Genomic DNA, 72,089 nt, shown 5'->3' with positions numbered 1-72,089 from the left:
ACGGGAAAAAAACACAGCATGCATGTCAGAACTATTCTGCAATTATTTTGGTTGCACCATACTTCAATTTGGGGAGAGGGGAGATAATTTTTTAAAAATCAGAACAACTAAAAATATTTTTAATATATAACATCTACCAGATAGTCTTAATGAGTTATCAAGTAGATTTCTGGATTACTTCCCTTGTTTCACATTATTGAAAATACCTAAAATATGGGACACTTGATGCAAATGAATTCTAGCCATCATCTCCTCTTTGCCACACTCACTCAGGATTCCATTCCATTCCATAAACTTCTGGCTGGTTGAGCCAGGACAATCTTGTGCACAACCCTTCATGGGGTAGGCCTCTCAGCATCCTTAATAAGAAGCAGAGTACTGACCTCACCAAGATTAACGCAGTATGAAACCTCCCCCAAATAAGGAAGGTGCTTCATTTTCTAGACAGCTAAAAACACAACAAGTGATCACCTCACTTTCTTACCTTTGGCTGCCTGATATCCTTATAAGCTTTTATGCCCAAACCATTCCTTCAAAAATAATAAGTAACTAATAAATGTTTCTACTAAATATAATGCAACTTGGCCTTAGTACCTTTGCAGGATATAAAATCAGTGTACAAAAGTCAGTCATATTTCTATTAACTAACACTGAGATAGCTGAAAAAGAAATAAAGAAAACAACCCCATTCTTAAGAGCATCAAAAACAATAAAATACTTAGAAATAAATTTAACCAAGGAGGTGAAATATCTATATACTGAAAACTATAAGACATTGATGAAAGAAATGGAAAAAATAAGTAAATAAATGAAAAGATAGCCCATGTTCATGGATTGGAAGAATTAATATTGTTAAAATGTCCATACTACCCAAAGCCATCTACAAATTTAATGCACTCCCTACCAAAATTCCAATGGCATTTTGTACAGAAATAGAAAAAAAGTCCTGAAATTTGTATGGAACCACAAAAGACCCCAAACAGTCAAAGCAATCCTGAGGAAAAGAACAAAGCTGGATATAATCACAGGTTCTAATTGACAATACCGCAAAGCTATAATAATCAAAACAGTATGGTATTGTCATAAAAAAGACACATAGACCAATGGAATAGAATCAAGAGCCCAAAAATAAACCATGCATGTGGTCAATTAATATTTGACAAGTGAGCCAAGAACAATCAGTCAATGAGGAAAAGATAGTCTCTTCAATAATTGGTATTGGGAAAACTGGATATCCACTTGCAAAAGAATGAAACTGGACCCCTATCTTACACCATTCACAAAAATTAACTTGAAATGGATTAAAGACTTAAATACAAGACATGAAATCATAAAAGTCCTAGAAAAAAAAACATAAGGAAAGCCCTCCTTGACATTGGTCTTGGCAATGATCTTTTGGATATGACACCAAAACCACAAGAAATAAAAGCAAAACTAAATAATTAAGTGGGACTACATCAAACTAAAAAGCTTTTGAAACAATCAACAAAATGAAAAGGCAACCTACAGAATGGGAGAAAATATTTGTAAATCATACATCTGATAAGGGGCTTATATCCAAAATATATTTTAAAACTTATACAATTCAAGAGCAAACAAACAATCTGATTAAAAAATAAACAAAAGACAGGAATAGATATTTTTCCAAAGAAAATATACAAATGGCCCACAGCTAAATGCAAAGATGATCAATACCACTAATCATAAGGAAAATGCAAATCAAAATCACAATGAAATATCACCAGACACCTGTTAGGATAACTATTCTCAAAAAGACAAGAGACAACAAGTGCTGGTGAACATGTGGAGAAAAGGAAACCTTTGTGCACTCTTGGTGAATATAAATTGGTGGAGCCCCTGTGGAAAACAGTATGGAGTTCCCTCAAAAAATTAAACATAGAACTATCATATTATCCTGTAATCCCACTTTTGGGTATATAGCCAAAAGAAATGAAACCACTATTTTGAAAAGATGTGTGCACCCATATGTTTATTAAAACATTATTTACAATAGCCAAGACATGGAAACAATCTAAATGTCCATCAACAGATGAATGGATAAAGAAAATGTCTCTCTCTCTTTCTCTCTCTCTCTCTCTCTCTCTCTCTCTCACACACACACACACACACACACACACACACACATTGGAACATTATCCAGCCATTAAAAAGAAATTGTTATTTGGACAGCATGGGTGAACTTTGCCCCATTATATTAACTGAAATAAGTCAGACAAAGGAAGACAAATACTGTATGCTACCACTTATATTTATATGTGGAATTTACAAAACTGAACTCAAAGAAACAGAGAGTAGATTGATGGTTGCCAGGGGTGGGCATCAGGGGGAAAGGGTGAAAGTTGTCAAAGGGTACCAACTTCCAGTTATAAGACAAGTAAGTTCTGGGGATCCAGTGTACAGCATGGTGACTATAATTACTAAGAGGTTAAATCTTTAAATTTCTCACCACACATACATACAAAAAAGGTAACTATGTGAGGTGATAGATGTGTTAACTAACCTTATTGTGGTAATCATTTTCCAGTATACATGTATATCAAATCATCACATTGTACACCTTAAACTTACACAATATTCTGTGTCAGTTATAACTCAATAAAACTGGAGAAAAACATTTAAAAAAGAAGGGCTCAGATAGGCAGGTGAGAGCCTAAGCTTTCAATTTAGTGGAAATACTGTTGTGTCTCTTAGGATCTGAGATCTCAAAATCTATTGAGCCCAGAGTTACAGAGATTAGATGAAAGACCTTTGTAGGTGGTATATTATTAAGAGTTTCATGTAAGGAAACATCTCAACTTACATCCCTTGTACACACACATGTGTCTTCTGTTTCTAAAAGAATAGAACCAATGTACTATTTGCTGATTCATAGTATATGCTGCATTCAAGCAGGACAAACACTAACTTGGCCAGACAATATCTTCCATCTGGTGTTTTAAGGTTTTCAGGAAGCTTTTTGATTGTTCTCAGAGGCCATAAGGTACATAAGAACTATGAACCCGAATCAGCCTTTCATCTTTTTCTGTGTCGGGGGTTCTTGGATCAAAAACAAAGAATATGGGACACTGAGAGTACATAGAAAACATTTGGTTAGTATATGATAGAACTCTAAAAGGCCAAAAAGGCAAATCTAAATCCAGAATAATTGCATATAGAAGGAGGATAAACTGAAGGAGGCCTCATTATGGCTGGTTAATGAATGGGAAGAGAACTAAAAGTTGACGGGCTAAGGGACAGGAAGCTGCCAGACTGGCCCTACTACAAGGAAGCAAGCTTACCATCCATATCCATGCTCAAGAGATTCGGCAACCTATGGATGCCAGTACCACTTCCCAAGGGACCCTAGGCCTGGCAGTTGGGCTACAGGAGTGTCTTGCCAGAAGCACATTCAGAAATCAAGCAGGAAGAAACATGGGAGTCTCGGGGGCTGTCCCATTTGTTATAGAGCCCAAACTATAGCTGAGTATTTGGGGAACAAGATCATACCCTCAGAAAAGAGGCTAGACCCTAACAAGGGCTCAGGAGCTCAGAGCCAGAATTAAGTATGTACTCTGAAGAAATTTACCCCAACCTACTCAGTAAGTGACTTCAAGTGACAAGACTTTTCCAGACCACACCTGTTGGTGAGGCCAGGGCTACCAAGGCAGAGCAGGGCTGGGAAAAAGAAGGATTCACATCACTTTTATTTATAGTTTACTTGTGCTTATTAAATTCTCCCCCCATTGTATCTTTCATTTCTTCTCACTCTGCCTCACAGCATTTTCTGTAGGACTGCCCCACTGCCCTGTCCTCAGGAGTGGATAAACTGCTCAATATGAATTTTCCAACCTTGGTCATCTTTGCGTGCTCAGAAGAGTTTAACAATGTGACTTGTCCATAAACTTACTCAACTATTTATTGAACTGCATTCCTTTTATGGTAGTAAGACAAAGTAACAAAGATTTACTTTCTAGAGCCACATGCAATCACTCTGACATAAAGTACTATTGTAAAGGTTGGCCATTTTGACATAAATATAACTGTTCAGACTCATGGAGAGAATTTTATACATGGAGTGGTGTTGCAATTGCTAAGACAGCTGTATTCTTTCTGGAGAATAGTAAAGATTCTTTGAAGCATTCAAAAATATACAGTCACTGTGCATGTTAGCACTGCCCTTGAAATAACAAAAGGCCTTTTGATAAAAGTTCTAAGCTACAAGTGTTTCTATGGATGCCTGAGGATAATGGGCAGAGATTCACACTCCTGCATTTACCATTGACTCATCTCTTTTGTGATTCTTCCCAGTGAACAAAGAAGAATGAAAGTAGACATGAAGTGAACATATACTGAGTCATGTGGGGGACATTTTTGCCTAGTTTTCAAAGAAATGGTTTAACGCACTGAGTTTAAATACAAGGAATTGTGGGAGTTAAATGGATTCAGAAAGTACTCACGGATGTATTCAACCCAAATTTGAGTCATGGAATCCAACAAAACTCATATTACACTTTTGTTTTCAGTCAAAGAGAATCAAATTATAGCTTTGTAAACTTCTGAGGGCTTTTCAAATTAAATCACCTATTAAAAAGGAGCGAAAAGAAAGAGTTGAATAAATGCCAAAGTAAAATCCTACCAAAAAACCCATATTAATAGCAAGCAAACAAAGCAACCATTTCTGAATCTCTGCTAATCTCTTGTTAATCAAATCCCTTACTATGGCCTTTATGACTGCAGGATCTGGGCTTTGACCCACACACCAGCTTCATCCATCACTTTCCTTCTGCCATACAAGCCACCTTCAGTTTCTCAACTTTGCTAAATGTTTTTACATTTTGAACCTTCACACACTATGTTTTCTTTGCCCTAGAAAATTCTTTCTCCCCACCCTCTCCTTACATAACTGGCTCTTTTTAATCCTTGAGACCTCAGCTTAAACACGATTTCCTAAGGGAGATCTTCCAAAAATTTTGATTCAAAGCTATCCCCACACCAGCAGACTTTTTATGGAAAATGACAAGATGATTGTAAAATGTATATGGAGATGCAAAGGTCCAACAATACCTAAGAAAGAATCTTAAAGATGTACAAAGTACTAATGATAAAAAAAAGAGTGGTAGATTGAAATCTAATAAAATAAAAATTTCCCTTCATTTAATGATACCATTAAGACTGAAAAAGCAAGCCACAAATATGTGTGTGTGTGTAATCTTGTGTCCAAAGCATGTAAAGAATTCCTACAAATCCATAAGAAAAAGAAAACCCAGGAAAAAAATGGGCAAAAGACAAGCACTCCACAGGACAAAAGAAACAAATGACCAATTAACACATGAAAAGTTGCTCAACATCATTTGTCATCAGGGAAATGCAAATTAAAATCACAATAAGAAAAAGAAATATGCAAACCCTTGAACATAGCTAAAATTTAAAACTCTGATAATATCAAATGTTACTAAGTATGTGAAAACAATTAGAATTCTCATTAATTGTTGGTAGGAGTATAAACTGGTACAAATCACTTTGAAAAATAAATTTGATACATCTACGACAGCTGAATACAACATATACTACGATCCAGCAATTTCTCTTCTAGGTACATAAACAAGAGAAATGTATACATATGCTTCTTATACAGCATGGAAAAATGTACATAGCAACACTTTTCATAGTAGCCCCAAATTGGAAACAACCCAAGCATCCATCAACAACAGAATGTTAAATAAAGTGTGGCATATGCATATAATGGAATCCCGAAGTGTGATGAAAATGAACAAATTGCCCTCAACAACACAGAGAAATGTCACAAACTTAATGCTGAGTGAAATAAGCCAGACACGAAAGAGTACATGCTAAATTGAGAAAAAGGCAAATGAATCTCGGGGTGGAAGTCAGGATCACTGTTCTTGTAGGAGAGGAGGGGCAGCAAACAGGCTTCCTGGGGGCTTCTACAGGACTGGAGAAATGTTTGCCCACATTGAGGACTTTTTGTAAGGCAGCGTTATAGAACCCTTCAAAGAATTATTTCTCCCTTTGTACATTATATTTCCATTTCTTTCTTCTCCATTTCCATGTGGTTATTAACCAGATTATTTACAGTTCAGAGCTTCCAAAGCAGTGCCAAGGACAAACTCTGGACACATGCTGAGCTCAGGACATGGGTGAATATATTTCCCAGTAAAAGCTGAACTTTCCTTTAAAGAATACAATCCTATATCTAAAACAAAACGAAACAAAAAATATGCACACACATAAATACTCATACACCCAAAAACGTATGTAGAAATCACTAAACAGGTAAGACAAATTTGCCACTAACTTACAACTTATAAAGACAAAAACAACTTAAAGTGGCCTAATAGTGGACATCTGTTGTCTGTCTAACCCCCTTTTCTCTTTTCTTCTGATAAAAGTACACATTTTGGTACATATGATTTACGTGGTTTTGGGTTTTTGTTTTTTGTTTTAATTTTATTTATTTATTTGACAGAGGCACAGCGAGAGAGGGAACACAAGCAGTGGGAGTGGGAGAGGGAGAAGCAGGCTTCCCGAGGAGGGAGGACCCCAGTGTAGGACTCCATCCCAGAACCCTGGGACCAGGACCTGGGCCGAAGGTAGACACTTAATGACTGACCCAACCAGGTGCCCCGGTTTATGTGGTTTTAATGAGGCTGACTATACCCATTCTCAGTCTCCAGTAGGAGAGGTCAGAGTGAGCCTTCCCCTTTCCATTATGATTGATTCAGGAATAAACCTATGATCCAAGGAGGATCAACGGGGGGTCTTCGCTGAGATTTCCTACATAGAAGTAGTACGAGAAAGCGTCTCCCACCCTTTTTAGTGCGGGAAGTTTAGGGAGTGGCCTATTGCCATCTTTCCTAACCATAAAAAAGAAGCCATTTTATTTAGATAATAGATAAAAATAAGGCCAATACATAAAAAAGAAGTCAAGAGAAGCAGGATGGAGACAGAGCTCTGAGAACAAATTGGGACCCTGGATTCCTAACATTTCTTTTTCTGCTTTCTAATGTTTATATTGGGTTTCTGTTATTTGCAGCTAAAAGTCTCTATTATAGACCAAAAAACAAATATACCAAACTCACTCTGAGAAAATTAAAGATATCTGCCTGTGTATACAGTTAAATAGGTCTTAGACAGTTTTTAAAGATTTTCCAGATAGTTTTAACACATTATTTTCACAAATTATTTACATTGAGTTGTTTTGATGATGTCTGTCAAGTCTTTCACACTCAGTTCTTTTAGATAAACTCTAAATTATGTATTCAAAAAATACATAAGTTCTTTGCATACCTACTAGAGTCCTTTTAAACATTTTACTGATCAATAGTATCTTCATCAATAGAAATTTGTGGAAGAGGGACAATATTCAAACCAACCATTTCCACGGTTTTTATTAACTTTATTCTTTAAAACAGTGTGTCAAAAGAGAATACTATGAGATGAAATTTAGGGATTTTGCTTACCCATTATATTAGACATGGTAAATTTTTCACATAACTTCATTTAGGGTGCTTATCATAGATTCCCCAATCAATGTAGTTTCCTCTGCAACACTAATATTTGGAAAGATCAGGTATTTTAAAACATCTTCTATGTTATGGGGATCCTTTTAAAATTATCAGCATATGACTTTGGCTTCTTTGATATAGAAGATCAATTTCTGCCATCCAATAACCCACCATCTGGTTTGTGAAGAGCTATCTTCTCAATGTGTTGTGAATAGTCATCAAGGTAAAAAATAGTAATTGTTCCGAAGAACAGAGCCATGGGCAGCATCACAGGAAGCATGCCCGGCTTGAAATGTATATCTGCTCTCTGCTAGAAAGAAGGGGAGGCAAGAGAGTGGTGGGGTATTAAATTTAGAGCCCGGGAGACATGGAATTCATTTGTGTGTATCTAAAAGAAAAGAGAACGTAGCAAAAAATATCCTTGAGTATTGAGAATCAACCCCTGTGATCTAAGCCCACACTCAAGACATAACCTTACGAAATTTGAACTAAAAAATTCTTGCATTCTCCATGCTCACAATCACTGGGAATTTTTATCCCTGGTTGGGACCAAAATAGGGACAAACAACCATTTAAAGTCATCCATACTCTTGAGAAGCAATTCAAAATACATAACCTGGGGAGGGTTACTTCTGCACATCAATCATGTTTGTCAAGAAACAAACATATATCGTATTAATCTAGTCAAGACAAATAACTTACTTTACCTGACAGCTGTAAGCTTGGAAACCACAGCATTTCTCCCTGCCAAAGTCCTGACATGTATATACAAGTGTTTATGTGTGTAATATTTCATTATTAACCATTTATGTTTTCTTTCTATTTTTTATCAACTGTAAAGAATGGTTTTCAAAAATTAAGAGGAAAATACAACACTTCCCGGAGTCACAGCAATCCATCTTCAAACAATATAAATCGAATAACACATGAGTCATCCCCCAAGTGAGTCAGTCAAATCCGGGGCTAGGCTAAGCTGGTGATTCATCATTAAACTGAATTCATATTCATGTTTTTCTCATCACTTGAAGGCAAACACAAGAGATTAAATTATTTCTTAAATGCATCTTCTTGACAAACACACCAGACTCACAAATGAAAATGGTAATGTCGTTTGGTGCCAAGTTTGCCTGAAATAAATCAAATACCTCTGCACCACACACACCGAGTCGTGTGTTGCAGGAGCCACTGCGGGATGCCAATCACACAGGGAAACACAGAAGAGAAACCTCAAATGCCAAGTCTTGGCCTTTTAACACATCAGGGGCTTATCAGGGTGTTCAAAATAAGGAGGAGGAAGCACTGAGCTCCTGTTACCTTCTGTGCAACGTGGGCAACTCACTGTATCTCCCTGAACCCCATCTTCATCACAATGGTGCAAATCAGCCTGCATGTCCCATCAGGTTAGGGTGAAGATTGGGCATAGAGGTTGCTCTCTATTCCCTCAAAGGGAAAAGAAAAAAGAGAAGCATCTCTATGCTGGCCCTGTCCCAATGCCTATAATTCCCACTTATTACTGCCTTTGAATTAAAGCATTCATTCTCAACCCTGCTTTTTGATAGGATCACCCCGGGGAGCTTTTTAAAATATCATTACCTGGGGCGCCTGCCTGGTTCAGTCAGAAGAGCACGTGACTCTTGATCTCGGGGTCATGGGCTCAAGCCTCCTATTGAGTATAAAGATTACTAAAAAAAAAATATATATATATATATATATATAAATGTAAAAAAATAAAAGAAAGAAAAGGTAGCTGTAATAAATAAATAAATAAATAAATAAATATCATTACCTGAGCCACATTCCAAACCAACTAAATTCCAGTTTTTGGAGGCTGGGCTTAGGCACTCCCCAGTGATTTTTTTTAAAGTTACCCAGGCAATTCTGATGTACAGCCAGGGCTGGGAGCCATGAAAACGGTTGGTCGTATAGTGTGGATTCCACGCCAGCAGTTTTTGTGTCACCTGGGAACTTGTTAGAAGTGAAATTCTGGGGCCCGGCCTCAGACAGACTGAGTCAGAAACACTGGAGGCAGGATTCAGCAATCTGATCAGCATTTTAACAAGCCCTCTAGGGGATGCTGATGTAAGCTAAGCTTCTAGGACCCTGCAATGGAGTAAGGTACTAAAGATCTCGTTTAAAACTCAGTGATCTCTAGATATGGTAGCGTATTAACGTGCTGGGCTGACATGAGCACTTTCCATGGCATTAACTTACCATTTTAATATCGGACTCATTTAATCTGCTCCTGAAAGAAGGTGACAGAGGATATATAAGCTGAGATGAAAACAAAAGTAGAAAGGGAGAATCTAACCAGTGCTGTCCAGTACAAAGACAATATGAGCCACAGAGGCAAACCACTATGTAATGTAAAGTTACCTGCCTTCACATGAAAAAAGAAAAGGAAACAGGTAAAATGACAGTAAGTAATATATTGATTTAACCGAACGTCTCCAAATGTTGTTATGTCAACGTTAATCAATATAAAAGTACCGGATGTTTTACATTCTGTTTTCATACTAAGTCTTCAAAACCTGGTATGTTTTTTACACTTAAAGCACATCTCAGTTTGGGCTAGCTACATTTCAAGCATTCAGTAAGCACATGTGGCCAGTGACTCTCATATTGGATAGCACACTGCTAGATCAGTGCTTCTCAAACTTTAATGTGCAGGTGAATTACCTAGAAATCTTGGAAATGCACATTCTGATTTAGATCTAGGATGGGACTGGAGATTTTCTTTTAAGTTCCCAGGCCCAGCCAACTACATAATTTGTTGGGCCAAATGCAAAACGAAAATGCCGAGCACCTTGCTATTATCAAAAAGACATGAAATAACTAGTATTGGTAAGGATGTAGAGGAAAAGGAACCCCTTATGCACCGTTGGTAGGAATGTAAATTAGTGCGACCACGATAGAAACAGTATGGAGTTTCCTCCAAAAATTAAACCACAGAAATACCATACAATCTAGCAATTCCATTTCTAGATATTTATCCAAAGGAATTGAAAACACTAACTCAAAAAACATGCACCCCTATGTTCATTGCAGCATTATTCACAATTGCCAAGATAAGGTAGCAACCTAAGTATCAAATGATAGATGAATGGATAAAGATGTGGTATACATACACAATGGAATATTGGCCAAAAAAAAGAATGAATTCTTGCCATTTTCAACAACACGGATGGACCTAGAGGATATTATGCTCAGTGAAATAAGACAGACAGAGAAAGACAAATACCATATGACTTCACTTATATTTGGAATCTAAAAAACAAAACAAACGAACAAAACAAAACAGTAACAGACTCAAAGATACAGAGAACAAACTGGTCCCCAGAGGGAAGGGGTGTGAGTGTATGGAGGAAATAAATGAATGGGATGAAGAGGTTCAATCTTCCAGGCATAAAGTAAATAAGACACGGGGACGCAATGCACAGCATAGAGAATACAGTCATTAATAATACAACAACTTGGTATGTTGACAGATGGCAAACGAGACTTCTCAGGACGACCATTTCATAATGTATATAAATATCACTTGTAACTAATACAATGTACGCTTGTAACTAATACAATGTTGTATGTCAATTACTCTTCAATTTAAAAAAAAGGAAAAAAGAAAATGCAGAGCTTCTTGTTTAAAAAGCAGGGGGAAAGTGCCTTTGAGGGTACTAATACGTAGAATTTTCTCCTTTCTTCTGTGGTCCCCCTTATACCTGCCATGGTATGTTTTGTTTGCTATTTAAGTCCCACCCCCGGGGGCATGGGTGGGATGGGGAGGGGGGTAGGGATACTCAGGGATTGAGTGCAGACCTCCCACTCTGGAATCTGTCCTGTGCAAATGTGCCTCTTCATTCGGCACCCTTTTTGTTGTTGTTGTTCTTTTTGTTGGAAAACCTGGAACTCTATATACAGAAGGTGTGAAACTATGAAAATGACTCTGATCTTCCCTTCAGACAAATTACAGGTTTTGAATTAGGTTGACTATAGAAATAAGAAAACAAAATAATCCTACGACTTCCAACATTTTATACCACCAAAGTAGGGTTTTTTTTTTTGCTTCCGTAGAGGAGATAAATTGCATCTTTCAAACCTCAGGCCCCTTACTTCCAAGAAAAGGAGGCAGGACTCTGAGAATCCTGGCAGTTTGGCTCAGAGACAAATGAGCTACCCTCTTAAATAGTGGGAGTTGTCAAGAGAAACACATCAGGGAACTCTGACTTTTTCTTCCCAGCCTCCTTCTCCTGACATGATGATCCAAAAACACACAGGACCCGACCATTTGTCAGAAACGGTACAGGAAAATGACCCATGAGAATAATCAAAAATTCCTATTCTAGCTTTTTTATTAACTGATGGACAAGTTTCCATAAATCACAAAGGTTCTGAGACGACCTAAAAGTAATATATGCCACATAAGAATAAAATGAAAATAAACACCAAGAAAGATACAAATTGGATTATATTGTTAGAATCAGAGGGAAAAAATAGGACTCCAATTCATAAGCCAAGGGGTCCAACAGAGTAGCAATAATTTGGCTCTGCAGTGTTTCTCAGCTTCTTGCCACCCAAAGTGAAAATGGAAATATTGTCAGTTAACATTATTTTCATTGTCCATGAGGAGAAAAACACCAGTTTCCTAGAGAGAGCAAAACATAGTCAGTACTTAAGTCTAAAAGAAATTACTCAGCTGGATGCTAAGAATCATGATGGACAGTGTCCTCGATAATATTAGTCAGGATTGGGGGGAAGATGCCAAAACAGTCTGCTTTGGCTGGTCCTTGTGACTTCTTTCAGTAAAAGGCAAAAAGCACAACTGAGAATATAAAATGGAAATAATACATCTATACTCCCTGCCAATTCATATCTCTAATTCAATTCCATATTTGGTGATTTGTATAGAGAACCACAGTGCATAGTACGTGTTTTCCCACAACTGAGCTTGATAATCGGTGCGGATAGAGAGCAGGTAGACACAGAAGTCAAGACGTAGAGGTCTTGAATCTCTTTGAGGAGACAAGGTCCACGGTTGATTGGTTATCTGACACTTTGTTAAGCTGCAACAGAAACAGAATTAATAGGCATGGTCCATGATTAAGGAAACAAGATCCCATGGGAAGACCAAATCCTTAAAACCTGTCCTAGCTGCTCATGCAGCTGGAAACCATCTTCACCTTCCATCTTTTGGAAAGAAAGTCATTCCTTTCGTTATATGTAGGGTAGAAGTTGGGTAATGCCAAGGACAGTAGGCATTGCCAACCCTGTTCCAGTGACTACAGTGGCTGGTGGCCTCTCGAGACCAGGTGCAGACCCGCTGGATTCATGTAAATGATTCAGCCTATAAATAAAATGTCAGCCTGGCCGGCGTGGAGCTAACCAATGCTAAAGAAGTTATTAAACAGAGCCCTGAGACATTACCAAAGAGCTCACTGTAACATATGTAGCTACCGCTTACACCCTCATTTCAGCACTAAATCAACGCCTCTTACAGACATCGTGTCATCAAGAACTGGAGAGAAATATCAGTAAAGGATCTATCACTGAAATTAGTGACAAATTCCTTTATTGCATTATGAGTTTATAGACCTTCGAAATCAAGGTATACAGATTAGTGTGTGAAGCAACAGAGGGTTAGGTGAACAGTAAAGAGATGGTGGGCATGGGCTTGGATATCAGGAGAAAGGGAAAGTGAAGTTTTGGCAGCCTGAAGAGAAAAATTGATACTGGGAATGTAAATGTGATGAATTTAAAGCTCTAAAATCCTCTGAGAATATGATCATAAAGGAAGTCATAAATTTTAGTCCTCAAATCAACTTTCTCCTGCCTGTCTTGGGTATGAAAAATTCTGCATGACCACTTCCATTTATTGTAAAGTTTATGTATAAACTCTGGAATTAAAACAAAATATCATCACTTTTATGTACTTAGAATTTATCATTTTGCCATAAAATTGGAACTCTAATTTCCTGAGATTTTATGGAAGACGTTTTTAAAATCCCACGGAAGGGTTAAAATATGTGTTTAGAGCTACTCCTCTTTTAATTAGATTTTTTATCATTTTTTTTATTTGGGCTGTTCCAGCAGTTATTATTTTAATTAAATTTTTTACTGCTACTGCTCATTTTAATGCACTGAATGTTATTCCTAATGAAAGGAAAGCAGTTTAGTATCATCCGAAACTTGTTGGAGCCTTTGTAAAGTTAATTTTTCTCCAAGGATGGATCTTCAAAAGGCCTCAACCTCACAGACTTGGAGCCAAAGTTAGGTCAGTCTCACTTGGATGCTCAGTGACCCACAAAGAGGATTACCACTAACTTTATGGGGCAAAGCAATATTGCTGGAGTCTAATAAAATTCTTGCCGCCCATCTAAGTCTGCAGCAATGGAGTTCATCCTCTCTCTCCTCTTGCCAACTTCATAGCAGAGAGAATAGTAGGTTTCCGTGGAGCCTCGCCTGTCCTATCCAGGGCCTGGCATTGCTGTGAAATCAGCCCCCGGCTTCTCGACTCTCCAGGGAAATATGTGAGTGCGTGACACTTTCCCTCTGTAGCCCGTGTCACGGTTTGTAATCATAGACCGGTACGATTATTTAATCAGTGTCTATTTCTTCCAACCTGACCTATGTGCCAAAAGGGTGAGCGGAGTGTTTCATTTGCACACCGTTGTGCCCTGTGCTGGCCAAGCACTTGTCAAGCATACAATGAATGTTTGTTGACTAAAAAATGAAAATTTAATCTGGGAACATTATAGCAAGCATCATGATGTCTATCTCACCCTTAATCCAAATGGTGGAAACTAAGAGAGAGTTGGTCGTGATTCTCCCTTATAATTTGCTTACCTTTTTAAAATTATATTTTAGATGATATTTTAGTGAAAATTGTTTAGTTAGAAAAGGGTGCTCTGATTTAGCGAGCACTTACTGTGCTAACCACTATTTGGTAAACAGTGAACAGGAGGAAGCCACTGCATGATGCTAAGAAGTGCATTAGCTAAGGAATAAAAACAAAGGTCACAGAGGCCTGACCCCGAGGAGCCCAGTGGCTTGACAGGGCAATAGGCCTCACGATCAAATTATATCCAATATTGAGAGATTGCTTTTTCACTCGGGATTGTGTCCACCCTGGAGGATGCCAGAGACTCTCAGATCTTTTCCTCATCTCCTTAATCTTCTCTCTCTCATTTTCTACCTCCTTACACCCAAAACTGGGGGGAGCTAAGTCATAACAAGGGAGACCCCTTTAATGAAGAGCTCATATGTTCCTGTTTCCTGCCTTAAATTCTCAACAGAGGACCTTGATATTTTCCCTCTTTGGATTCTTTTTCCAGTAGATATAAAGGAGAATCCCCCCTCAATCTTCAGTCATTTATGTGATAGTTTTTGTGTGTGTGTTTGTTTTTAATGATTAGGTTGTCAAAACTTTAGAATACTTTTCTCACTCCAGAAGAACAAAAAAATCCACCTAGGGAGTCAGCCGGTAATGTTCATTTAACCTTTCCTACTGTAGAAGAGAAAGGCAGTTTGCGGGGGGGGGGGGATCGCAAAGTCAGATCACTCCTTTCTAAAGGGCAGCCGTGTCCTCACGGCCTCAGAAAACTCTCCTTCCCCGTGTCCTTACCCTCACGCCAGGGGACAGAGGCACGCCTGGCACGTGTCGGGTCAATCTCGCAGTCCCTGAGAAGGATGAGGAGGCCGGTGTGGATTCTGTTGAATCCACACCGGAAGGCGAGGGTGAGGAAGGAGGAGAGGACACTAATGTCACAAACGTGATACTTTTACGGGGAAGCTTATTCTGTTTTAGACGTTGAGAAGTTGTATTCGAATCCATTTATTTGTACGCAGTGGGGTACACTCTCATATGCAATTACTGACCTGCACTTTATACCCAACGCTTTGTTTCTGATTCACACTGTCTATTTCTTGGATGGGTTTGAATGCAATACCCCCTGTCTTAAATGAAGGGGGGCAAAAAAGGTGGCTCCCTTCTGCCTAGCCCACGTTCCCCGCTCCGTGCTCTTTGGCCAGGTTCCAAGGTGCATCTGGCACTCGGTTCTTATGCTGATCACAGCACATTCTGCCCACTTAGCCCTGTGCTTTTCATATGAAGAATTCCAGATTCCCAAATTACCTTTCCCTTCCCATTCTCCCCGCCCATTCTCTCTGTACCCAGATCCAAGATAGCCAGCAAGCTGATTTACAGACGTGATAAGCCGAGAAGAGCCAAAAGAGCCCCCCCTGGAAGTTTATATTGGAAACCAGATTCAATGCCTTTAGCACAGAGAAACCACCCTCTAAGGGTAACATTTCAAGGAGTATCGGGTAGGAAGGTGCCCTGAGTCAGGGAAGGTGAGAGGCTATTAGGGGCTAACTAACAATGGGGACTATTGCCCGGGGCCGGGAGGAGGGCACAATCTCCGGAATACACAAATACACAGAAGATCAGTTTACTTAGTAGTACATATAAAACTCATGGAACAAAAGAAAACAAAGCAAAAAATTGAAATGAGCATTTGGTAAATGCAACCAAAGCAAGCAAATGAGAGCTGTTTCGGCTGATGGTGTTCCTTACACTTTACGTCGGGGGTGAAAGGGTGCAGCCGCCCCCACATGAATACAGCTTACCACACTCAACCACCCTGCCCTTAAATCCTGGCCACTGAAACCGTAAATTCCTCCTCAACATATGCTTTTTCTTAGGACCTGGATCTTAACGTAGGTGGTTTGAACTCTGCTTATTAACTTAAGCTACAGAGAAACTCTTAATTCTCCATCCTCTGAGGGCATGCTGACTTATTTTCCTTTTCCCTTTCCCTTTTCCTCAGTGAATTTTCCCCCAGTAATCCTTGGGGAGAGGTGGGGATTACTTTAAATAGCCTGAGAATTACTTGAATTTTCATCTCTCAGTGATCTTTAGCCATGAAGTTAATCATTACTCTTAAAGAAGGTCACTGTAACTTAGAATTGGCAATAGAACTGAACTTTTTCTCAAAAGAACCTAAACCCTTCAAACCCAGCCAAGTTTTGCAGCCATCCAAAAAGCTTTCCCTTAGTCAGCAGTGGGAGGCAGGTGACAGGAATGGGCAGGCCCAGGTGAGGTCACAGTGAGCTAGTTACGGGCCAAGGAATACCGGGGAAAATCAGCACCATGGTTATTCCAAGAGAGGCCTCATTTTTGTCTTAAGGACAAATGGTGGCCTAGCAGGGGCTTCCTATTTCTTCTTTGCCACAATGCCTCTATCTAACCTCTTCCTCTTCTTCCGCTTTTTAATACAGAAGAAAACATCAGTGATGAACCAACATATCATCTTATTTTCAATACTTTAGTTTGCCCAACACATATGCTGAGGTAAATGCTCCTAGTGTCAGACATCTTCCCCTCTCTCCAGTTCGGCATCCCCCCAGCCCCCAAATCTCCTCCAGCGTCCCTGTCTCTTCTTCTCCCCACCACTGAGACTTGGTCTTAGGTGGCATCTTGCCACCTAACCACCACTGACCCAGGGTCTTTCCACCTAACTACTCATTCCTAGGAGGATCAGTCTCAGAGCCACATCAAAAAAGCCAGTTTTTAATAAAGTTTCAGGAAATCTCCCAAACACGACTGTTTGTTGCAAGCAGGAATCAGTTTTCTATATAAATGACCTATGGAGCCAGAGAAAACAGAATGTTCTAGCTTTAGGCATCAGTGTGGGCAGAAGAGGAATCCATCCCTGGGAGCCAATGGCCAGTGAAGTATGAATCGTCCACCTACAGTTGTGACAGGCTCGAGAAAGAGCAAGGTTAGGCAAAGGGCCACCGCCGTAGCTGCATGTGTACTCTGGGTACCATTTCGTTGCACAAATATCAAGAGCTGTCTGTGTGCCTGGCACCATGATGTACGCCAGATGAGCAGGATATGTCTGTTTCTTGTCCTCACAGAGCTTGCTGTTCAAGGGGTAAGAGACACAATGTGATTTAGCCGAGAAGAGTGATGTGAGGTCCATTGGAGGATTCCTCCCAGTCACAGGGAAGACTTCTGGAAGAGGTGCCATCTCAGCTGGGGATGGAAAGCTGGGCAGGAGTTATTCAAACAAAACTGAGGACTGGGAGAGAAGGGAAGAGTTTAAACTTGACCTTCTAGAACCCTGTGAAGGATGTGTAACTGGCTCTACCTTCCTGGGAAGATAATCAAGCCTCATTGGGGTGAAAGACCCAAGGTCTCAAATCCAGTCAGTGGTGGGTATGGGCTTGGTCCTCAGGACAATCAAAGCCCAAGGCTGGGCCGGTTCCTCGCGCCACACCAGGCCTCTAGCTGCACCTCACCTCTTTACCTGTTCCCAGCCCTCAGAGAAGCACCTGACAGGATGGAAGTGTCTGGTCAGAAAGGAGGGCAGGACAATGCTGACCTGTGGGCATTTTATCACGGAGCAGCCAGGCCTCAGCAGGGATTTGTGTCCTTCAGATCACCTCAGAGTTCCTGTACAAGGAGAAATCCTGGTGTGCAAGCCACACACAGTACATAAACTTGTTCCTGAAAAAGTGCATGCAAATGATTTTTAAAAGCCAAAGAGAAGCTTTATTTAGAACAGACCTGTCCCAAGTACCTTTAAAGCAAAGCCTTGTAAGCACTGTAACATCGCCTTTCTCTTAAAGTGAGGCACACCTGGAACCCTGGGAGCTGGCTTTTCCTAGCACAGCAAATCTCAGGAGATCAGAGATGGCCGGAGGCAGTTGGGGAAAAAAAGACCTTGATAAAACAGTTGGCTCTCATTCTGGCCCCGTTCACAGGCTGGAACAACTCTGAGGAGAAAATTAAGTGACTGACGTAAATGTCCATCCCTAAGTATATTTATTTAAATCCTGAATGGCAAAAGGCAAACATTGTAGATATTAATGAAGAAATAAGACAAACATTTGACTTTTTTTCTTTACTCAATGATAATAACCTTGTTCAAAAGCCTGCCTGCCAGATTTGAGCCCAGCTTCTTGCAGGTCAGACAATGGCCTTTCCAGGCGACGAAAATTTCCTTTTTACGTAGAGACGATGAGGATGATACATTCAAGACACGTAGAGGTGGGGGAGGCCTCTCTACCAGAAGTCTGCTGGCTGTGCAGGTAACAAAAAAGAACACATCAATTGCTTTACTTTTCACTCAGAGACCAGAATGTCAGCTTATAGCCCTGCTAGCCCGGCAAGGCAACGGAGACTTCAGAAGGTACCGACTGTGCTTTCAAGGAGCTTTAGGTAATGTGTGTAATGTGTACAAGACTCATACACCTGCTGACTGGCATGGATATTTCTGAAGCCACCGGAAGGCTTCATTTCGGTAAGGCCACTTGGAAACTTCAATAAGCCCTCTATTGAAGGAATCACTTCAGGCTGTGGCCCTGTTGGCCATTAGGGGCCTGCCGATGTAAGCCTGGCTCCAGACAACCCAGTTGCCTGCTCGTTCTCCTTTCCACAAAACTCTAAAGGCATTTGCCTTAACCTAATGCTCCTTACACACATTTCTATTCCAACAGAAATGAGGATTCACCCTCACCGACGCTCACCAACAATTAGTTTCAATTCCCCTAAACCTGAAAAAAGATGTTCTTTAGACATGTCTATTTCAGTGTCTTTAGAATAAAGACATTCTTTAGTTCTGCCATTCCAATCCATCCTGGATTTCCCATATGTCTCTGTTCTTGAAGAAATCTGATCTGAATTCCTCCTCTATCAGTTCTTCTCTCTTCCTCTCTTCCTCTCCCCACCCACCACTACCACCACCAGGGTAAGTCAATGAGCTAAGACCATGCCTGCTACTTATTCAATTTGGAGGATTCACATGTTTAATATCATATCCTGGGGCTGACATCTGGTCTAAAGAGTTTTATTAAAGAGCCTCCACCCTGTCCCCCACTCCAGCCCCCAAAGCACATTGGAGCCCTTGACCAAAGAATAATAAGAATGCCCAGTGTCATTTTAGCTCTTACATTTTAACTTTAACTCACTTCTCATTTTTAACAAGGCAGAGATAACCTCTGGAGATAAATGCAGGTGTGAGCATGGGAGGGAACTAGCACATAATAGCCACCCATTTTGCCCCTATTGCCTCTCCCAGCCTAGGGTAGTGGTCAAGAGCACTGACTCTGGGCCCAAGTTGCCCAAGTTCATACCCCCAAACCATACTTTCTAGCATTGAGAACTTGGCCACTTTGCTCGGCCTCTGCACCTCTTGGTCCTCATCTGTAAACTAGGGAAAGAAAATGAGCCAATCTCTTAGGGCTGCCAGGAAGATTATATGATTTAGTATGTGTCAAGCACTTAGCACATGGTAATCCACAGTAAACACTGACTATTATTATACCAGGGGAGACAAGGGCTGATCTCAGCCAGTAAAGGTTGTTGTTTTCCAAATTTAAAAAAGAAAAAAAAAAAAGAAGAGAAAAGCAGAATTTAAACAATTCATCTTTTTTTTTTTTTTTTTACACGTTTTCTTTTAGTTTAATGTTGCATTAGAGGCATGGAAAGCACTTTGAGGTTTGTGCTCTAGAAAAGCTATGCGTGGTTGAGAGACTTTTACAAAGTAAATATAAAGTTGGATGGATCCTCCATCTGTGGATGTGAAGAGACTAGAAACCCGGCTGATTCTCCAGAGATTTCCTTGTGAAAGATGAATTATCCAGCCAGATCACGAGCCCTGGTAACCTATAAATGAATCTCTTTCTTCAAATCACAGTGTTAGAAGATAGCCTTTGATGTTGTGGCTTTTCATAACAATTAATTGATCTTGTTACATCTCTAGAATCCATCATCCTAAGAAAAAAAAGGCTTCGTCTAGAACTTGTCCCCATAGTTATAGCCTGTCCCTGTCTACATGGTATTAAATGTGGAGTCGCAGAGTAAGAATCAACGCAAATGCAATCTGCAAGTACGAGAAAGCACCATGCCTGTTAGACAGTGAGCACCCAGATTAAATGTTGAATGAACTGCTGAATGAATTGCTGAATGAATGAATGAATGAATGAAACAGTTCAACAGTGAAGCAATGAGCTGTTTTAGCAGAAAGCATATTTCACTTGGGAATAATAAGAGATGACTTTCCAGATAATATTTAACCTAAGAGTTATTATTTCCACATATAAAGCCAGGAGGTTATGGAAACCTCTCCCCTCAATAGCCATAGTACAATTTCACAGAGATTGACAGGTAGTTGATAGCAGACATCTGAGCAAAAGACACCCAGGGCATCAATCTACCTTGCAAAGAGTTGCATTTGCAGCATTCACAGTATCTGCTCGTCTCGAGCGGTAAGACAACACCTTGTTTAACTAGTAATTCGGTTTTTCTGAAATCAAGAATATTAAACTCTGACATTTCTAAGCCAATATTTAAAAGCAAGACTCTAGGACCTGTTCTTGGATGTGATTTCCTTCTGTCTCCAACCTACGTTTTCAAGCTTTGGGATGTGGATGAGCTGTAAAGGTCCTAGCTTCCCCATTTTATATGCCTGAGCCTGACCATGAGAGGCTCTCGGCTACTGCTATTCTGGCTACTGGCCAAGTCAACAGTTCAACTCAACAAACATTTTATTACTCTGTGGTGGGCTCAGGCTCCCCTCATGGGCCCTTCTTTGGACCCTCTGAGAAGCATTGACCTTGACCCCTTCCCACCTAAAGACAAATTCCAGGCCACCTGGTCAACCAAAGAGCCCTACCCTTGGCTCCACAGGGTCAAAGTCTTCAGTGATCAAGCTTCTCTCTCTTGTTGGGACACACCAAATATTCTGCCTGAAATGCATACATAACATCCATCCATCCATGTTATCTCAAAACTTGTCTCACATTGTTACCTTTTTCTGATCTGAAAATTCCAGTCTCTGGCATCGTCAGTAACTAGTATGATTCTTCTCTAGACTCTGGGTCCCCATAACCTGCTTGACTCTTCTTAGTATATCTAGAGGTGATGCTTATCTTGCCTTTGTGGATTCAGAGAGGAAAAAAAATGCTTTAGTTCAAAGTCTTCTCACAAAGATCATCTGCTCCTTTTTCTGTGTGTGATTTTCCCCCTATTTCTTTTACAAAAATTCTCCCAGGAATGAAAGGCCATCACAGCTGTCTATAGCTGGAGAAGAACCTTATGACATTTTTTAACATCTATCAACATTGTTCTGCTGCATCCATTATTATGCATCACACATAGGAAGATGGAGAAGTAACTTCTGAAATGCACAGTAGAACCACCCAATAAAAATGGAAGGGTCTACAATATTTGAATTTTTCCAGCCAAAATTATAATGATCTCTCAACCAATAATGAAATAATGTGCTAGTCCATGTTCTGGGCAGGCTTTCCACTTGTTTTGTGCGGTCATCTGCAAGAATGCAAATACCACAAGAGGCAGAGGAATCTCCTAAGGGAGGCTTTGAAACAGAAACAGGTGCTAACATCTGCCATTAATGTGCATAGAAGGAAACTGAAATCAAATAGATTTTCTTGGAATTTCAGATTGGCTACCTCAAGGTGTGTATGAACTAATTTGGCATTGTTGGAAGACCAACAATATGAAGATCCTAAGGAGGCAAGACCGGCCTTTCATTAATAATGGTGACTCATTAAAAGCCAGATGCTTACTTAAATCATTCCACAGGAATGCTATGGAAACCTCTTCTACATGCTACTCAAAGTTTAATACTTAACCACATCATGGTCCAGTGCCTTCAGGTCTGTCCTGCCCTACAGCATGTACCCAAGTTTCTCATTAATTAATTGGTCATTCATCACACTAGAGCTCACCCAATTCCCTAGAATTCAGGATTTACTGCTAACATTCTCACTCTTCCACAAAATTAATATAGCACTATTAGGACCCAGTGTACTCTGAACAAACATCCAGCAATCATAATTCCACATTTAAACATTTGAATCCAAGAAATATTAATTAAAAAGATAAAAGGTAGAGCTAGGCAGACCACTGTGTATAGTTCTAATTAATCTATCTTAACTATTTCCCATTTCCAAACACTTATAGATAGTGACTCAAAATAAATCAAGTATTTAGAAGAGTAGGAAAGAAATGACCTTTTAATAAAGACTTGTTTTTTCCAGAAGGTTTTCATAAGCTATCCAATTTAATTCTCCCAAAGACCCTGCAAGGTATGCATTACGATCCTTACTTTACAGGCAATGAAATTGAAGCTCAGGGAAATTACCCCAACTTACATTTACTAAGTGGATATATAAGCACTAAAAGCTATATATAGAATCAGGATTCAAATCCAGGAACACCCATCCCAGATCTTTTCCACTAAACACATATTGTCTTCCTAAAACCAATTGATAGTGCCATTATTAGAACCATCAATCAATATTTTCCCTTTCATGTGAATAATAAAATTAAATATACATTACTGACAGTGCTCACTCTTAAAGGAGAAATCTTCGAAAACCAGTAGTTCTACACCTGTCTAATCACCAAAATTACCTGGAGAGCACTTAAAATATTTCCTAGGCCCTATTGCAGAAACTACAGAGTCAGAATCTCTGAAGAAGGGCCCAGGAATCTCCATAAGTAGAGTGCTCTCAAGACAATTTTCATAATAAGTCCATTAGGGAAACATTGATCCTTACAGCAGTAGAAACAAACTTGGAGACACAACACATCATACTTTTTCAAAGTATTATAACATTCTTTGTTTCATCTCATCCTCATAAACACCTGCTGGGCAGGATGTGGGGCAGATATTTTTATCCTCCTTAGATACAAGCAGAAACCAAGTTCAATAAGGGAGGGAAACTTGAATTACCTTCTTCCAACTTCCTAGGTAAAAATGAATCATCTAGAAAAACCAAACTGGGTTTGGATATACAGCATTAAGAATATGAATGTCACTGTATTTCCCTCCATTTTCTCCTTTCTCTGGGATAATTGGTTGGATAGTGTTAGAGGATGAAATGTATCCTCACAAAATTCATATGTGGATTTCCTAACCTCAGTACTTCACGTTGTAACCTTATTTGGAAGTAGGGTTGTTGCAGATGTAATTAGTTAAGATAAGGTCAAATTGGAGTAGGGTGGGCCCCTGATCTAATATAACTAGTGTCCTTATAAGAAGGAAAAATTTGGACACACATGGACATACGGGAGAATACCATATGAAGATGAAGGCAGAAATTGGGATGACTCTATAAACCAAAGAGATGCTAAAGATTGCCAGCAAACCAACAAAATCAGAGGAAGGAACAGATTCTCCTTCACAATCTCAGAAGGAACCAACCTTGTTGACACCTTGATCTTAGACATCTAGCCTCCAGAACTGTGAGACAATAAATTTTGTAGTTTAAACCACCCAGTTGGTGGTACTTTGTTATAGCACCCCTAGGAAATTAACGGATAGGAAATAACTCCCACTTCCATGAACAGATTTCTAGTTAATATTTCCATTAGAGGGAAAAAACCCAATAAATAAGTTTACTTATCGAAATAATTTTGAAAGGCAATTGTGATCATCATAGTGCTTGGATGATGTATCTCTACAATGAATTAACTCAAAGAAATAGCTTCCTCAATGTAATTTTTTTTTTATTTGGTGTCTTGAAGAACAATACTAGCAAAAGAATGAAAAGGTAGAAAAAAATGTCCTTACACATCCTACCCTTAGCATTTTTCTCCCTACTATTTAGTAGAAAAACATCAATGTATAGGTCTCTACCATGGTCAAGGGCGTTGTATAATATAGATAATCATGAACCAAAGTTTCATTCCACTTACCCCCAATGTACCCTGCCATTCCCGGGCTTCTGGGAAAACAGGACTCCATATTTGTTCCCATCTCCCACTCAGGGGTGTAGAAGTAGTTACTCTTCGATTATATAGTAAACATCACATGATGGGTCCCAAAGTCTATGTAGATGTTTCAGAAAGAATTTTTTTCTCAAGATACAAATTATTTAATAAAATAAATTGAACCTAACATATCTTGGTTCAAACAAAAATACTCCAGAGTAAGAGCTGGAGGGGTTTGTCAGATATTTGTTAAGTTGTCTCTCTCTCAGATAGCTCTGTATGGCTTCCTTGCAACCACACACCCATTGTTTTGGTTGACAAGTCCTTTGGATTGATTTCTCTTCAGATAATAAGCATACTTTCCAGTGTTTAATAGAAATGTTTTGTAAAACCAGCATTTTATGCGTACGTGATAATTCACATTATATAACCTATTTTGAAGACACTATCTTATGAGCGGTTTTTATGATGCAAGTGGTTTTTATGATAAGCTATGTAACCAATTAATAACACCTACAGTGTACAGAAATTATGTCAACATAGCTAGTGTTCAGTGGATTATGTAACATTTCCAAATACCTGAATGTTTGGCAATATAGTGACCAAATTTACATGTGCCTTCTCTTAGTTTGACATATCATAATCATGTTGTATTTTAAAGGAACCTAATATGAATTACTAAATCAAAAACACAGTTCACCCAATTCAGTGTTTGATCTCAAATGATGACATAGCAGGGAGGCTGCATAGGAGTCTCAGAATCTGGCTTGAAGTCCAAACACTCTCATAATATCACTTCAATCCAGGGTACATCCATAGTATTTAATGCTTTATACTTACCTGCGCAATGACAGATCAAGCCTAAATTAGGAGAGCATGTAGAGGAAAAAAACAAAAGAAATAATTTGGAATTATGCCACCGATTTAACACGCAGTCCACTGAACAAAGTAAAACTTTCCCATGGAAGAACATAGTCCATGTGTATACAAGTGCAGTTAAATCAAACAGAATTACATTTTTGGGTCCTGGCTGATTCACTGCTGCTTATCTACAAAGCCACAGGATGGCAATAGAGAAATTCCTGTTGTGCAACTATTGTCCAAATGGTTTTATGGAAAATAAAATGGGGCCAAATCCTTTGGTTCTAGTCCAATTTGCCTGTGATCTGGTCATATTCAAGTTTTGGGGAAGCCCATGTTCACGTTGTCTACAGGTGCATATAACCATAGTCTTCCGTGATCTGACTCTCTCTTTTCAGCCTCCACTCCCACACTGTCAGTAACCCCTCCCTTCCTCCACTCTCTGGCCTTTAAAAATTACATAAATAATGGGGGATCTACCAGGAACCAGGAACTGTTCTGTGTCCTGGAATTACAAGAGAGATAAACAAAAGTATCACTTCTCCATAGAGTTTCCATTGTAATGAAGGAACACTGAACCTAGACAAGTAAATGTATAATGCGTGCAGTAGAGATGGCCTTTTGTCCACCAACATTTCCAGAGTGGAGTTGTCACTGGCAGGCAGAGGCCTTGCCCCTACATTTCACAGCCTCCCTTGCATCTGTGCCCACATCACTAACTTTTTCCAATATCATATGAACAGAAGTAATGTGTATCATTTCCAGGACAGGGTTTTTAAGAACCTCCTATGCCTTCTACACTTATTATTCTTCCCCTGGTTCCTGCTGCACACAGAAGACTCTGAGGTCCTGAAAACAGAGCCTCAAGATGAAAAGATCCAGGCACCTGAATCCCAGGTGAAGGTAAGCCACACACTACCTAGAATGTTAGCATTGAATTGTTAAGGGAGTGTGTGTGATGCACCTGGAATATAGTAAATTACAGAACTGTTGGGACTAATATTTACAGGGTCTATCATTAATCTAACTAATATAGTATATCAGGTGCCATAACGCTATTGAGAAAAAGAATCCACAGATGGAGAAAGAGGAAGGCAACAGGTAAAGAGTTGCTAATCTAAACAGAGTGATTGAGGAAGACCTCGGTGATAAAGTTGCATGAGCGGAGACTGCAAGTCAGGGAGCAAGTCTAGGGAAGCTCTTGGGAGAAGCTTTTCAGAAAGAAGGAGTAGTGAGAGCAAGGTTCTAAGAGGGGAACATGCCTGCTATGCCCAGGGAACATGCACGATGTGAGTGTTCAGGATGCTTAAAGTAGAGCAAACCATGGGGTTTCTGGTAGGAGTTGAGGTCAGAAAGGAAACAGGGGGACCAATTGTATAGGGCCTCACAGGACATTATAAGATCTTTGGATGTTATTCTGAATGAGATGGCATGTTATTGGGAAATTTTGAACAGGAGAGCGACAAGATACTATTTACATTGTGCAAAGATCACTCTGGATGTTGAGTGGAGATTATGTTGTATAGAGGTGGAAGCAGTTAGGAGACTGTTGCAAAAATCCAGGTGAGAGACACTGATGGCTTAGACTAGGGTAATGGCAGTGGAGGTGATAAGAAATGGTCAGATGTTTGGGGATGTGGGGTCAAGAGAGAGTTATTTTTTTAAGATGGGAGCTATTATAATCTATTTCATGTTGATGGAGATGATTCAGTAGAGGGGGAAATCAATGATAGAGCAAAGGAACAGAAGAATTTATGGAGCCATGATCCCAAAGAGGAGGAAGGACATGGGCAAGGGCAAGGGCAAGGGAGTTAGCTTTTCACAGGACCTGGGTTGGCAGTTCATCCAGAGCAGGAGGAAGGAAACAAGCCTATGGGCTCAGATCCTGGCTTCTGAGTAGATGTGATGTGGGAGCATGTGAGAGTCTCTTCTGATTTCTTCTGTTTTCTCATTGAAACAAAAGGCTAAGTCATCCACTGAGAGTGAGGATGAAAGTGTGCTATTCTGAGGAGAGAGTAAAAGGTGAACAATGGTCATTTGGGAGGGGGGTGGAGTGAACCGGTTAAGAAAATGTGCTAAGCTACAGGGTGTTTACCCCAAAGATACAAATGTAGTGATCCAAAGGGGCACATGCACCCCAATGTTTATAGCAGCAATGTCCACAATAGCCAAACTATGGAAAGAGCCTAGATGTCCATCAACAGATGAATGGATAAAGAAGTTGTGGTATACACACACACACACACACACACACACACACACACACAATGGAATATTGTGCAGCCATCAGAAACAATGAAATCTTGCCATTTGCAATGACGTGGATGGAACTAGAGAGTATCATGCCGAGCGAAATAAGTCAGTCAGAGAAAGACAAGTACCATATGATCTCACTTACATGAGGAATTTGAGAAACAAGACAGAGAATCATAGGGGAAGGGTGGGGAAAATGAAACACGACAAAACTGGAGAGGGAGACAAACCTTAAGAGACTCTTAATCTCAGGAAACAAACCGAGGGTTGCTGGAGTGGGGAGGGGTGGGAGGGATGGAGTGGCTGGGTGATGGACACTGGGGAGGGTAGGTACTATGGTGATCGCAGTGAATTGTGTAAGATGATGAATCACAGACCTGTACCCCTGAAACAAATAATACATTATATGTTAATTAAAAAATGAAAAAAAAAAAAAGGAAAGAATATGTGCTAAGACCGCCAGGCTATGCCGAGCGCTTCCTTGAGTTCAGTGATCCCAGGTAAGACCAGAGCCCATGGACATGAGTTTTTCTCCAGCTAAAGGCAGCTGCTCAAGCAGAGGGTGAAGTAGGCAGACTTGGAGCTAACCAAGGTTGAGGGTCATTGAGTCTTTAAGACAAAGTTAGAGAAGGGCAGCAGAGTTGAGGATTTATACCAGGAAATGATGCTAATGATGGCTCATGGAATTTAGTTCAGACAATTGAGGACACTAGGGGAGTGAGACAGTGAATGTCTGTGGAGGTTGATGGATTCCTGGCCCTGGTGTGATCAAAGAATTATTGAGGTCCAGATACTAGAGTCAGCAATTTGGAAGCATCGGAACTGGGTTGGAAGGAGTGTGGTTATTGGCAATGAGGCAGCCATATCAGACTGCTTACCATTCCCATTCCCTGAAGTTCAGGGCATTTCAAACTACCTTTCAATTTGCACTTGCTATGCCTTCTTGTTGGAATAATTCTGAATCTCCTCTTTGGTTCTTACTCGTTCTTCAGGGTGCATGCAGATCAGATGATACCTCCTCGTGCAGCTCCTCTGATCCTCCAAGTCATAATTAATTGCCTTAGCCACTGTGCTCACATCATGGGTCTTACTCACCTTCCATATGAAGCTCATCACACTACATCAATCTATCTGTTTACAAGTCTGACTCCCACAGCTTGTGATCTTAAAGAGGACGGGATAATATTCTACTCACCCCTACATTCCCAAGTGATGGCCGAGAGGCTGGCCCTAATTGTTCAATCATCAGGGGCCGCAGGCATGCTTGCCCTACTCTAGTCCATTTTCCAGACTCCAGTCAAAGTGATTTCCTTAAAAGTGTAAATCAGATCATGTTATCCCCCCTGCTTAGAACCCTTAATAGACTTTCCAATTGCTCTTAAGATAAAGACCAAATTCTTTCCGTGGCGCACATAGACCTGCGGGACTGAGTTTGAGCTCACCTCTCTGGCTTCGTTGCTCACCAATTTCCCTCTGTTCTTTATACTCCAGCTACCCTGGCTTCTCAGTACTTCCAAAGTGTGCCGTGTTTCTTCCTGAAATCAGGGGCTTCTCCTGTTCATTTCCCTCAATCTGCCACCCTTCGTACCTTTCAGATGTGAGTTCAAATAGCACCCCCTCGGGGATGTCTTTCCTGACCCCTAGCTCAGTGGGGATGACTTTTACATACTCCCCAAATACCTTGTGCTTTTCTCATAGCACTTGGTGGCATTTGTAATTACATAGTCACGTGGATGGTTATTTAGATTAACATTTGCTCCCATTCTAGTCTGCAAGGCCCATGAAAACAAAAATCACCTGGCTTTGCTCCTTACTGTGTTCATAGTACCTACCACCACGCCGGACACATAAGAGTACTTCATAAATATTTCTTCACTGAAAACTGTATTAAAGTACTAAATCAATGGTTCTGAATTTTTTCTTAATATTCTGTAAAATATAGCCAATTTGGTTCTCCAAGCACTTAAATTTTCTCTACGAATAGAAAACACAATCAAGGGGCGCCTGGGTGGCTCAGTGGGTTAAGCATTTGCCTTCGGTTCAGGTCATGATCCCAGGGTTCATGTCAGGCTCCCTGCTCAGCAGGGAGTCTGCTTCTCCCTCTCCCTCTGCCCCTCACCCCGCTCTTGCTCTCTCTCAAATAAATAAATAAAATCTTAAAAAAAAATAAAACACAAATTCGCACACATTCACAACCAGTCTTAATGAGTTTTCACACCGATCTTTTTAAAATACATAACCAGACATGAGAGTTCATGGTTTATAATTTATAAGCTATACATAATTATTAAAATGAAGACAATGGGTAGGTGGCTATACCAAGGGCCATTCCCTCTTGAATGAGTTATCAGGAAATCTTGCTGCACTGAATATTTCAGGATATACCCCAGCGTTAGAATCAATGCCCCCTGGAGTTTTCCTGCCTAAAAATGGCAGTATAATGCAAGGCAAGTGTGTGTACATTTGTGTGTGTGTGTATTTAATTAAGAGCCATTTCCTAAGCCTATTGCATAAAGTGGAAAGTGCACTCTAGTTGTCTACTTTCCATATCTTAATGGAATTTTTCAGATCATAAGCACTAGTGTAGTAAGAAAAAAATACATAATGTCTTTAGGGAAAATCCTCATTTGTTCATTTTGTTTCTCTTACACCCTAGTAATATAAATACGAGGCAACTATAAATGTGCAAAATAGGCAGGCATCTATAACTAAATCTATTCCTCTTTTTTAAGTTGATTTTCAATGAAAAAAACCAATGAGAATACAAGAATCCCTTAAATCATGTTCTTTTTATTAAAAAAAAAAAATTCCTAGGAACTACTTTGGAGAACTAGTTTAACTTTTATTATAGAAAATTTTAAACAGCAAAGACAGTATAATGAACTCCCTTGAACAACCACCAAGCTTCCATAATTGTCAAGCCTCTGCCACTATTTTTTCCTCTGAAAAAAAAAAAATGTATGGAAGGTGAAATACTGGTAAATTCCAAAAAGTTGTTTAGAGTTGCCCAAAACACCTCCCCATTCTTCATCTCCACCACTAGCACCTCCCTGACCCACCAGACATGAACGGCTTTTTGTGAAACAAGATGGACCACGCAGCTATCATCACGGCAGATAGAAGAGGATTTTTCAGGGACCTCCTCAAGAGCGCCCCCTAGTTAGAACACCTTCAAAATAACTCCACTCTTTAGCACAAGACTCATATCAGAAGCATCTTGAGATGACTCTGACATGAATATATTCAAGATCAGTTTTAGAAATTGATGAGCTCCTCACAGTCTGACATAGACATGCTCATGGCTCATAAGCTCTTGTTGCCCAGGTTGCTCTACAAATCCATGCAAAAATGCAGGTCACATGTAGCTGTTAAAACTTACAATGATACTTCTTTTTACGATGCTGAGTTTGAAGGTAAGTTGGTAATGTTACTTGTTTTTATGTTTAAGGAATGATCTCATAACTTATATACTTTGTTTTATATTTTAGGAATTACTCTGAACCCTGGCTATTACACTGATTTTTTAATAGGTTTTGGCCAAGCACATGAAAAATTTGTCTTAACTAATGGAAGACAGAAATGAATATTTGAATCACCCAGCTTTAAAGTAACTCAGGGAGGGGGCGCCTGGGTGGCTCAGTCAGTTAAGCATCGGCCTTCGGCTCAGGCCATGATCCTGGGGTCCTAAGATCGAACCCCACATCAGACTCCCTGCTCAGTGGGAAGCCTGATTCTCCCCCTCCCTCTCCTGCTCCCCCTGCCTGTGCTCTCTTGCTCTCAAATAAATAAATAAAATCTTTAAAAAAATAAAATAAAATAACTCAGGGAGTAAATATATTTTCTGCATTGTTCCAAGGGTAAAGAGAGGTCACTGGGCCTTATTTTGAACTCAGCCTAGTATCCTTATTTTGAACTTGGTCCAGATAAAAATGGTCCTGCTCTGACCTTGAAGTCCACACCGATGGCTGGGCTGTGCACCCTGCACTCCATATCCTAGTGACTAAATCCCTGGCAGGTGCCCAGTCTCCTTGCCACTAACGCTGAGAATTGTGCCTCAGACCCAGCACTCTCACAGCTGATGCTTTCTTTTGATTAAATGCATCTGCAGAGATGACCTGCACTGATACCCACTTACCCGTACCTCCATTTGAGGCTGTTATAGCCTTTCAAGCTCAAGGTGCTCCTGTCCTTACCCGTTAGAAATTACTGATTTGGTATTCACTTTCTTGAGTTGCTACTGAAAATGTCTTCTTATTTAAATCCTTACCACAACACACAACTGAGCTTTCAATACCTCTTGAAGTCTCTCCAGACTTTTCAGATATACCCCAAGCACCTTCGTCTTGGATAACATGAGGCTCAGAAAGTCCCAAGCCCTAGAGAGGTCCTTCCAATATCTGCTCATTTATTCATCCATTACTGGGAATATGTGCAAGGCTCAAGATGCTCACTGTTCTCCACCTGACTCTCTAGCAGCGACATGACCTCTTTGCCATAGACCTTCCCCTCGCCTTCTGAGTGAGGCTGAGGCCATGTTGCTTTGTCCAGAAGATAACCTTTCAAGTGGCTGGCTATTGCCATTTCCACACCTGTCTAACTCATTTGGTGTGAGCCTCCAGAAACGACACCTGATGTGGCAGGTGTCCCTCCAAGCATTCCCCAGGAATGTCAGCCCCCTACCACCACCCTAACCTTGCAATCTTCCATCTCAGAGCATCAAATCCGCTTGGTCCTAGTGGACTGGGGCACATTCTTCATCTCCCTGAACCTCTGGAAGTGAACACCTTTTCCAATATACATGGGAGCGCAGAGTGTGATGATTTAAACAGCCAGTGTGGAGTGCCCCCCACGGTTCAGAGGTGCGGTCGGGCTGCCTTCCTTCCAGGAACCCAGGTCCTGGTGAGAGGGGGGCACCAACCAGAAATCAGGAGTGGATTCTGAGTAATACTGTTCTTTATCTTTTCTCAAGACTGCAAAGAACACAATAAGCACACTGAACTCTCTATCTGGATTGTGAGCCAAAAAGCAACCACAGAACTTTGTCCTCTTCCAGGCTCTGACTCCCTCCCAGCCACAGAAGTCATTGTCCCCAAACCTCTTGGTCCCCACTGAGGGAAAGAACCAGGCAAGGTGGCAGGTTGCTGGTTTTCCGGAGCTCTGAGCCCTGGCTGAAACAATCTCTGTCACCTGAAGTGTTCTCTTTAGCTCACACGCTTAGAAAGCATTGCCAAGTACATATAGATTTCTTGGATCATTTTCAATTACTAAGAGAAGGTACCAATTGTTAAAGAAAACTAAAAAATACCCAAGATGACTGTGAAATCTTTTCATTCCCCGCTCTTTAGGTAATTTGTTCTGATTGCCACTATTTCAAAAGACAAGATTACACACCAGGGAAGCAGAAAGATAAAAAAGGGAAATCTGTTCCCCCGCTGAGGCCCTATCAGAGCTCAGCTCATGTTTGGAAGCAAAGGCAAATTTTTTTCCACCCTAATGAAACCTTGTTAACTCTGAACACTGCAGCTGAACTGATCTACTGAGAGGACTTGCTGGGTCATTGGGAGGTTATTAGGTTATCAGAGGTCACTGCCATTCTTGGCTTTCTTCTTAAAGCAAGAGAACTTAAATATTTACTAAAAATTATCCTCCTTTTGGTATATAAGGAGAGTGGGAGAACAAAATTGAGGCCCATCATCTTTTTCAGATAAAAATCCATTATCACCCACCTTTGTAAGATACGGACTAGAACATGTGAGTTTTCAAACCTTGATCCGCCACCGCTCTCCCCACCCCCCGCCACCCCATTTTGCCGATTCTAATAGTCAGGAATTGTCTTGTCTTACTAGGAGAGTGTTTTAACTATTTTTTGTAGGGTCAGGGTATGCTATTTTATTTACAATGAATCGTTGTTACAGTCACGGTAAGAAACAGCAGACAAATGACCTTCAAGACTCGCCAGAAAGAGTAGTGAACGCTTCTCTGTGTTAAAATTCTCTGGGCTCCACTAAGCGTAAGCAGGAGGCAGAGACATGGAGCTGAATACTTCCTCTGGATTGGGGGAAGGAAGGGGCACAATTATAGCATTTGATCCACCACCATATTCTCACCTTGGAGTTGAATTCCCGTACAACTGAAAACATCTGAAGCAAACACAGAGCAAGCACGGCTTTCTAGACCCCTGTTCCAAGAGTAGGCAAGAGAAGTAGCTCAAACACAACAGCTGGGAGTTCTGTGTCATTCATTTATTCAGTGATCCTGGACATTTTAGCAGGGCTTTCAGAATTAATGTGTCATATATAAGAGCCTATGTAAGAAAATGTAGTGCAGAGCTGACCTGGAGGACAAGTACATAGTTCTAGAATGTCAGCCTCTCAAAAGGAATGATAACAGAAAAAAATAAGATTCCCCCTCCGCACCCCCCAAGAAGCCTATGCTTAAATATCAGACAGGAAAAGTAAAGGATAGAACTGTACAGCCTCTAAGATTCTTTCTAGGTCTACAATTCTTTGAGTACAGACCTAAGATTTAACATGAGATTCTTGTTTAGGCCCAGGAAGTATACCAATTCACACAGGTGTGCCATTGTGCCTTTGATATAGTATATAATTATCTAAATGAGATTTGGTTCAATAAAAATTAATATTTGTGTAAAAAGAGTGTGCTTACAAAGAAGGCATCTCTCAGGTTTGAATTTTAAAAATAAACAACTGATCCAAAAAGTCATTGAAGAGGCTTCAGAAATCACCACTCTGGGATTTCTTTGTTTTACAAATGAAGACTCCTTGGAAAACTCAGAGGTTCCTTTCCTCCAGGTCTCCTAGTGAGGGGCAGAGGAGGTACCAGATCCCAGGCCAAGCCCCGGCTCTGGCCTCTGCAGAGTGGGGCCTCGGGGAGGACAAGTTAGTTGCATTTGCCTAATGAGGAAACAGCGTCATCTAGCGGCAATTTATCAAAGTCATCTAAATGAGCTCTGATTCAACCCTCCTATCTTGTTCACCCATTTCTGCTGTTCCTGGCTGCCCAAGACAACACTTCGGGACATTTTCCCTTCCCTGGATTTTCCAAAGCCCAGGCGTTTCTCAACGGGACACTTTCCTACAACCCCCTTGCTCATTTGTATTTCTCAGGCTTCTCATGCCAAGCTTTCAACAGGCATCAGGAATCCTTCACCTCAGGTACCATCCCCAGGTGATGTCCTTTGAGTGTTTCCTGATTCAAGTGTTCAGCAAAATAACACTCTTACCCATGATTTCAGTCCTTCTGCCAATTGATGTGTTTAATTAGAGAAATTTCCTCCTTTCTTCCGAGGATCTGAGTTATGCATTTCATTCAGGCATGCTGATAAAACACTTGCTTTTCCCCTCCTACTGACAGATAAAGGACATTTTTGTTGCCTTTGAAATAGTTCTGGGTATTGCTCAGGACAGTTCTGTGAATAAGCATGTAGACTAGTTTCAGTCAAGTACATCTATTCATTCATCTTTCATGTTCTCAACCATTTACCAATCTCTTAACAGATTCCAGAAGCCAGGCATGTCCCCTGACCTCAGGACCCTACCTTTGGAGGTGAAAAATAAAATATATCAACAAATAATTGTCCTGTATGACAAATGCTGTATTATTAGTAAGCTCAAAGGGAAGGGGAAAATCATTCTGCTGAGGCTAGCATGAGGAACGGCAAGAGAAAAAGTGCAGAGTCAGGAAAGTACATGGTATAATAAAGGGTCAGCAAAGAGTCTACCATATTCACAAAAAGAGCCCAAGAAGAAAAATGGGAAGTGATGTGGCAAAGCAGTTAAGAATTAGAACACAAAGATGCTTAGATGCTATCCTCGGGAGCGGGGACTTTATATGCAATGAGATACTATAACATTATGTGCCACAACAAAAAGACTGTTTTGAGGTCTCCAAGAAACAAAGTACTTTATTTATTCCAGCCATTTTGAAGCTTCCTAAAATGGCACGCTCACTGAAGAGCTGTTGTAACTGAGACTCTGGATGAGAATTGTTTGTCGTGTTAGGGCAAAAACTCAGACCTATTGAATCTCAATCCATTTTTTTTTGTAATAAAGAGCTAATCAAAAGCACGAGATACTTATTAGGAAAATAAAATAATTTTAAATTAGAAACTTTCTGGGGTTTCTTCCAATTTTGTTCTTGTATAAATCCTCTGAAAGCACATTTAAATATTCACAATGGTTCCTTCTAATCACATCATCTTCATTCTACATGTGCTGGCTTTATAAATGAAAAAATAATTTGATAGGCATTCTATTTTAAAGCAGTCATAAGAGAAATAGAAACTTTTCAGACTAAAAGATGTGATAAAGGAGAACAAGGCAAATGTAAACCACCGTGAGCTAAAGAATAAAAGAGTGAGAAAGGTCATCTTAAGCATCAGAAGCACTGCTCTGTGAAGATTTCTAGAAAAGTGTATTTCTCTTGGCTTTGTGAAGACACCAGTCCCGTTGGTGTTAGAGGAAAAGATAGAATGCCAGTAAGTATCATTAACAGACAATCTTGGCAAACAATTCTAAGTTGGTAATTAAGAGGTCAACGTTTCTTTTCAAGAATTTTGTTTCTGAACTAGCGCCAAGGTTTTCTGTTTTGCTTATACAAATAGTCGATCTACCTACTGAAATCTTGACTCAAAAGATAACCCTGCTAATCCTGCTATTGTTTCTCTTATTAACTATGCTCATTGAAGTGTCAGGTCTTACAAAGCTCTTCTCCATTTTCCCTACCTTTACAATAGATAATAGGAGATACGTGTCTGAGCTGACATTCTTCTCCAAATGAATGCCAGACATTTCACACAGAGCTAAAAGCTCAAGTCATATGATATGGTGCACTGGCCAGTGCTGTTACCATAGTATTTTATGTTGAGGCTGACATTCCATTCATCAAATGAACACCCAATGGGGCTGCCATGCTTCGGAAGCTGCCAGACCACAAAGAATAACTGGACTTACTCAGCTTCTCCTTGGCCCAGCTCAAGAGTCAATTTGTAGATTTGGGCATGTCATTTCTAAATTCTCCTCCCAGAAAAGTAGTAGCCAAGTGGACCACAGAGAGGTGAGAATAACCTACAGCCAGGCTGCCTCCCAGCTTCCCACTCTACTAAAACCAGCTCCCTTGGCACTCTGCCCCTCTCAGAGCTGCCTCAGAGTCCTGAAGCCGGGAATATGTAGATGTCGGCCTGTGGCCATGTTGGCTCACCTCCGTCAGTTGTAAACAGAACCAGACCACGGAAGCCTCAGCTGTAGAATTTCTTCTCCATACTTGGCCTTCCAAGAGAGGGTATCTGCTCTATGGTTTTCACTGCCTGACAAATAAGAAATGAAAACTGTAAACATTCAAAAAAGAATGTGGGACTGAGGGTAGTGAGATTCGGTGTCTGTTGATAGCTCTGGCCCTACATGATAGCACATGACAAGGCAGAGCCTCCACACCTAAAGGGTGGCTGTGACAGGATGGGGGTCATTGCTAAGTAGAATAGTTCTCATTCACTGGGACAGCCTTTTGTGAGAAACATTTGTGGGAAACGTGTTCAACTGAACAAATGTTAAAAAAAAAAAAATCCAAACGTAAATGGACATCTACCACAAGCCTGGCACTGTGATCAACATCCTATTCTCTAACTTACAGGTGATATACAGCAAAAAAAAAAAAAAAAAAAAGCTAATCTGGCCTAGAGTCTGAATCTACTGCTCTAATCCAGAAGACTTGGTGTTTAAACAGACTAGGAGAAAGGGGTAGAGGGAACCAGAGTCCTTAGGGCACAGAAACAAAGGGATGAATTCTAGAAATTATTAGATGTTTTTGACTGACCTCAGCATGATGGCCATTCTAGAACAGCTGATATTCCACCTGTCTGCCATTATATGGCCTGCTTACCTGTACAAAATAGGGCCCCAAAACACTACTCAATCAAGTCTGACTAGCATATTTCTCAAGGGTAACCTGGAAGGGGATTGTAGTATCTCAGCTATCTGCAAACTATAGATTTTATAGATTACCATCTGATTTTATAAATAAATTTTATAGGAATACAACCACACCCACCATTTACATATTCTCTATGGCTGCTTTTGTTCTATAACATCAGAACTAAGTAGTTGCCAGAAAGAAAGTATGGCCCATAAAGCCTAAGATATTTATTATCTGGCTCTTTTTGGAAAGTTTGCCAACCCCTGCAATGGCTGATAGACTATGTGAACCAAGTTTATGAAATGTTAGGAAGGCGTTCTCAAGTACATCATGGCCCCTCAGATCAGGAGGGCCTATGCCAAACATTAGGCATTGAAGACTCTCAAGGGCAAGCAACCTCACAAGCTCCATGCTTGCTTTAAGAGATGGAGCACATGATGAACCCCCTCCATGAGCGCTCACATATTTGTGGAAGGCATCAATATCGGACTCAGAAGAGTATATCCACTTAGCAGAAAATCCAGCCAGAGTACTAGTGTCATTTCACAATAGCACTTGGGACAACCAGTCAATTTTTCTCCCTCTACAACTAGAAATGCCTTCCTATGAGGGACATGCTTGACCAGCATACCCTGGTATGATTGTTTCAGTGAGGGTGGAAGCTGCCTGGAGACAGAAGCATCATTGATGACAGAAGGCAAGGATATGGTTCTCCACAAGATAGCCAGGTCATTGGAGGGATCAGACAGAAGCATGGGCTGCTCGTGATTAAATCCTGCAACACAGTCTCCCCACAGACCACTGGTTTCCTCACACAGGAGGTAATGGGGTCCATGGCTACCAGCAGGTAGAAACAAAGTCTGACCAGACTTTGGTCAATGATGCCACTATTATTTCAATACAATGGGACACACCTCTTCCTGAGACCAAGAACTGGGGTATGACCAGGGCAGGAACCATGGAAGTGGGAGAAACTCCAAGGGCTAAGCAATGAAAAAGGGACCCTTACCCAGCAGAGACTGGCCACCCAGCACAGCAAGGGGTCCCTATTTCGGGTGTCAGAAGACTGCAGGCACTTGTAACCAGCAAGAAAACCCCTTGTAAGAGGAGAAGGAGCAGGGAATCACCATGCCAGGAGGGAGAAAGGGGGTCAAGAAAAAGGGGTCATCACGTTCTCATTATGTGAGCTTTGGAAAAGCTGGGAAGAAGGGGGCATTGAGCCACTCCTTCCAAAGTTTTCAGGAGGTCTTCCCGGGGCTTTACTTGTGGTCCCAGTTTGCATCCTATTTTTATTTCAAGGCTTCATGCCATGGTAATGCATCTGTGCACCCCTGATGGAGCCTGCGGCTGGTATGGTTAGCCGTCTCTTGTCAAGGTGAGCCATGGCATTTTGTAGTCTTGGAAGCAGTTGGCTGCCCTGTAACTGTTAGGTGCTGGTAAGCCCCTGGCAGCATGAGTTCCATCTTCCTCTCTGGCTCAAGCACAGAAGGGTGGGGACCACATGCCTTGGGTTCCCTTGAGCTTAGAGTACTCAGCTACGTGCAGAACCAGCCAGGTTGAAGGGACTCCAGGCAAAGAATGCTACAGCAGCCGCCACAGCCCCAGGCAGTAAATTATGATAAATTCACACAACTGGTGATTCAGGGATTGAACGTCTGAACTCCCCTCTTGGACAAACAAGAGTCCAGCTTGCCAGACACAGGCTATGTAGGGCCAGGAGTGACTTGGTGCTTACCCACAAATCATAGAGCTAAGGAAGACCAGGGCAAACCAAACACCAAGCAGGCAGTCCATCTGAAACAGCAATTGAAATGGCCAAGGTAGAAACGTGATCCTTAAACATTCAAGTCAAGAGGTTAGAAATCAGACACCAGATGCTGGAAGATAGAGCTAGGAGAGCCTTCCAACCTCTGGGGCATACCTGTGGCCTTCTCCATAGGTGAATGGGCAGGCTCTTAGGGGCAGAGCAAGCCAGATATCTGGGTGAATCATGATCTGCTAATCCTACCTGATGTCCTGGGTGTTAGTGAGTAGTAAAACTAGTTTCCAGGAGAAGCTGTTATGTGATTTTGGAGAAAGTTCTGGATGGTGAATTGGGCTATCTGAGACCTTTCCATACTTACCAGGGACTCTGCATGTCTCACTAAACAAAGAACTTCTGAACCCCGTCTTCATGGTCTCTGACACAGAGATTCAGCCTCATGGGGAAGCTTCACAGAAGATGCAGTTAAGAGTGTCTAAAGGTCAGCTGGAGTGAGCTGCTTGGAGACGCACTTTTTAATCACTGAGCTGTAAGGTTTTATATGTGCATCCAAGGTTCAGAGTCTGTTGGTGAAAGATCCAACATACTTTCTTTGCAAAAGGAGTCAGAAAGCTTCCCTCTGCCTGTGCCACTGATTAGGTCCCCCAGCTTCCAATCTGTGGTCTCCTCCAGGACTAATATCCTGTGATTATTCATAAATCAATCTGTATGTTATGATGGAGCATGCTGGCAAAAGCCAGGTCCATATGGGCTTGTACAATTCCCCTAAAATCAATTATTAATGAAGTCTTTGGCTGGCAGATGTTGTATACAAGGATTGGTCTGGTGCCCACAATGTAATCTTCTGTTCTCATGAACAAATCAAGGCTATTGTGATCAATAAAGCCTTGTTAAACATTAGTAAGGGAGTGGGCAAAATTGTGCAGAGTTAATAACCTATTGCCCATGCTACTGTTCTTCCCTTGATCCAAAATGCCTCTTTCTTCCTCTGTTGGATTGTGCTTATAGCACTTGCTTGCACTAAATATACACATACCTCTAAAATTAGGCACTATTCATTTATTTATGTTAAAATTCAAAGTTATTTCACACTGATTTCCTGAATAGGCTCCAGTTTTGTTACCAGAGTAATAATTAGGAGTTTAACCAGCTCAAGAAAACTGGAAAACTTGATGTTTTAGATGGAAACTACATGTTAACTAGAGTGTTCATTGGCTCATCACGAAAGCAATTCATTGAACAAGAGTATCGTGCATTTTGGTATCTGTTTAGTCAGAAAAATCATTGTCCACTAATGGAAAAAAAATTCTCTGGTTAGTCGGTCTGTATTCAGTCTCACAGACTACTGAGGGTTAACTATGACCAGCCTTCTTAGTAGACTCTCGTTCTTCAGGACTTCACAATCCGAATGTGTGGTTACTTGAATTCTGTTCAAGATGCAGGGTGAACTTAGTATATGCAAGTGTCCTGGTGACATAAAAAGTAGCCAACCAATAGAGAGAGGTTCCTTGTGTCAGGCCCTGGTCTAACAGCTCTACCGATATGCCTTGTTGGATCCTTACCACAATCCTATGAGATGCATTCTACTACCCCCCATCTTATACATGTGGAAATTGAGAAGTTAATGTCTCCTAAATAGTAAACCCAGCCAGCCTAGTTCGAGAGCCCCAGAACTTAGACAACGCCTTCCTAATGTACATTTTCTTTTTTCTTTTTTTCTTTTTTTAGATTTTATTTATTTATTTGACAGAGAAAGAGCAGGAGAGCACACCTAGGGGGAGCAGCAGAGGGAGAGGGAGAAGCAAGCTCCCTGCTGAGCAGGAAGCCAGATGCGGGACTAAATCCCAGGACCCCGGGATCATGACCTGAGCCCAAGGCAGACGCTTAACCGACTGAGCCACCCAGGCGCCCTAATGTACATTTTCCCTTTGTTTTTGTAAAGTGCCTATTATAAGCGAATCTTTACACATTTAGAGGCCCAGAGAATTTGTGTTATCTAACAGACTTAGACTATCTTTGTGCTGAAGTCTCCACGTAGAGCATCCAGTCCAGTCGCCACCACACCCCCCGCCCCGGGGGAGCAGCCGCCCTCTCTCTGCTAACCCCCAAGGACAGGAACTCACTAGATCCTTCAGCACTTCCACTTCCAAGAGCTCGGATCATTAGAAAGGGCTTCTTTTCCTTAAGCTGAAATATACTGTTTTATAATTCTACCTGTTGGCCAGAACTCCACTCTCTGAAGCCACAGTAACTCCTTGCTCACAGTACCCTTCAAATATTTACAAGAGCAGTTAGGCACCATCCTAAATTCTATCCTTCCTGACCCCTTGCTCATCACTCAAGTGCCACTATTTTGAGATCCAATTATCCTGGTCATTCTTCAATGGGCTTTCTAAGTTTGGGCTAATCTCATTTGCAAGGTAGGGCCTACAAAGACTCGCTGACCTTAGATGTCAGAAGGCCTGAAGGGGCCCCCAGGATTGCTGCACAACTATAGGACGCTTCCTGATGGGCACTTTGAGGCCTGCCCTGCAAAACTGCTAGGCCCCTCCCCACCCTCCTCTCCCTCCCTCCCACCCTCCTCGCTCACACCCAAAGGTTAACCCACCTCCAGTTCAGAGGGAAACTTTCTTCATATTAAGCTCACATCAAATCAAACTTCCCCAATTGTATATTTTTTAAGCTACCTTTTTAAACACAATGTAGGATTTAATATTTATCACTAATGAATGGATCCTTCTCTAAGTCCACAGAAAGAGATCGACAGAGACAAAGACAGAGTGATATTACTGTGTTCAGTCCACCCATAAATCGTTTCTAAGGACAGTAAAAAATTCAAATGGCCTGTTAATTAGTTCACAGATAGAATGAGATATTTTAGAAGGGGTAAAGCAAAAAATGCAGTGTTAACACAGAGCTAAGCTGGACCCTAAAATATAGAAAAGGCCAACCAAAGTGAAAGGTCTGGCAGCTTTCAGAGCCTGGGGCTATTTTCCTATATGGTTTCCCTTGTGGAAAAGTGATCAATTAGAGGCTATAATTTTAGACATTTGTTGACACAAGAGTCAGCCCAAATGTCATAGAGGCCAACCTGAAGTTTGTGGTCTGTGGGGTCACTGTTTTGTCATATGTAACACTGTTTCCAAGAATAACAGGTTGAATGTGGGAAAACTCATTAATTGATCTGCTCATGTGAGCCAAAATTCTAACCAAAAAGCAAGGCAGAAAAGTAAGCTTATAGACAATAAAGTATTCCTCCATGACAGTAGCACCAATGAATTTACAACTCAAAAGGAAGAAAACAATTATTCATATTTTAGACAATTGTTCTTTATGTTTCATAAACTTTGTTTACATAATTCATAGCTACATAATCAAGATCCCACACACAAACGACAATGGATTTTATCTGTGCATACCAAAGGGGTTTAAAATATTTGGAGTAGTGTATTTTAAGATGTGTTTTTTTTTCTTCCAAATCTTTTCATATTCTTTATGTCACAAAACAGATTTTCAAGTTTAAAAATCAACAAAGAAAAAAATGGAACATAGTTTTTAAATAATAAAGAATAAACTGCCTACCATTTAGAACAACAACCCCCTTTCTCCTCTCCCCCTCCCCCTTTTTCTTGCTGCAGGATAGAACTTGCTTGTTGCAAAGCCAAGAGCTAACACTAAATTATGGTGTTAGTGGTTTTTATTAGATATTTTGAACTTTAGTGAGACAATATGAAATGTGAAAGATACATTACAGGAAAGATATTACTATTGTGTAGACCATTCTAGGTATCAAAGGCATCTAGGTTTCTAGCTGACCTTAGATGCCAGTAACTCCTACTATCCCCGAGTAATAGGGAAACTGAGTCAAATACAACTGCCTTTCCAAGGACATTTAAGAGGTTTGTGGAGAAATTATAATGTGAATCTATTATTTTCTGACACCTCATTGTCTTTCTTCAAGGACATTTTGAACAAGGAGTTAGTAAAGCCTAACATTCCCTTGTTGAAATAATGAAAGGAACAAGCTCACAACCACTGCTGAGCTGATAATCAGGAATGAGTGGTGGGGCAGGAGAGAGGCAGCTTTTCCCATGTGTCCCACAGTGATATCGACTAAGACATCAATCTCCTTGGCAAAGATGGACAACCTCTGTTTTTTTGTTTCCCTGGGGCACGAAGGCATCAGTATCTATGCCATTCCACTGGTCACAGTAATAAAAAGGAAGAAAAACGAGATTAGTACTTAACACATATGATTTATTATAATCCATTTTAATACAGTGCTCATAAATGTAGCTGGAAAAAAGGAAAACTGTCTTGTTATTATCTAGAGAATTTAATGATCGTCACATGGAGAAAAAGACATACTGAAAATTCATGGTATTTAACAAAAGAGATAGAAGCAGAGCACTTTTCCCTAGAATGGTCTGTCCGTGGGCAGAAGAAAAAAAGAAAGAAAGAAAGAAGAAAGAAAGAAAGAGAGAGAGAAAGAAAGAAAGAAAATTTATATATATATATATGGAAAACAGCACATAACAGATAATACACATATATATACAGACATAAACATATTATCAGGAAAACAGCAATGCATATATGTTTGTACTTTCTATTTAAGGTTATCCAGCTTTCTACTCTCTCTTGTTCTGTCAACCTTCCTTCAACATCTATACCTACTAACTCCACAGGAACATTTCATTTTAGATACATTTGAGTATCTGATCACTGCCTAAAGACGCAAATCAGAAGTAGATTACAAATGCCGCTAGCAAAGCTCTTATTTCTAAAAAAAATAAATAAATTCGTGGACCCAAAAGTGGTAAAAAAATATGTGTGTGTGTGTGTCTGTGTGTGTGTGTCTGTGTGTGTCTGTGTGTCTGTGTGTGTGTGTCCTAGTCATCTCTTCATATTTAACAAATACATCTCCTTGAGATGAGTGACCTATAAGAAGTTTTGTTTGCTGTCCAAATGATTTAGGGCCCAGGAAGGAATGCCGTCGGGGGAGTTTTTGGCAGGGGTTTCTGAGTCCAAAACACAAAAACACACAATGGGAGCTGGAAAATATTTGGAAAACGCAAAAACAACAGCTTGCGTTGATTCTCAGCTGACCCGTCACTCTTCAGCTCCCCGAGTAGGAAGGCGGAAGGCAGCGAGGCCCCGTGGCCGGCTCCGGGTACAGGTGGTTTCCTCTAAATCCACTGTTAAGGGGAACCTGGACCATGGCGGGTGAGATGTCTGTTTATCAGGAAACAGAAATCGGTGGCAGTAAAAGCGATCTTATCTGCAATTAAGAGCAATCGGGCACAATATACCAGATTTACCAATTTGCGTCCGCTGACGTGATCTACATCTCCCAAGACTGAAACAAAGAGTACACAGAACAAACAGAACCGCTCAAAGAAACACCCTGTAATGCAGGACGGCAGCCACGCACTTAGAGTTAACAAAACATACCGCAGGAATTACTGACATTTAGATTAGTGATTTCAGAGATAATAAAGCTCCACAGCGCTTTGGGAAATCGCACTGTAAGCCCAGTGCTAGAACAAATAAGGGTAGAGGTGCTATGGTCGGCATAGCAGAGAGCTGGCCCAAAACTCTGCCTGCTCAGGACTCTCTTGTTCCCAGCGGAGGCGTCGAGGGGGGGGGCGCCTAAGACGGAGGAACGTGGGTCAAAGAGCCCTTAATTTAGAGAGATTGACCTGGTCAAAAGGATAGTTGAAACGTATCCCTACAACATATGCAAAAATAAGTTTTTTTTAAATAAAAGAAGGTTTTAAGGGAATGCTTTTATTCAATTAAGTGGGTACTTTAAAAAAACAATTCTTCAGCCTACCATTGTCTCTGGATCATTATTACTCATGAAGGCATAACACCACGCACCCCAAGCTCAGTTAATGGCACCAACCTTCAGTTTTCTTCCACATCTCTGTGCTGGGCCCCCATTTCTTTGGCTACCCTGTTCTGTTTGTTCTACCCTGGAGCGTCTCCCAGACCCACCCTTCTCCAGCAGCTGTCCCAACTCAGGCCCTCATCAGTTCTCCCCCCAGATTCTAAGGTGCCCATTCTACAAGCCAACAACATTGATCCCTCACTCACCTGCTCACACTCCTCCTCGAGCACGCCGGTGTTTAGGGAGTCAAGCCCACAGTGCTCCGAGTAGCCCAGATCCGTCTGCACTGGACCCTGGCTGTCTCTCCAGGTCTCCCTCCGCTTGGAGAGAGCCTTCTCCCTCACTCCATGAACCCTTTGTATTCGTGCTCTTGCTGTTTCAAATGCCCTTCAGTCAAAGCATTTCCACAACCCCGAGTCATTCCCTTCCCTCCCTTATCTACTCGGCGTCTACACATCCTTCAAGACTCAGCTTCTATGTCCTCTTGTAAAGTGTCCTCAAATGTAGTAGAAACTTCCTTCTTCGTGCTATTTACACATTACATAAAAACCCTTTCATAGCATATATCTCATTGTATTTAATCCTCTATTAACCAGTTTGCTTCACTCCCCTACCCTGTGTAGCTCTTCAAGGATAGGAGCTATTTTTCTTCACCTTTTCATCCCAAGAGTTAAGCTGGGCCTTAGCAGCACTCAATACATGTTCAAAGGCTAAATGAATGAGGGAATGAATGAATACAGGTGCTGAAGAAATCCAGGGATGGAGTTTACCGGGTAAAAAGTCAAGACTTACATCAATTCACTTTAGTGCAGCTGATAGGTAAATTCAGCCCTGACCCTGGTTCCACATTTGGTTCATTCATGTGCGTACGCCTTCATTTAACAAACATTGGTTGAGTGCCTGCATGTTTCAGGTGCTGTACCAGGCCCAGGAGTTCCACAAATAAAATCTGCTTCCTACTCTCAAGGAATTTAGAGCCCAGAGGAGGTGCCAGATGGGTGAAACATCAGCACCATAAAGAGCCGTGGGAGCTACAGTGGGGAAGAGGCAGCAAGTTGGAGGCTGAAGAAGGGCACATGTATCCCACTGGGGAGGCTTCCTTGTGGAAGTGCAGCCTGGGGAGCATCCTGAAAGGTAGCATGAGGACAAGTCAGAGGAAGGCGTAGCCAACCAAGGGAGATGGCTCGTGTCAACGCCATGCAGGTGAACAAATGGGAGACAGTTAAGAGACATGGACATCATTTAAGGAAAAATTATTACAAACCCAGGTACTAGAAGTCAGGCCTGTATTTAAATTTCAATACTCTACTGATGTGACCTTGGGAACACTACACCTGCTGTGAAAGGGAAGTAATAATAGTATTCACCTGATAGGAATGTTGTGAACATTAAGCACAGTTAAGTGAAAAGTAAGTGAAATAGTATTTGGAAGGTCCTTGGCACAGTATCTAGAACACGATAACAGTTGATTGCAGGAACTACAGCACAAAGGCATAGCCCAAGATGTGTCTACATTGGCAGGCCTGGCTCCCCTGCAGGAGCATCTACATCATGCCATGGAGAGTGGACTTCAATCTGTAGTCACTGATAGAGAGTCATAGAAGAACTTTAAATAATAAAGTGCAAAATAATCAGATCTGCATTCCAAGCTCTCATCCTGTGTGAAGGATGTAGTTACAAGTAGGGCAGGTTGGTTGACAAGAGCTGGAGCGAGACAGCAGCTGGGGGCTGGTGGGGCGAGGACAGACCATGCGCATGTTACAGATGCAGGGTAGCGGGCCTTGGTCCCCTGCAGTTGGTGGGGAAAACAACGGAGAAGGCTGAAGATGACCCTTCGATTTCCAGCAGAAGTGACTGAAGAGAGGAAACCCGTAGCCAAGAAAGGAAGCACAGGAAGCAGAACCAATTGGAAGGGAGATAAGAGTTTCGTCTGAGATGGAGAGTTTCTCAGGCTCTGGACTCCCCAAGCAGAGCCGTGATGGGCTACTGGAAGATGAATGTGGTGCTGGATGCGCTCACAGATATGGGAAGCGATGGCATATTATTTACTGTGACTTGAAGCTAAGGAAAGGGATCTGTTCATCTGGGAGAGCAAATAAAGTCTGAGGAGAGGAGAAATGAAGGAAAACAAGAGGAATTTTCAAAGGACAGGCCAAGGAGAAAAGGGACAGAGAAATTACTAAGTCTTTAGGTGATTAAGTCATGGGGACAAATATCTTAACAAATAAATCCTCTTAAGAAGAGACTTCAAGTCAATTTCAAAGATGACTAGAAGAAATACATTCTGTAGCTCTATAGCCAGTTCTACTGAGAAAAGACCTTAGAAGGATTATTGCTCTGGGGTCAGCCATAAAATGGTTTTTAAATTGTCATAGTATCAGAGAATAGATCTGAATAGGGCAACTTTAAACCCTCATTTTAAGAGAGTGAAGGTAGCTATGTTTCGTGCAGAGATCCTGAGATATTCTAGAAATAAACAGAATGACCTAAGCTATTTTATTAATATACTTTTATATTTGTATTTTATTAATATGCTTCATTTAGCTAGTGATCAAAGAAACTGGTGGAGTATTGAAATGGTTCAAAAAGGCGAAGTATATGAAGAATGTTGACCTCTAGAATATTTTAAATAGGTGATAACCATAAATATTCAAGTTATGGGGGGACAATGAAGAAGGGAAAATTGGGTTCATCAATGGGTAGATCATAGGAAAGAGGAATATATATAAAATATTCCAGGAAATTTTTTTCATATTCTCTCACATAGAAGCTAAATGTGATTGAATCAACATATTCTGTTGTATTAAAGATGTCCTACGGCTATAAACACACATTATATGTAATAAATAAGTGATGATTTTTATTGCACATTTGTATGTTAAAGTTGTCTGCAGATTTTAATTCTGACTTATGCTGGCCACCCACTTCTCTAACCTCCCCTCCAAACAGTCACTCTCCTATCATATTCTACAATTTTATTGTCTATTGCCTTTACACATTTACACTATATGAAGTTATCTCCTTATTTATTTGTTTCTGTTTCTTTTCCCTCTCCCATAAGAATAAAAGCTTCATGAAATGGAAGGAATTTGTCAATTTTGTCCACCATTATATTCCAATCTGTTAGCAAACTCCCTAATGCATAGTAGGTACTCAATAAAGGTGCGTTGAAAGAAATGAATAAGGAGGGTTCTTTTAATTCAGTTGTTATCAAAGAGGACTTTCTGACCACCCTATCTCACTGGAAGATGAATGTGGTGCTGGATGCGCTCACAGATATGGGAAGACATAACAACACTCAAGAGAAAGAGCACCCTAAGCCATCAACACTCCCAGTATCTTTACCTACCTAATTTTTCTCTTAGCATTCATCATCTGATATATTTTGTGTTTCTTTGTTGGTTTTTGTCCGTCTCCCTCTGATTAGCTCACTGGCGGCAGGCTGTTATGTTCACCTCGGCACGTAACCCCCATTTCAGAACGGTGCCTGGCATGGAGAAAGCTCTCAAGAGAAGTGTATAAATAAGTGAATATAAGTTTATATCTGGATGACACACTGTAACTATGACATACATCAAGTTCTTTCCAAATGTGTACATTCTTTTTCTCCCACCCTGTGATTAAAATAATGTCATTACCATCTCCATTCTATTAATTCTATTACATACACACCCCTTTGGCACTGTAAGTCTGGTGACACTTGTGCTCAGTGGCCTTTTCCCCTTACCCCATGCTCTGCCCTTGCCCTCTCCTCTCCCCCACACCCCCATTCAAGCACCCATGGCATCGTGCTGTCTCCCATCTTCCAGAACTTTAGGTCCAGGCAGGAGCTGCTACCCTGGATTTTGCATTCTTCCATCACAACTTACCTCTCCATTTCTCAGGGTAATGACAACTATAATAAGCAACTGTGTGTTCCCTACACTAAAGTCATCCCATAATTTAATCCCCATGACAACCCTATAGAGTAGCGTGTTAGCATCACCCCTCGTTATAAGCGAGGAAATAACAAGCCCCAGTAACTTGGATAATTTGTAGAGATAATACAATTTTTTAAAAGATTTTTTATTTATTCATTTGAGTGAGAGAATATGAGAGAAAGAGAGCACATGAGAGGGGGAGGGTCAGAGGGAGGAGCATACTCCCCGCTGAGCAGGGAGCCCGATGTGGGACTCCATCTTGGGACTCCAGGATCATGACCTGAGCCGAAGGCAGTCGCTTAACCAACTGAGCCACCCAGGTGCCCCGAGATAATACAATTTTTTGAAGGCCCCGTTGCTAAAGCTCCATGTCCTTTCCACCATCCTAATTGCCAACTGTCAAGGACAAACTAAGGTGGCTATAGCTGGGGATGGCTTAGGGTGCTCTTTCTCTTGAGGTGCTGGGAAGGGAAATGCTCATTTCACATGGCATTGCTGGAAACACAATACCTCAATGCAAAGGAGTGTGTCTCTAATGGTGGGATTTGTGGGCACCTTGGCAGATTTGTGAGAGACACAGTTCTTGAGCAAGGACACATTTAAGGCAGCTTCCTTGTAATCTCTCTTGTGTGAGAAACCACCTTACAGCCATCTTGATGGGCCCGGCAGAGCAGAAAGCAGGTGTTGTGATGCTCTACGTCCCTGGCTGAGCCAGATTATCCTCCAGGCACATGAGAGTCTGGTTAGAATAGACTGGACCCTGTGAGCCCTGACACTTCCCACGTTATGAAAGATTTCTATATTTCAGTGAAATCCAGCCCCACACTCTGAAACCATCAGTCCTACTTTTACTTTATTCATGGAAGGTCTTGTTTTGTTGGAACATCATTTTTCAATAAGGCCTAAGCAAAGAAGACTAAAGGAACAATCCAAATATCAGTGGGTACAAGACCTTGCTTGTCTCCTCTCAAATTAAGGCTCTGTCTGCACAAGAATTACCCAAAGGGTCATTTTTTTTTAAAGATTTTATTTATTTATTTGACAGAGAGAAACACAGTGAGAGAGGGAACGCAAGCAGGGGGAGTGGGAGAGGGAGAAGCAGGCTTCCCGCGGAGCAGGGAGCCCGATGCGGGGCTCGATCCCAGGACCCTGGGATCATGACCTGAGCCGAAGGCAGGCGCTTAACGACTGAGCCACCCAGGTGCCCACCAAAGGGTCATTCTTAACCAGCTCCTTAATGTCACATGGGTGCAAACTCCTTCCAAAAAAAAAAAAAAAAAAAACTAGACATAACTTCTGGAATAACATTATACAAGCACTGTATGGTCAGAAGCTCTTTGAAGTATCACAACACACTTATGAGCTTAAGTTCTGTTTTCTTAATCCTTCATTTTAAAGATGATGAAACTGAGCCCAGAGAGATTAAGCAACTTGCCCAAGGTCACACAGCTAATGGACACCAAGGCCAGTATTTGAATCTAGGTCGTCCGGATGACATCAGGATTCCAAATCTTAACCCCACTACACTTAACATTATACACATATTATTGATGCTAGGTGATTAGTAAGCATTTTGCCTTATGTTCATTATTCATTTTATAGCTTTTATTCCTAACTGCCCTATGCATGGATTTTATTTATTGGTGAGAATTCCGGGAAGATGGGAAGGGAAAAGACAGAATATGAAGCAACTAAGTAAATTTCCCAGCTTGACAGCTCTTGGATTTCAGATAAGAACTTGCACAATCCTATATGTTTCAAAATACTGAGTGTCTCATCGCCTGAGCTGCCGGCTTTCCATATTACCAACAAGCCTACTTTTTAAAAAATGTGTTTGTTTTAAAGTGGCCACTGAAGAGGAAATCTCCTGAATGAGTTCTAGATAAAGCTCAAGGTCGCTCAGCTCTGCAGAGACATAAGGTGGCTGCGCTGGGAACAGATTCAGAGGAAAATGGTCAGATGAATTCACACACTTTGAACAGGAAACACGCTTGAATGGTGAGAGAGGGAAGAGTCAGCTTTCTTCCCTGGAGAGGGCTTGAATGACATTCTAGCCTCAGCCCCATCCTGAAGGCAGAGAACAAGACGTACTTGGGGCTCTGAGAACGTGAACATCTAAAACGGATGCGGCTGGTTGACACCAACACATGCGTTCAGCCGGGCAGTTTCTTGATCCATCTTTAGGATCCCCTCCTAAGCACCCACTGCCATGCTCGGAGTCAAAGACTCCATGGTGAGAAAAGAGGAATTGCCCTCCTATAGTTTACCATTTTGGGTTGTTGACAGAATTTAACCAAATAATCTCACACATGAATATATCATATCATCACAAATGCAAACAAGTGCCATGAAGCAAAGAAACTGGACTGTGAGAAAATGGAAGAAGGGCCTCTTGGAAAAAATGACACTTTACTAGAAACATGAGCAGATGTTGACCCCAGGGGGTTGGACTTCCAGGCAGAGGGAAGAGCATGTAAAAAAGTCCTGTGGTAGCAAGTCCACCACTGGCCCCGAAGCATCTTTGTGCAAGTTAGAAAAAAGGTACTTCTCCTGAAGACCCTTTGCTTCTTTGAAAAGTTGTCATAATTTGCTAATTTTGCTAGAACAAGATTTTTTTACTGTCACCTTTCAGAAACCCTGTTTATACGATTCTACATTATCTGGACTAGTAATGGCACAACCATTTGCTGCCCAATAGTATAGTGACTAGTTGCACTTGGCTCCTGAGCACTTAAAATGTGGCTAGTCTAAGGTGAGATGTGCTCTCAGTATGAAATACACTCTGGATTTCAAAGATTTAGTGTGAGAAAATACAGAATGCCTCAATTCATCTTATGTTTATTAATTACATGTTGAAATTGTACCGTTTAAATATATTGGGTCAGGTAAAATATGTTACTACTTTTGCTTGCTTCTTTTTACATTTTTTAATGAGGCTACAAGAAAATTTAAAATTACACGTGCGGCTCGTGTCTGTGGACAACGCTGACACACCCTTTGGTGGAGTGGCCTGTGTGCTACACAACTGGCAAAACGTACTGTGTGCCCCAAGTGGCAGGAAAGGACATGATGAGCACGGGGCAGTGAAAGGAGGTCAGAGTCCTTGTCCCGCAGAGGGCAAAGGGCAGAGCAGTGTAAGATAAGACAGAGGCCAGGTCACGCCGAGTCCTGTCTTCTAAGCCTGGAAAGTTCAGTAAGTTTCATCCTTCCCCTCCTGTTTATGGATGCGTCCCTTGCTTTGAAGTTTGTCTAATCAATGATTTATTTTAAAAGCATTTATGGAGCACCTACTGTGTGCTGGGAGCTCTCCATACAAAGGTGAACAAGATAATCTCTACTGAGAAGGAGCCCACCATCTGTGGGAGATGCAGGCAAGCAAGCACATCATTCAGGGGAATGGGAAAAGTCCTGAACACTCTGAGCCCTGATGCACAACAATTGCACGCTGTTGACGATGAGCAGCTGGGTGACAGAATATGGAGAACTCAGCAGAGACCTGCAGAGCCCTCCTGAGAAAAGGCCTCCGTGTGTGCCTTCCCACTGAGGGGCTCGCCCTCCGCAGGGCAGCATGCTGGAAGCGTGTGACCTGGGAAAACGGAACTTTTTTTTTTCCACTGGTCCTGGATGCCACTTAGTGTCCTCGTGTGGATGTTTCATTTCAGTAGGAGACATGCGCAATTCTCTGCAGCACTCTGGATCCGTATGACTTATGGCCCTTATTGTACCTTCTAATCAGAGGAGAAACCAAACCAGTAACTTTGACGATTCAGCAGAAAGGGGCTAGTGAAGTCTTCGCTTGAGGACACTGAGGACTGATGGTGGGTAAACCAAAGAGGAGGAATTCCGGAGACCCAAGACTAAGGGATGTGGAGCCTGGAGCCAATCTCTTGTCCCCACTGCCACTCATATTAGAATGAATCCAAAGAACAGTCCTGAATAATAATAACAATCTCAACCATACTAACTCTATAATAGATGCTGTGCTAAGTCACATGCATTTATTATCTCATTTTACCCTTATGAAATGAGGTGGAAATGTACCTGTTTGATAAGCGGGAAAATGGATCTAGGTGCCACAGAAGGGCTGGGTGCAGAAGAGAAGGGTTTCTCTGTAGCCCCAGAGAGAAGGATTGTTCGTGCACCTGCTGCACATATATGAATGTCTCGGCAGGCCTTATAAAGCATCACCGGCAGATCCGTTCCTTCCTGCAGGCTTTCACCTGGACAGGCTGTAACAGCAGGGTGCTTAGGAATGGGGAGGAATGGACAGGGAGGCTGGGAAGGAGGTATCCTCTCATCCTGATGCAGGCAAAGTGACTTCCTTCACCCATGAGAGGGAATTTGTTAAAACGGGAAGGAGACCAGACTCGGAACTAGACCAGTATGCTGGATTCTCAGGGTATGTACTTGTTTAGCAGTTTCGATACAGTCCTATCGCTCTCTGAAAATGTTTCCTAATCCATAAAATGCAGAGTTAACATTGATTAGCCCTAATCCCCCTATTACCTTGAACAATCTGTAATCCATGAACAAGTGCAGCTGAACAGGGGCTTTCTCGAGAAGCTGTGAAACAAACAAGCTGTGGTTCTGGACTCAGGCTCCGTCTCTCAAACGATGCATCTCTGGTTTTGATCTTTAAATATTCTTGACTCTTGAAACACATTTTCCTTTTGTTAAACTTTCTCACTAAGAAATTAATGATAAATTATATGGAAAGATTCTTTTCAGAGATATGCAAAATTGGCTTAAGAATGAGGAACATTGAGCTCTGGACCCAGCTAAGGCCCAGTGATCTTGAACAGACACCTGTCACTTTTCCCTGTGTGTCAAATGGGAACCATATTGAACCCACTGAGGTAATGAAGAAAACACACTCCGAAGCACGTGAGGGTTGAGACAAATATTCAGCATACTGTTGCTGCTTTAAATGTTAATGGATCGGACTGAAATATCTAGATTTAATATGATTTGGGGGCATGGTACACGCCTTGTGCTGGCTCTTCTCTAAGTGCTTTGCCCTTGCCAGGCCATTTAAACGCCACACTACCACCATAGTGTAGGGTGTGGTGATTGTCCCATCTTACACTCAAGGAGCAGAACAGAGAAGCTCAATAAAACTGTCTAAGGGCACGCTGCCGCTCAGTGGTCAGACCAGACAATGGGTTCTTACCCACTACTCTATCTCGTCTCTCAGTCCACATGGCCTTGAGCTCTGGATATTAAGTATGTTCCTACGTTTCACTTGTTAAGAAAAAAAAAAGATTCTAAAGATAAATTAGAACACTGGAAATTAAATTATATTTCTTTAAGTATTCGATCCAATGGAAAGTAGCTAGATCATTATTTCTAGGTATTATTGACTTAAAGTCGGAATCCTTTTAAGATATCCAAGGTGACTCATTTTTCTTTCATTCAGAGATCAGTATGTCTGATTTTTTTTAAATTTTATTTTATTATGTTATGTTAATCACCATACATTACATCATTAGTTTTGGATGTAGTATTCCATGATTTTTAAAAGCATAAAGCAGGATGCAAAATTGCTTTAAAGCTTATTTCTTACCAAAGACCTAAAGTGGATGGTGTTACTTGCACACATTAACCCTCAAGGTCAAGTGCATTGAGACAGCTTGCCAGTATTGCAACAGAAATGAGCGCCAAGCTGCCTCCATCCCACCCATTGAGAGCTATCTGGAGAGGTAGAGGTGTGTCTGCACAGGCCAATCTGCAGCAAGAGACGCCTGTGTGCCCAGCTCTGAACAAATAGTGGCCGGAGTGGGCTGACGTTAACTGCGGGGGTGGCACGTCAGCCAGGTGGGCTAATCTGTTGAGGCAGATAACCTTTGCTGTGGGCCGAGCCTGTGCCAACATTTGAAGTGGGCCCCGCTGAGGTCCTGCACTCCCGTAGCCTCACCAGATTTTTGTTTTGGTATGGTTTGCGTTGGGTTGTTTTTGTTTGGTTGTTTTTTTTTGTTGTTGTTGTTGTTGTTTTAGTATCCTACAGTGACCTCACTAGAATCCAGACAGGAGCATAGCCCTGGAGTCCAGATGCAGACTCTAGAGCCAGACTGCCTAGTAGGGAGCCTGGCTCTGCCATGCCCCAGCTGTGTGACCTTGACCAAGTCACCTGACCTCCCTCTGCCTCAGTGCCCTCATCTGTAAAATGTGGGGAATGATAGCACCCAGCTGGGTGGGGTGTCATGAGGACCAACAGGGTGAAGAACAATGGCTGGGGCACGGTGAACATGAGCTGCTGTTACCATCCAGAGCCCTGCAGGACCTGTCACCGCCAATGACACTTTTCATCAGTCCTCATCTTAAGATGATAGACTCTAGGAGCACCTCAGTGGCTCCGCTGGTTCAGCGTCCAGCTCTTGGCTTCAGCTCAGGTCATGATCTCAGGATCTTGAGATCCAGCCCCATGTTGTCATGCTCTGCCCTCAGCAGGGAATCTGCTTGAGCTTCTCTCCTTCTGGCCCTCTCCTACTCTCTAAAATAAATAAATATGTCTTTAAAAAAAATAGAAAAGATGACGCACTGTACGCTAATTTTTTTGAGATATAATTTACATAACATAAAATTCACCATTTCAAAGTATATTTTCTGTGTTGTGCAACCATCCCCACTGTTTAATCCAAGGTATTTTTAATTTGCAAAAGAAACCCGCCCCAAAGCAGTCACTCCCCATCTCCCTTCCCATCTTCCCACACCAAGGAATCCATTTTCTGGCTCTGTGGAGTGGCCTGTTCAGGAAATTTCGTACAAATGGAATCTTAAAATATGTGGCCTTTGGCAAAGATGATTTTATGAAAGAATCCTTTACACTTCGGAAGGAAATAAGAGGACCCCACCACCCTCTCTCCAAAATAACCACGTGTCAGCTGCACCTGCTTGCAGGAACAGCTTCTCAGCAGGCTGTGGGAGGGGGCTCAGCTTGATCTGGGGATCTGAGATGGTTTAAGCTTGAAGCTCATTTTCCATCCCACATCTCATGCCAGAGACACAAGGCAGCAACCCATTTCATTGTGCTGTCCCCCTTCTTCCCCAGTCTGTCTGCCAAGATCTGCAGAGTTCCCCTGATGACTCCATCCTATTACCAACCCGCTCTTTCCCCTGACAGGAGGCCCACTCCTCCAGACCTGAAGCTGATAGCTTCGTAAGATGACCAACTGTCCCTCAGGCTCACGGAAACCCAGGCTGAGAACCCTCATGGGCTTAAATACATGGCAGCAGTTCTTGCTTAAATATATATTGAGGCCGGAGATGCCTGGGTGGCTCAGTGGGTTAAGCAGCCAACTCTTGATTTCGGCTCAGGTCTGGGGATTGAGTCCTGAGCCGGGCTCTGCACTCAGTGGGGAGTCTGCTTGAGACTTCATTCTGCTTCATTCTCTCTCTCTCTCTCTCTCAAAAAGTAAATAAATCTTTTTTAAAAAATAAAATATACTGAGGCTGTCCTTTAGCTTGAGGGGTGCCATTTAATTGCTTATGAGGAAGAAAATTTCAGCATTGCTCTTAGAAACAAATGATACAGAATAAAGGACGTCCCATTCTCATTTCCAGTTTGAGAAGAAAACCAAGGTACATTTCATTAGTTTCTCAAATCCTTGAGGTCTTATGGCAGAGAATCCCAAGACGGAGGGAGGACGTGGATGTCCACCCATGGGTTCACCGAGGAGGGCAGCATCAACCTCTGCGCTCTCCCAGTCTAACGGGGATTGGTGGGGCTACTTGTGTTTCTTTGTCCCGCTCTTCTTCAAATATAAAACACTGATGACCCCGTGACCCTTCCAGCTCTAAGAATCAACCAAAGTTTCTCTCACTAATTAATTAATGTGAGAATGTCACAACCACATGAAGTCTCTGTGCTAATAAGCACTGTCACGCAGTCAGACCGAAGTCCAAGGAAGGAAAGATTAAGTGGTAACTTCTGGTCCGCCGAGCTCCTGCTCATCAGATTGGGCTTTTAAGAATTGAATAATAGAGTCCAGAATGCCACTGGTTCAGTCAGACGAGGATATGATTGAAATGGAAAGATGGAAAGTGTTTTTTTAATGTCATGATGGGAATAAAGAACAAAGATATGTATCACCCTTGCTTTTGGATTGTTGTCACCACGGGCCACATTCTAACATCTTTTTAGGAAAACCAACATTCTTCTGAAGGCTGTAAGCTCCAAGCCCACTAACAGTCAAGCAGCAGAAAGGAGCACGGAACATAAACTGTGGAACTCCACCCCAGTGACAAAGAGCTAATTATAAAATGGCCCTCGTAGTGTCAGGCCCATTGCTACAGGTCACTCACCTGCCTTTCTCTATTGGCTGACTTGGAAAAGGTTCCTTTGTTACCTGAGTGGACTCTGCCTTGTATGCCAGTGGCCAAGAGCACCATGGCCTGTGTGGTTTCTCTGATTACGTGATTCCTCAGGCTGACTGGGATTTCTTTCTTCTAGATCAGCCCTTTTTATCAAAGGACCCGTGATGATCTCTGCACATTCATTCCTTTACGACATCAAGGCTATCAATAGCAGCGAGGTCACATTACACTCTGGCCCCGGCCAAAAAGGGAGAAGAAGGCTGCTGAATGTACTGCACCCACTTCTAAGGCTGGGACTTGCCCCAGTTTCTAACTTTCTCTAGAATCGAGACTCCAAAGCACTCTGTAAACGTTCGGGAACATCTGAAAATCACACATGTGTTTAAACTGCCTTTGGGGATTAAATGCAACTTGCATTTCCAGTTTATAAACGGTGACTTAGATCAATAGAACTCATAAACTAAAAGCAGCCCTAATCCATTTGGGCCTCTTTTCTATCCCCAGATTTTCACATGATTTTGTTTCCCAGTCCATTTGAGCAAAACAAGATAGATCAGCTTTCACTGTAGTCAAAATATTTTTCATGAGCTGACAAAAAATTCTCCTCGTGAGGCAGATGAGAGGGCATCCATGATGTCAAAACAAGGTCAAGCAACCTTGAAGGTCAACAAATGGTTCTCAGTGGGTTGATTTGAACATCTCTCCTCTTTAATTGTAACAAACACAACTTTTAGTCTTCTAAGAATTGTCTTGCTGCAAGTGCCCAAATTTGAAAATCTCACTCCCTTTGCTTACGGTCCTAGGCTTCCTTCTCTTGGAGGAGCCCAGGTGGGCTGTGTCAGAGTGACTGTTGTCAGAGGAGAAGGAATTCAAGTCAGAGAAGACTTCACCCCGGGTCTGAAGTCAGTCCGTCAACAACATTTATTGAACCCCCACCGACTGACACCCAGTTTGCCATCTGCAGGGAGGCTGCTCTGGTTGCTGCTGGGAAAACAAAACACAAATGTTCTCCTTGAATCCCGCAAGGACACGGCTTGTGGGTGGGTGTTGCTGTTTACACTGGAGCAGGTGGTGGGATTTTATGTAAACCCGGCTCCTTTTTTCAAGGAATCAGGATAATCATTTTTTACTGAGTATCAGATAATTGTCAACAATCCTACAGTAAAGGTCAACAGAGGAAAAGTGCGAAGCACCGAATTGCCTCTTAATGGGGTGTCCATGACTCTGCTATTCTCAGTACTTAGAAACTCCTTAATCAGTTTTCTCCCTCTTGGGGGGAGGGGCGGGGGGGGAAGGCCTCTGTTAATGTTACTTGCAAGACCTGGAGTGATTTAATTTCATTATTTTAAGAGTATTTCTAAGAGGGGCAGCATTTATAATTTGAAACTAAGCTAAATGCTTGCATGCATGTTTTTCTGCTAAGATCACAGATGTTGCCTTTTGTTTTTTAAAGCAAAGAACGCATTGAAAAATGGACAACCAACCAGGCATCTAAAGATTTTTTTTTTTTTTAATTTGAGAGAGAGAGAAAAAACACAAGCAGGGAGAGGGAAAGAAGCAGACTCCCTGCTGAGCTTGGAGCCCAACGCGGGGCTTGATCTCACAACCCTGAGATCACCACCTGAGCCAACACCAAAAGTCAGATACTTAACCGACTGAACCACCCAGGAGCTCTGCAACCAGGCTTCTAATGCAAAATGAGACTTGATAGATTCATTTAGGCCAGGCTTTCTCCGCCTTGGAAATATTGCCATTTGGGGCCAGATAGTTCTTTGACAAGAACTCCCTTGGGCACTGTGGGCTACTTAGCAGCATCCTGCCTCTCTCCGCTAGATGCCAGTTGTGACAAACAGAAGTGTCTCTAGACATTGCCACATACACTCTGGGGGACGAAATCCCTCCTGGTTGACACCCCACTGATTTAGATGAAAAGAAGTTTGGAGACTTTCTTGTTGTTTGTTGGGAGGGAGGAGGGATGGTGTAGAAATTTAACCTGCTAAAGGATCTGAAACCCATTTCTAGTAATCAAAACATTTTCAATTCTAGAAACAAAGGAAAAGTGAGATTTGTACAGAAAGCTAGGAGTTTCTAAGCCAGAGCCTCTGTTAACACAACACAGTCTTGCTCTGCAAGCTTCTGAGGAACAATTGACTTATCTGAAAGAATGAAATAAATTGTACTTATCCTTCTCTTGATACCGTGTTCCCTATACTCAGTAATCAACTAAAGAGTAATTAAAGCCAAATTCTAGACTAATAATAAAGCTGATCCAATTTTTTGCTTTTGGTATTCTAGAACATATTGCTGGCAGAAATGAGAAAGACTAAATCATTAATTTCTTGGGCTTCTGCTCTAATCCCACAAAGCTGATGGCTGGTTTGTGACTTTCTGAATATATCTGTACCACTAATAAAATGCATGATTGTGTTTCATTTTGTGTGTTATAGATATAGTAGATAAGATTCTATATCCAAGTGTTTTGGCAGATCAAATGATCTCTTTGTATCACCTTGTTATCATTGCCTCCCACCCCAACACAGGCACAGGCACACATTTTTCTGAGATTTATTAATCTGGGTTTGATTTGCTGTAACTATGAGTTTTATCCCATGACAGCAGTTCTCTTTAAAAAACAAAATCAGGGAATCCCTCTTTTACCAGCCTTTTAGACAGAAACCTAACTTGCGAAATAAGACTCTTCTCTTCCTCTTCCCCTGGAAGCTATTCTTGCAGTGTTTGAAACCACTGACATAGAGAAGAGAATTAAACTTTTGAATCTACAGTTATTATAGACTACACCAAGTATAATACTGTAAGTAAGGTTCATGAGGATTTCAAGGTCAAAAGGAGTACCTTTATATGTGGCAAGTTCTCAATTAGCTTCAGAAAAAATATCATAGATTCTAGGATAGACATAGGCTAACGTTATAAGGAAGAACAATTCTCTTAGGTTCTTAAAAGAGCAAAAATGACTGCAGCGAAAGTTCTGTTTATTGTACAGAGCTATTATTCCATGTACTTCAGTTAGAAGTCCTCATTAAAAATCAGTTCTCTGCTGTGAGAAGCCACCTCTCAATTCGAAACCTCACAGGAACTACACTGAACTCCTATCTTGCTAATCCATGGCCCATCCCCCTAGTTTTTAGTAGCTCCTCCAGCCCCCCACCTCCTCAATCACCCAGGCCACGTACTGTGCTTTGGAATTCTCTATAGAGGCTCCATTTGATGGGAATTTCCTCCTCCTGGTCTCCATCAAGTCAACTGCCATGTTGTTCTGTTTTATTTTTAATTTAACTTCAAATTCACCTGAAGTCTAGCCTGAGAATTTCTCTCTGTAAAGAGCTGTACCTCCTTTTAGGGCGCTTGGACTTCCTGCATTGAGCTGAACAAACTCATTGCCTTGACTTTTTATTCTCCTCAAGTTGTTCCAATGAGTAGGTGAGTCACAGGGTCACCCCTAAAGGAAAACATTCCCCAAGGACAAGACCCTATTTTTTCTCCTTCATTCCCTACCTTTTGGCTATAAGACATAACAATAACTTTTCAAATAATGCTTGCTAAAACAGAATTGCATATATAGTTACAAAAACAAATAAACAATGGATTATTATGAACCCAGTCATAAACAGGCCAGTCATGGGAATAATAACTCACTCAGTTGAGAATAGAGTATTTATGGTTAATTTTACATAACAACCTGACTAAGCCACAGGGTGTCCAGATGTGTGGCCAAACATTATTCTGGGTGTTTCTGTGAGGATCTTTTAGGATGAGATTAACATTCAAATCCGTATGCTGAGTAAAGCCAATTATAATTTATCATGTGGGTGAGCCTCATCCAATCAGCTGAAGATCTCACTAGAACAAAAGTCTGACCCTGCTTCAAGTAGGAGAGAATTCTCCTGTCTGATGGACTTTAAACTTGGACATCAGCTCTGCAGATTTTGGACTTGACAGTCTCCATAATAGCATAAGCCAACTCGTTACAATTAATTAATTAATTAGAATATGAACGTGAACCTGTTGGTCCGTTTGTCTGGAGAGACCTGACTAAATGAAGAAGAGTTACTAACTATCACAGGACCCTATGTTAGCATGATAGATAGGTCTGTCAACTTAACTCTGCCCCTGAAAAAAGAGCAACAGAAACAGAATGTATGAGCAAGCTCAGCTTTTTAGCCCAAGAGGGACTACCAACATCATAGGAGGAAAATGACACACAGGCCTACAGGTCACCATAGCCACGGGGGCAGAAATGGACTTGGTTTTGTGGGACTTGAAGCTCAGACCATGTGTGTTGGGGGAAGGGAGGCTTTTTTAAGAAAAAGAATCTGAAATAACAAAATTCGTCATAAATATATAAATTCAGGTGGACACATTATTTGGGGACCTTCCACAGGCTTGGAAAGAGCTCATCTAAGGGACAGACCCTGAAGTTTAAGTTTCATTTCCTTTATGGTAAATCCATTTCTGCACAGGAAAATTGAGCTGGATGACCCAGAATCCTCCACCTAAAGATTCCGGCTCAGTGCTTACCCAGCTTCAAAGCTGAGGAAGAAAGAAAAACAGAAGGGAGAATGAGGACCACTGACAAATTTTGACAACTAACTTTTGAAATTATTTCCAGACTGAAATGAAGTAGCAGATGCCCTCCTAAAATAAACACAAGTCACAAGTGAAAAAGATATATACATTTTTACAAAGAAAAAATCCCCTCAATAAATAAAATATGGTTCGTAGATACAAATAAAATGGCAACTGCTTACAATCCTGGCAGAATGTCAATTTCCAGTCAAATGAATGCTAGGGGTATAGATAGTGACTTCATCTCAAATCTGAGACAAGGGCACTAAAATTGGCTCACTTCAAAGTTGCTCAAGCAAACATAACCATTTACACGCTGTATGTATTGATAAATTCAAGCTGTGGGGGTAAAGAATGCTAGTTTCTTGTTTTTAATGCTTACAATGAAAATAATGGGTTGGTTTTCTGGAAAGTCCTAAGGGCTAATAAATGTTATGTTTATGCCATGAAAAGACAGTTTAAAAGGTTTGTTTACCTGAGGCTGGGAGTTCATTCTGATGAAAATTGACCCTACCTCTTCAAGAAACAGCATGCTTCCATCCAAATTTCTTCTGAATTTAACACAGGTTACTTCAACTGTGATGGGGAAATAGCTATTTTGTTCTCTGCTGTGGCCATATAGCTTCTTATAGATTCCATTTCTTCATTTTGATCCTCAGAATCTTAATTTATGAATGAAGGATTCACAACTACCAAAACTAGTCACAGCTCTTGCCTTTATTCCTTTCAAAGATAAGGTGTTCTGGGGCAGGTAAAGACAACATGGCTTATTCCAAGGGACCTCGTTTCTCTGTTCTTGCTGATGAGCTAGTACAGAAGGGAAGATTGCCAGGTCCTCTTCTCATCAGCTTTGACCAGCACAACCACCATCACCAAATGAAGAGCAGGCAAGCCCTACTTCTCTCCAGAGGAATGTAAAAATGGTGGGCGCTATGTTGGGAAAGGTGATACCATTGAGGAGTGTGGTGTTTATCTTTGTTATAAACCTCCCTGGGATAAACCTAAACGATGGAAGGCTGGCCACGTTTCTGTGCTCTTTACACACTTCAGGTGTTCTTTTCACTTGTTCACCATCCCAGAGCCTAAAGGAAAAAGAGCAAGTGTGCAGACCCGGAGCTTCAGGAACAGCAAGGAAGGACTGAAGGAAAATACAAGTGAACTTTACGGCAGTGATTACAAAGCCATTCGAAATGATGACATATTGTCCCTTAGAATGTCCCCTCACTTCAGTGTCATTACAAGTCCCTTGCTTGAACCAGCCCTTCCCCTGCCTCGGAATAATGTGTATGGTGGACTTATAAAGTAATGAGCTTGTTCCATACACCCCACAGACTGTGTGTATATGTGTGCACGCACGTGCATGTGTGTATACATGCATACATGCGTACATATGTATATATCCACACACATACATACAGCATATGCCATCGATTCCCATTATTAATGGTAATTATGTTCTATAAAATCACCACGAACACCGAATTCGTAAATACCGAACCATTGCTCCAGAGGAGAAATACAGGTTATACAAGGTTAAATTCCTGCAAGCTTCTGGTCACTTTTTCATCAACAGATCAATATATAACATTGTTATATATTGTTGTTGACTCATTAACATTGAACTCACAGCCAACAGCACTGTAACTCACAATTGAATAAAGCTTATCGAACACACGTATCTTCTCTGAAAGGCACATCAGCCTTCCTGTGCTTGGAAACATTAGCACTTTAGCACTAAGTTTGGGGGCTGTTTTAAACAACAAAATCATCAACAAGAAGCACAAAAACATGGCAATAAACAGAGCGTGCAAAGGACACTTGTTTATAGCATGGGAGCTAACACAGAAGGCAGAACGTTGCCTTTGTTCGCCCTCAGCTGGGATGTGAACAATGAGCCACTCAAATTTGTCACCCCTCCATGCATGTCCATATATGACAGCGAAAGCACTGTGACTATCAATTTTGGGGTTACAAATAAATTTTAGTGAGTAGGTGAACTCACAAATAACAGTATCTGCGAATAACGAGGGTTACCTATGCGTGTGTGTGTATTCATAAAATTGGTGTAATTACCTTATATTTTTACTATGATTCAATTATTATTTATTGATACCTATGATTCTGGTATCAGGCTGGCTACCAGGTTCTGTGGTGGATGCTCAGAGTACAAAAACATATATAACTTACAATAGCTTTCCTTAAGGAGTACATAGATTATTGGGAATCAAACACTTATATATAAAATAATAAAGCCAGAAGAAAGCCAGTTTTGACTGAGTGATGGAGATAATACATGTTCTAAAAAGTTAGACAGACTTTATTCCTGTTATGGATATTTCATTAATTATTTTCTGTATAGTCTTTGTAGGGAAAATAAGAGTTTAGATCTGTACCATCCAATTATGGTAGGTACTAGCCACATGTGGCTATTTAAATTAAAATTGAATTAAATTAAAATAAATTAAATTAAATACTCTCTTCTTCAGTCTCATTAGCCACATGTCAAGTGCTTAAGAGTGACATGTGGTGAGTGATTACTGTATTGGACGGTGTAGCTACATAACATTTTCATCAACACAGAAAGTTCTGTTGGACAGTGCTCATTCAGATTTTCTAATTTATATGTGTGGAAAACCAATGAGGGAAAATCACCAAAAGCAGAAAATTTCCCATTTGGAATTATTAAAACTCTAAATTATATAGAATATTTTAGTTTTTACCCTTACACAATGTGAAAAGGAGAGTTTTAAGCTTATCATTTCTTGTACACTGGTAATATTTTATGGTGACAGCCCAGAAACTTTGTGAACTTTCTACAAGGACATCAGATAACAGTAATATAAGCAATTTCCTGACACTGAGTGCTCAATGAGGGCTTATTACATATCAAAAATAAACATATTCCATGTTTCTGACTGTCTCCCTCATTTGTTAGTTAATTCTCTCAGAGAGGCGCGAAGTTCACATGTACTGTGTGAATCCTGGAGAATGAAGCAGAAGACACATGTTTAATCACAATTCTATCAGTTCCTCACTATATAAACTTCACCATACAATGATCAAGAACTTGGGATAGAATTGTGCTTTATGCACTTCTATGTATTTCCCCCAGAAACTTCCAAATGTCTTCCCACACACTCTGGGTCTCCCAAACTTGGTAGCTTCTCCAACACAGATTCCCCAGGCTATCAGCATAGGAAAGGCTGCCATTTTGTGAGGGCATGAGGACAGTCCCCTCAAGGCCTCAGCACTCAGACTTTAACCAGGAATAAGACACAGATTCACTCCATGTTCACAGCCGCAAATAGAAAAGAGCATTCCATAACACATCAATGCCCACCCCACCTTTTCATCTCCAAATTCTCCCCTCATTCCCACCCCAGCTTCAGAGATATTTCTCCTGTCTGGGGGAGACAGGGGAAAAGACACAATGGTTTACTTCCAACATCTTTCTATCTTGCACTTGGACCCTTAGAAGATCAAGAACTTGCTGTCGCTGTCCTCAAGTACAATCCCGACAACTTCCCCAAATCTCCCAACCGCAGTGAGGTATGGGCACAAGAAGAAGAAAGAAAAGAGCATTGAGGTTGATTTCTCAAGTTTATTATCCCACCGCAGACATCAGCCTGTAGAGTCTAAGTTTTTTAAACAGATTAGTTTTCAGTCTTACTTGAACCAGGATATCGGGTTGTCCCAATTCCTGAGCAATTTCCTATCCCATTATCATCAGTAGTAAGAAAGGATATAAAGAAGGAACTAACCTAGAGCCAGAAATGCATATTTGATCAGATCAACATGACAAATACGGTCATGGTCTATAGTTCAACCTTGGATACTTCTTTCATGCCCTCATCTACATCATACTTCTTTTTAAAAAATTACTTCGTTGAGTCCTGAACTTCTAAATTTACTTTCAGAGACTGCTTGAGGAAAGATGCTGGAGAAATGGAGTTTATACTCCTGAAACCTGTAAGAAATATTGCCTTCCACCCCCTGCTTTAAAAAATAATATGACACACCAAGAGGCTGAATTTTTTTCTTAATCTCCATTATTCAAGAGATGTTGCCAACCTCGGATAGATTTAGTTTTTAGAAAAGAATAATGCAGATTTCATATGTGATTAAATTAAAGCATACTAAGAGACTCAGGGAAACTGCCTCAACTAGTAGTAAGAATTTAACATACTGCTCTAGAAACAAGCGTTCTTCAAAAGAAAGAATAAAAAATTTTTAAACTAAGTCCTGAGTGTACACTTTCTGAGTATGCAGTTTTTTGCTCTGAAAAAATGCCTTTAGCACAACTAGCGTTTTTCTGGTAACAGAACACAGCTGTACAGTTGTAAGCCCTCACCTAGGACATAAAAATGATTTTCATTCAAAAATAGAAGACAACAAATTCAGTAAGAAAATTTAAAATATGATAGTAGCAACCTTTTCATTTTACTGGTTTCCGGTAAGATGATTCACTCCAAGGATGAATTCCATCTCCAGGTATTATATATATTGTGCAGGAAACAACAGATTGAGGTGTGATCAGTAGTTTCAGTGAGGAGATAGTCTGATTCTTCATTTTCCTCACTTGTAAATTACACATAGGCAGAGTTCATTTCAGGTGACGATGCTGTCAAAGGAGGAAAAGCTGCTGTCTTACCAAATTTGATTTTGTGTCTGTGTCTGTGTGCATGTACATGCATGCATGTGTGCTGCTAAGCAGTAGACTAGAAGGACCTTTTCATGTGCTTCTTTTTTGCTTAGACTCCGCCCATGCAGTATTGGGTTTACAACCTTTGAGGTCTCTGAGCCTGCAGTGACCACTGCGTGAAGGAGAAAGAACTCAGGTGCGCACAGGTCTCTTCCAGAGGCTCCCGGGAGTACATATCATTTCTACTTCTGTGTTACTGGAGTCCATTACACTTGGCATCCTTTAGAGTATGATCTTAATGCCTACCATGGATGATTTTCTCTTAAAGAATGTATAAAACATTATAGTAACAAGGCAGACATCTTAGGGGGTGATTTTTTTTTTTAAGATTTTATTTGACAGAGAGAGAGAGAGAGAGAGAGAGAGAGAGAGAGAACAAGCCGGGGGAGCAGCACAGGGAGAGGGAGAAGCAGGCTTCCTGCTGAGCAGGGAGCCCGATGCGAGACTTGATCCCAGGACCCTGGGATCACGACCTGAACCGAAGGCAGATGCTTAACCGATTGAGCCACCCAGGCGGTCCTAGCGGGTGACTTTATACTGATACAAGTCTCTCATATTTACCTAGCATATCTACCTAGTGTACATACCTAGAGTATTTGACTCTCTTCCTCTGTAGGACAAATTACTTAGAGTACAAATATGAAATGAAATAAATAATAATAATAATAGTCAGAAAATAAATCCAGAGAGTTAAAAATATCTTTTATTGAATTTTGTATGTATAATCATGCCAATAAAAATTAAAGAAGTGATTTGAATAAAGCTGAAACATCCATAGAAGTTAAAATTTTACTTCTAAATCATACCATTAATGTTTTATTTTCTTCATTTTTTCATTTGGTTGTGAACAATTAACAATTAAAAAGAAGAAGAAAGGGACGCCTGGGTGGCTCAGTCAGTTAAGCGGCTGCCTTCAGCTCAGGTCATGATCCCAGGGTCCTGAGATCAAGTCCCACAACGGGCTCCTTGCTTGGCAGAGAGCATGCTTCTCCCTCTCCCTCTGCCTGCTACTCCCCGTGCTTGTGCTCTCTCTCTCTGACAAAAAAATAAATAAAATCTTAAAAAAAATAAAGAAAGAAGAAAATTCTATTTTAAAGCTATTAGACAAATTCAGAAAACTATATCATGTAGGATGAAATTTGTACTAACCAAACAAAAACATACCCTGCAGCCAGCACTGTTTGCTGTTTCTCATTCAAACACAAATAAATACAAAATGGTGACAAAGAATAAAGAATTGAAAAAATTCAAATTCTGCTTCTCCCTCTTCATAACCTCTGTACCTCATTGTTTATTTCAAATCTACTACTTCAATGCAAGGAGTATGTAGTGCCCTAGGAGTTGGAGACACAAACTTTGTCAGGAGCGAGCTCAAACAAATCCAAACTATTGTGAACTTAATCTAGAAAAAGCATGTGTGCTAAACCCACATATGTTGCGGGCCAATGAGATCGCTGGAAATTCTCCAAATTAATTTCCATGTACAATATAATGTTTATTAAAGGACAAGTAATAAATACTTGTGAATTTAGAGCTAATATATGTATATATTATTAAAACTTGGTAGTAAGCATAAAAATTGTTTGGAACTTAAACCAACAACAGATTTTTTTCCAAGGAGCATTTCATCACTGATATTGTTGAGAATTGCTAGCACATGGTGATGATAAAATGCAGGCTGACCTGTAGTCAGTTTTATTACGGGTTTTCAATTCTCTACAGTGCACTTCCATATTGCTGCAGCGAGAGCCAACTGCTCCTAGCAGCCCACACTCAGAGCATCACCGGCTTCCACTAATGGATTTATTAAAGATTTTATTTATTTATTTGTCAGAAAAAGAGAGAGAGCACAAACTGGGGGAGCGGCAGAGGGAGAAGCAGGCTCCCTACTGAGCAAGGAGCCCCATGCAGACTCCATCCCAGGACTGGGATCATGACCTGAGCCAAAGGCAGACGCTTAACCAACTGAGCCACCCAGGCGCCCCCCCCCCCCCGCCCCCGCCGGCACCCCAAGTAATGGATTTAAAACAGCATGTAACTGCAGAAACTGAATTTGCACACAAGTTCAAAAATACTGGAATAAATTCCCAAAGGGATAAATTCCCATTGGATTTTTACAGTTTCATTTAATGATATAACATGTAGGGAACCACGGCAGGCACTTCAAGAGGTTTGGAATTAACTGAAAATTTAGCTAGTTTTCCATAATAACTTACAGTACTCCTTTCATCCCAGAATTTCTCTGAACGCTTTTGAAACCTATTTATATTTTCATCATGACCCCCATTAGAGGGTTAGAAGTACTGGACCTTTATATCTGCTATTTATTTACTACTTCTACTTATTGTTCTCGTTAGACTTTATTCTTTCAAGCTTTAACCGCAATCTTGTGGGTTCTGGATTCCAACATTCGGTTATATAATCTTGGTCACATTGCAGGAGTATATTCAGAGAATATACCATGTGCCTGGTATATTCAAGAGTATATTCAGTATGTTAGCTCCCAGATCTAAAATTATTTTTAGATCATTTTTTTTACCTCTACCTCACATTGCTAATTAGACATAAAACTGAACTGAGAAAGAAGAAAAGCCAGCCCCCCAGCTATAACTCAGGTTTATTTGCAATAACATGCCAACACGTTCAATAGTTTAGAGACTGTGATGATGTACCAGGACCCCAGAATCATGAGGCTGCCTCCAGTTTTCATTTTAAACCTGGAATGATTGAACAGCAGTTGTCCCCTCCACTGAAAACACAAACACACCTGTGCTTCCTATTTATGTTCACCTGCTAACTAATTAATACCCCCATTTTGTCGCATATTGACTTTCCCGACAAACAACTTTACTATGTCTACTATTTTAAACTATTGCATTCCCACTGTAATACCAAAGTGTTTGTCCCAATCTGTCTATATAATCTATATAAATTGTTTATATCCCAATCTGGATATAAACAATGGGAGGCTGGAGCCGGCTTGTACCAGCTCCCAAGAGCTGATGCTTAAGGAACATCTCTCCCCAATTTACATTCAGTGATGTCACACTGGTGGTTTGAAATTGGCCATGGTGGAAGTAGCTACACCACAGAAAATGACAAATGTCACAAATCAGGGGCCCCCTTCACCAAGAGAGCTAGTTTTTAAACACTTACCAGCATACCCTTGGAGATATATATAGATAGATAGATATTGTTTTTGTTTTATTACATCTGTTAATGTCACAGAGGGAACCTCATCCCTACCCCTTCCTAGCCTGGCTTGCGTGCACCTCATGGAAGCCACAAGAACGCATATGCATGAATGATTAAAAAGGTACAAGAGTTCACTAAGAGATGAGCGATGGTGACCTAGACTCTATTCCCTCTCCACAAAGTAGCAGAAGGAGAAAGGGTACCAGACTTTTCCAGAATACATGCTATTGCTTTAGTTAGCTAGTATAAGAAAGCAAATGTCCTCTGAGCTATGAGTGTGGATAAGTGAGGATCCTATTGGCATATTCAAAGGTTTAACTGAGAGAACGGTTTAATGAAGACTATTTGCAAAGTGGCAGGTAGCATTAAAAGAAATGATGAGGAATGATGAAGCAACAGAAGGATGGAAGCGATTACTAGTCCTAAGCCTGAAGGGAAAAGGGAGGAGATAGTCTTCCTGGAGCCAACACAGGCAGAGAACTGTGACAAGGCCTGCAGGGACCGGGGGAGATAAATACCCAGACCTCACTCTGTGCCTCCCTAATCATGGTTCCCATTGGCCACACCAACCAGAAAGCAGAGGGCAAGAGCTCAGGTGCCGGGGTCCACTGAGGTCACGTCCCAGGGTGTAGAGCAGGGCACGCAAAAGCAGAGGATGAAGCTGGGGAATGGATACCAAGGTCAATAACCCTCCCAGGCTCCTAGGCTCTCCTTCCGCTTTTTCCTGCCTTCCTTCCTCTACCTCCCTGTCGTCCCCAAACAGCTAGGGAAGGCAATCACTTAGGTACGCTCTCCCATGCTTCTAAAAAAAATAAAAAGATTTTTTTTTTTTTTTTTAATTCTGATGAAAAGAAGTACCCTGAGAGAGAAAGAAGCGGTTTGGAAGAGCTTAGCCTACCATGGCTGTAATTCCAAACAGAACTCCAATCGCAAAGCATTTTTCACATTTTACTTAGAAAAGCCAAATAGATTTAAAAGTGCAGAGTAACTGTTGAATCACAGATCTGTACTTCTGAAGCGAATGACGCAACATATTTTAAGAAAAAAGAAAAAGAAGAAGATAGCAGGAGGGGAAGAATGAAGGGGAGTAAGTCGGAGGGGGAGACGAACCAGGAGAGACGATGGACTCTGAGAAACAAACTGAGGGCTCTGGAGGGGAGGGGGGTGGGGGGATGGGTTCGCCTGGTGATGGGTATTGAGGAGGGCACGTTCTGCATGGAGCACTGGGTGTTATGAACAAACAATGAACCATGGAACAGTACACCAAAACAAATGATGTAATATATGGTGATTAACATAACAATAAAAATTAAAAAAAATAAAATAAAAGTGCAGAGTAGAAGGAAGGTGTCCATGGTGTCACCTATGGAACCATCCTCAACAGGTGAAAGGTAGCTAAGACAGACCCTTCTCTGACACAGAAGAGCAGGGCTGTTCCAACAATTTTGCAGAGCTTGACAAATGGAGGATTAGGCCCGAATCTGAATCTCTCCGCCTGAATGTGTGAAGGACGTTTTCTTTACTCCAGCTCTCCACGGACTTATGGATGAGCTGTTGCAGCTTCCATGTCCCTCCTCCAGGTGCAGAGATAAAGAAGACGCATTTTACGATCCTAAAAACTGTTACCATGTGCTAGCCCTAACAACATTCAGTAAACGCTCGGTAAAATTGTAACAGCAACCAACTGGGGCGTAAGAATCTCCACAGACTACGCAGGCACTCCCACTCGTGCCATTGGGTCATGTCTTAGTTGGCTGGGGCAACTCACACAGTCCTACAGGCTGGGGGCTTCAACAACAGAAACGTATTTCCTCACTGTTCTGGAAGCTGAAAGCCCAAGATCAAGGCAGGGTTGGTTTCTTCTGAAGCCTCTCCCCTTCGCTTGTGGGGGGCCGCCTTGTCCCCGTGGCTGCCCGTGGCCTTCCCTCTGTATGAGGCTGTGTCCTAATCTCTTCCTATGAGGACACTAGTCAGATTAGATTAGAACCCACCCTCAACGGCCTCTTTTTAACTTAATCACCTGTTTGAAGATCCTGTCTCCAAATACAGTCACAGTCTAAAGTACTGGGGATTAGGACTTCAACATATGAATTTGGAGGGGGACGTAATCAACCCCTCAGCTGATTGATTGATTTATTTCCTTTCTTCCACCCCACGTGTGCCACAGCCTCCTCCAGAGAGGAAATTTTTGCCCTGGTCACCCACTCAAAATGAATCATTCCTTGGTTCCTGTCTTTCAGTCCACACTTTCTACTTTCAAGCATCATAGGCAAGTTATCGGACAAGTTAGAAACTGCAATTTGATTTTTTCAATTTGTAAGTATTATCAATCTCCCAGGTAACAGAAACCTTCTGAGGACAATGCTGTTAGTGAAATTAAAGGGAAAAAAAAATGGGACTAGCATGGCA

Source organism: Eumetopias jubatus, unplaced genomic scaffold (assembly GCF_037043125.1).
Source record: "Eumetopias jubatus isolate StellerSeaLion01/CBP00866 unplaced genomic scaffold, mEumJub1_p1.0 scaffold_6, whole genome shotgun sequence".
NCBI classification, from domain to species: domain Eukaryota; kingdom Metazoa; phylum Chordata; class Mammalia; order Carnivora; family Otariidae; genus Eumetopias; species Eumetopias jubatus.
This window is presented reverse-complemented; position numbering follows the sequence as displayed.